At 40.4% G+C, this 72,089-nt stretch overlaps 3 protein-coding genes across 3 annotated transcripts; 2 read left to right on the top strand and 1 right to left on the bottom strand.

The window, feature by feature from the left end:
- Positions 1-2,651: 2,651 nt before the first annotated feature.
- nkx1.2la (NK1 transcription factor related 2-like,a) lies at positions 2,652-5,045 on the top strand. The gene is made up of 2 exons (XM_073481232.1): positions 2,652-2,865; positions 4,453-5,045. The coding sequence occupies exons 1-2, from the start codon at positions 2,652-2,654 to the stop codon at positions 5,043-5,045; spliced, it is 807 nt and encodes a 268-aa protein (XP_073337333.1).
- A 17,236-nt stretch (positions 5,046-22,281) lies between these two features.
- Positions 22,282-41,530, top strand: LOC141009907 (carbohydrate sulfotransferase 15-like). The gene is made up of 8 exons (XM_073482650.1): positions 22,282-22,492; positions 33,725-34,358; positions 35,677-36,016; positions 37,629-37,772; positions 39,105-39,261; positions 39,482-39,638; positions 40,509-40,656; positions 41,134-41,530. The coding sequence occupies exons 2-8, from the start codon at positions 33,882-33,884 to the stop codon at positions 41,322-41,324; spliced, it is 1,614 nt and encodes a 537-aa protein (XP_073338751.1). The 5' UTR covers positions 22,282-22,492; positions 33,725-33,881; the 3' UTR covers positions 41,325-41,530.
- A 20,885-nt stretch (positions 41,531-62,415) lies between these two features.
- Positions 62,416-65,974, bottom strand: LOC141009046 (G-protein coupled receptor 26-like). The gene is made up of 4 exons (XM_073481454.1): positions 65,304-65,974; positions 63,767-63,880; positions 62,636-62,836; positions 62,416-62,488 (listed from the first exon to the last, which is right to left on the bottom strand). Exons 1-4 carry the CDS (start codon positions 65,972-65,974, stop codon positions 62,416-62,418), a joined length of 1,059 nt encoding a protein of 352 aa, XP_073337555.1.
- Positions 65,975-72,089: the final 6,115 nt, after the last annotated feature.

Here is a 72,089-nt window from a genome sequence, read left to right as displayed (position 1 = left end):
CCTGTAGGGGCGGCTTTAACAAATGTTTGACTATGTAACTACTGCAGACCATGCCGGCGCACCAGACTATGACTGGGTAGCAATGAAACCTCCATGTTGCAGAGTAATCAGACTGAACTGTATAAGAAACACAGGAAATTGTGAAGGGAGGCATTTAACAGTGTGTAAACATGATCAGACGGAACTACAAACAGAGAAATGGCCCTCATGCCTTCTGTCTGTCTGTCTGTCTGTCTCATCCACATACATTGTGTGTGCAGACCTCACAGGCTTGGATGGTAAAATATGTTAATGCTTAAACATGTGGAACAAAAAAAAAAAAAAAAAACACCGAACTGCAGCTATGTTTTGAAAAAAAGTATATTTTAACCCACTTAAATTCTACAAAAATTACTACTAATTCAAACAAATCATATGAGATGCAAGAACTTAAAATGCAAATAGGTCATTCAAAGTCTGAGGAGTTAAAGGAAGCTCCACACAAGCTCTCCTCTGCTGTTGCAGTTACTGGTTTGGCCTTCCAGTATCCAAAATGACTGTCTGTAGCCATCAGCTTTTATCTGTATTGGACACCTGCTGAGAATATTGATCCGGTGCTGGTTTTACCATTTTAGCCATCACCAGGCATCAAGCTTTAAACAACCCGATGTCACTTTATATTGAATACTAATAGCAATGACTTGGGAGCCGACTGATTGAGAATATAAATCTATCACCCGAGGTGAGAAAACAATCAGCCGTATTCACTATGCGCCTGCAATTTAGCTTTGAATGCTTTAATAGTGATGCATTATGGATTTCTTTAAGTCAGTCCGAATCACACATCCTTATTTAGTTTTCTCTTATGAGCAGGTACAAGTTGCTATCATTCGGTAAAGACTGTTATCAGACTAAAGCAAGCTAATAAGGAGTTAAGCATTTTCTCCTCATCGGCTGACTGGATAGTTCTTCAAGTGCCTCGTGCCAGAAATGATCCTGGAAGGACTGCTGTAGGTTTAATGCAGCAGTCTCAGGGAACCTCTTGTAAAAAAGACTTAAAACTAAAACCTCTTTCTCCTCTTGGACACTTTAGGAATGTTCTTAATAACCGTCCTTCACCTGCCTTTAACTGCTTTAACTAATTTGTATCCATCTGTGTGGTTTCACTGTTACTATTTTATCTGATTTGGTCTGCTGAGCCTCTATCCAGATATAACCAATGAAAAGACAGTAACAGGGTAACAAGCTATACGTTTGAATTATGCTGTACATGTAAAGAGTAACATAAGAGCTGAAAATTAGCAACAGCTATAAACTCTCTGCGCAGCACATCAGTTGCATTCTCCGTTTTGGAGGTACGTTAAACTGCATCGTCCCTACTGAATAAAATTAAAAAATAAAAATGTTTCCTTTTCCAAGGTGCAATCCTGGCATCATCGTAAATGAAGGTCGCATCGACGATCTCTCCCAGAATCTTAAATAAGGTTGAAATATAAAAAGAAAACATAAAAAACATTCCAAACAATATTTCAGTAATTTAACTGTATTAAAGTTGCTGCAGTGCAATATTATATAGTTATCGTGATATGAGGCTATATATTGTCGATGATTTTGGATATTGTTAGTGTGGTATTTTCCTGGTTTTAAAGGCTGCGTTACATAAAGTCATGAGATTTTCTTCTATTACCGATGATTAGTCATTAACAGTCTCACTTTGTTAGGATTTTGTGAACGTATCAAAGTCATCCCTGCAATATTTTTGCAAAAGGATATCGAGGTATTTGGTAAAAACGATATTGTTATATTTAGATTGCAAAACATTGAGTTACATATCGTGCTATATCCTTACAATACTGCAATATTATTTAAAGGCCATTTTACCCTGCAATAAAGGTATTATTATTAATGACAGCTGTAGTTATAAATAAGCTAAACTTCTACTAGAGCGGCTACAAACAAAATGTTATATCAACAACTAAATATAACCTGGATATGTTCTCAGTAGATATCAAGGTGTTTGATTCTCCTTTTCAGTTACTGAACATACTACTTCCCTCTTTGCTTAATGATTACTGATGCATCCACCTTTCAAATGGAAAAGGTCTTACATTAATGTAAGACTTTATGATGATGTTGCAACATTCCCATGAAAAGCCAGCAGTTTGCAGCCAGCAACCGTTAGATTTCGATTAAGAGAAAGTTTCTGTGTCGCTCAAGGGACCCGAAAATCCCCTCACGACAGTAACGCCTCTAAAAGAGACCAATTTGTGGAGACAGGGCAGATCTCTGATATGGATCAAGTGCCATCTGTGCCCAATTTACTCTTAGGTCGTCGTGGATTATTGAATTTAATGATATGGGTGATTATCGACGAATGCTTTGAGCCCATTAGGTGGTCGTGTGAAACACTAATAGTGTTTGTGTCACGTGTCTGGTTGAGAGACTGGGAGGACAGACGCTTTAAAGACCGCGCTCCGGTCATCTCACTCGCTGTGAGACTGACAGACAGAAGCAGAGGAAGTCCACACTCGGAGGGATCATCAGCACTAATCCGGTTTGATGAAGCTTGAAGACAAGAAGTAAACTATGAGAAGTTCCTCTCCACACGCGTAATTACGCACGGCAGCTCCTTTTTTTTCGTCCTTTCTTTAAAAGGTCTTTCTCTGTGAAGGATGCTGGAGCCCAGGGACTGTGGAGTGACAATGACGTCCACTCATAAGATTTCCTTTTCTATAATTGATATACTGGATCCGAATAAATTCAACAGCAAACGGGTGAACGAACTTTCCATCGTCGCGGAGAAGTTTTCTGTGCCAAATGCAGAGGGAACAAGTCTGGAGTCGGACAGCGACGCAGGAGATTTCAGAGTTGAGCGCACGGAAGCAGGTAAAGAAAACACACAATTTTAGAGTATTATTCAGCTTACTCATCAAACATGTTACAGTCTGCACTGTTTTGCATTTGTTTTCACTGCATATGTCAAGTATTTCAAAACGTCCAGGTTTAAACATAGATTGCATTATAAAAAAATAAAAAATTTGGAGCACATGAATAAAATAAATCTAAATTTTCAAATCTTACACTAAAAACTTTTTGCTCCACACCAAACACCCGCAAGTGAGTCGCTATTTTTCTATCAGATTTATTGTCATCTCTGTATGACCTTCCCTTAATTTCCAAGGCTGCGTTTCCTTTCAAGGAAGCCACAAAGGCTTGGTCCCAGAGCCCCGGCGTGTGATTGGCACCGGGACAGGCAGGCTAGATAATTGTTTAAATCGTCCCATTGAGGATGCCTCTGCGCGCTTTGATCGATATCCCATTACTGCATCCTGCATATCTCCCTCCAGCACCTTGCAGGTACAAACTTCACACCCCATCCATGTCTGATCCTAAATATCGTTCGATTAAAACTTCCCTTTAAATAGATGACATTTATCGACCCGGCCGCAAATATGAAACTCCATTAGCACGTCATGGCTGAGGTGCCGGAGCTGGATTTGGACGGGATTTCTTTCCGCAACATGACATTTGAGGCGCTGTGTGGTTTATAAATTATTTAAGGATTAGTGACCAAGTCTCTCTCTTCCCCCACCTTCTCTGAATCTATGCTTCGTTCCGCTCGAGCGACCTCCGGATCCTAATCAAACACTTTACAGATGTCAACTTCAGGCCTTCTGTGTTCGGTATTTAAACTGCAGCTCCGACGGGACAAAAAGGAGCAACGCTGCTCAATGGAGAAAAAAAAAAATCTCTCAGGCAGGTGTGAGTTTTCAGTTTTGACTTGTGTCTTGTCAGGAGCTGTCCTTTCAGCACCACGGCCCATTTAACCGATTGAACCTGCTGCTGGACTTCACATGGACACATCAAAATGTCGTCAAACATCCAAAATCAGCTTCAAATAATGTAGTTTTATCTTGAAAATCACCTTGAAAATCAGCTGATCAGTAACAATTTTCAAAACCACCAGGCTGTGATGTCAAATAGTTTTGCCATCTGGATAGTTTCACTCTTAAATACCTGCTTAATGACTTAAATTTTTGTCTGGAGAGTTAAATATCAATGACTCAAATTAAAGGTGCACTATGTAGTTTTTGGGAAGAAATGTTAATCAGAAGATAAAGAAATTTTTTATGCCTAAACAAACAAAATAAACAAACTCTTTGTTTTCATGACTGAATAAACAAACTGACCTTAAAGGACAACACATTTTGTTTATATGTGGCGGACCCTGCCACCTTTCTAGCTTCAAACAGTGTTCCGGCGACCTTATTTTCCAAGAACAGCTTGTTTATTCAGTTATTGAAAAAAAGGGGTAATTTCTGAGTATTACCTCATAAATATTGTAAATAGTATAGTATAGTATTCTGTGTTTGAATTTCTTTTCTCCAAAAACTACGTAGTGCCCCTTTAATGACTCAAATTATGCTAAAGAGGTTTGCATGATGTGAGCTAACTCTTCTTTTTTATTCACAGAGGAAGAACCAGGAGATAAACACTCCACAGCCTCCATGCATCATGCAGTTGATGCTGACCCCCTTCTGCTTTCCCCACTGGCTGAAACAGTGGACCAGGACGATGGAGAATCTGCGGTCCCCCTGCAGGACCCCTCACCACACAAAAGGCGACGCCCGGACCAGGCCTGCGCCAAACCCCGCCGCGCCAGAACAGCCTTCACCTACGAGCAGCTGGTGGCTCTGGAGAACAAGTTCCGAGCTACTCGGTATCTGTCCGTGTGCGAGAGACTAAACCTGGCCCTGTCCTTGAGTCTGACCGAAACCCAGGTGAAAATCTGGTTCCAGAACAGGAGGACCAAGTGGAAAAAGCAGAACCCTGGGGCGGACAGCACCTTGCAGCCCGGCTCCAGTTCACTTGTCAGCGTCAGTCCCAACCCGCCACCGTGTGGGTCGAACCCTGCCAGCTTCCACCAAACTTTCCCCAGCTTCAGCTCTGGAAACGTGATCTTCCACGCAGCCGGTGCTGTTCCGCTTCCGTCCACTGGAGGGCTCTTGCATCCCTTCATGCCCAGTGGTTTCGTCCAGCCGGCTTATTTCAATCCGCATCTATGAAAGAAGAGGCCGAGACTGACATGTTGCAGCTGGTGATACTGAAAACAAAAGAACTATTGAAAGCTGAAGGTTTCTCAGAATTATTGTAACTGATGCATTAATGCCATGTCACATCCAACAAACTGAGAAAACAAGAGAAAATCTTTTGTCATGGACCTTTTCCAAAACTTGAACATCACAACAAAAGGCCAAACAAGTGATCTGTGACTGAGCCCGGCGATTATTTAAACATTAATGTTCTTTTATAGCACCACTATGCACTGACTGACTGTCCGTCCTTGTGTTTGCTGAAACACCTGCTCATACAGTATCATTTTCTGCATCTGTGTATTGTCTTACATCTCACACTGTGGCATACTGCGACTGTCCGACACCCAGCTGTGTTTCTACCTCTCACAGGCTCGCACGGATTACGTCCGCTGCCATTTATACAACATTACCAGTGTAACTTCATTAAAAAAGAACATAAAGCATCTGTGTGTGGCTCGTGTATTACAGAGTAAAAAAACATTTCAAATGAGAATGAATTGCTGGGCGTTTTGCATCCCTCTTAACGTTAATTTGATGAAAGGTTGCATCATTAATAGGTTATTAGTAGTGGTGGATCATGTCCTTGTTAAAGGGCTCAGTGGAAATTACTCATATGCTGCCATCTCCTGGGCAACAAGGCTGAGCTGAAGTATTTAAGCCTGTACAGTTTTGAGGTACTTGTACTCAAGTTACTTTACACTCTACTCTACAACATTTCAGGGGTAAATATTGTACTATTATTATTAAATATTGTGACGTTGCAGATAAACATTTTACATCCACAACGTGATGAGTTTACATAATATGCAACACTATTATTAAACGATAGTTTATGAATCCAAGTTAATGTTTTAATTATGATGATTCTGTCATACATTAGATAGATCCCACTTGCTAATAAGGCTTTATTAAAACAACATTATGTAACTTTTTTACCTTAAAATAACAGCTTCAAATCATTTTGATGGGACAGTTTCTTGTAATATTTACAGATCAGCTTTAAGAGATTAATAAGTTAATATCCTCCTGCAGCAGAGCATTTAGCTGGATATTAAACTCACAATGACAATGACTGTTTTTGGCCATAACAGGACATATCACCTTTTAAGTTGATATGACAACACAGTGGTTCTCAAAGTGGGGCCCGGGGACCCTCAGGGGTCCTTCAGGAGGTTCCAGGGTGTTCCCAAAACAAAGGGGAATAATTTATGTTTACTATAAGACTTGACATAATCCATGACTATTTTTATTATTGGTTTCATACACAAAGTTCGAGAGTTCGCTGTATTAGCAAACAGTTTGTTATTCACACAGCCAGCAGCTACCGATCGACACTAGCGCTGATTTTGAGTTGTGTTTATGGCCACCTGATGAATGTAAGTCCAATATACAGTATATCTACTGTAAAATGTCTCTTGAGCTGTTAAGTACTCCATTATCTTCACCAGCTGGTTTCAAACTGTGTTTATCAGTGTACAGTGGTGTTTTCAGAGCTGTTTTTTTAAATACAGTTGCCAGCTAAATTTATGAGAGAGGTGAGAGTGAAGCAACGCAGTAAATTAACGGAGCAGAGAGATAAACAGTGAGATGAATTTGCTTTCATGGAAATTTGGGTTATAATTCTCTGTAGCTTCATCGCAGCGAACAGGCCCTTTCACACAGGCTCATTGCTTTAACATTGTCATTTGATACATTGTTATTGTTAAATATGGATTACAGCTGCTTTAAATGAATCAAGAATGCTTGTACATTGGATCATTTGGCCACTTATATCACGGAACAGGACTGCAGCATCTGGACCAAAATCTATAGATTTATTAACAACTTATTAATATTTAAAGCTGCAGATCTGATGGATTATTAAAGGAAATCTTTATCAGTGGTTCAACATCTATAATGACAGATGATTGACCCACTTTCACTGATGGATTACAAGAAATTGAGAAAACTCATGACTCTGTTTAAGACTTACTAACATTTATAAGTGATACCTGACTTATTAGAAAGTGAAAAAGATGATTAATTACAGAGCTATCCAAATGCAAGCCAAATGTTGTTCTTACTAATGTCTTACAATTGTGTTATAAAGCACAAGTAAATACTTTATTAACCATTACTGAAGCCATCAGTTAGATTTTACAAACCCTTAATGAAAAGTGCCAATACATGTATATGTAATTATATAAAGGGGTCCCAAAAGGGCAAGGAGCTCTTTTTTAATACTTAAGTACATTTTCTAACTAATACTTTATTATGGAGGGGATTAATAAAGTCATGGCCTCAAGTGGAAGGAGTCAATTTCAGGAAACTTGACACATTTATTTATCAACTTAGCCTCCTCCTGCATTTACACACTTAGTCCAGCAGTCATGGAGCATATGGATCCCTTCTTTGTAGAAGTCAGTGTGTTGGACCTCCAGAAAAAAGTGGTCTGCAACAGCAATCATGTCATCATCGCTTTCAAAATGGTGACCACTGTGCTCCTTTTTCATTTTGGGGAAAAGATAGACTGAGTGTGTCAAATCAGGTGATTGGGGGAGTTTCCTGGATGGCAGCCATCGCCACCGGTGACTTGTCCATTTTCTCAGACAGTGCTGACTTTTCAATTACCTGACACAGAAATCCAGCAAACGTTATTAACTTCAAACTTCCTGCATAATCACTCAGAGTTGAACTGTACCTGCGTGGAACGAGAGCTGTGTAACTCATCTCCTTCTGCCTGAGGCCGTGGACTCCTCAATCAGCCCTTGTACTTTTACTTTAGTAAACTTTTTAATCCAGGAGTTTTACCTGAATGCTTTACTGTGAATACTTCTCCCACCACTGATTATATACAACCTTCACTTACATAAAACGACCACACAGTGTCACCATTTCCTTTCTTTCTTTTTACATGATCTCAGTTTATATGCAGACGCCAGTGAAAAAGAAGATAAGAAGATAATTTCTAACTCATTCTGTTTATTGTGATTTACTGTTTACATTGTATTTACTTATTTTTTATCTACTGTGTATCTGTTTTTCTGAGACGCATACTGGTATGTTTGTGGCTAATATTTTAGCAATCTATCACATTGATCTTATGTGTTTTGTTGTTTTTTCTCTTCTTTGTGTCTTTCCTGCTCAAATAAAGAAATACATGATGCATTCACTCAGTCCTGCTTTGGTACGTGCATGAAACATAAACGGTATATGAAGGAGAAGTTGGCATGTATGCACCTATTTTATCCACAGAGGGAGAAATTTGAAAAATAAAGCCATGCAGCTGAAGTAATTGCAGACCTCCTGCTAATTCACTGCATTACTGGTGTAATTGGTGTCTGGTTCTTGGGAATATACTCTTCTCTTTCACTTAATTTACATCCATTTCTGCCTCCATGTGTAGCAGATGTGCATGACAGATGTAACGCATCACCCACTGAGCTGCTGGAAGCCAGCCAGAGGAAGAGGGCTACTAAAGAAAGAGCTATAGGAAGAGAGGATGATCAGTACAGAGCCACACAACAGAAGAGTGGTATAGGAGAGCTTCAAACCCAATGTCAAGCCAGTGTCATTAGTTGACATCTTTCAAGAGTGTGTTGTGATTTCACCACTTTGATCCGTGATGCACTGGTTGAATAAACTGCTTCTGTCTATATCTGTAGACAGTGAGTGTGCTGCTGCTGGGGGAAGAGACAGCAGGAGAGCTGACTGAGAAATGGCTGGTAGGCAATTTTCTCCTGACAGCAGTTTGACGGTTAGGGGGCTGACAAGCATCCTTCAATTAGATCGAATTTTTCTCACTGCTGTCAAAACCCGGCCGGCTTGTCGCTGAGGTTCTGCCGTTAGCGTAGCTGCGATTTTTGTTTTTTCTGCCTCATGCGCACAAACATCGACAACACACATTAATAAAAATTTGTTATGCTTCCATTTAGATTTATTAGTTCTGACTGATGCATATGAATGTCACTCCCCTTTTCATTCAAGGCCCGCCGTGCAGATGAAGAACTTGACAGTTTTGATCAATCCGCTGGAAAATCCGGCGTAAGGAACCCATTCCCTGTTTTGGCTTAAGGCAACTGTTATATGACAATATGATGAATAATTTTGCAAGGTGTCTGAGGGGAGTCATTTAAGTCCTGGCGAAGAGAGTACATGTTTAAAATTCATGTTGGAGAATGCCCTGGACAAGGTCAGATGTTAATAGTAACAGTGCTTTCATGTCTGCGTGTGGTGGTGGTACGGGGAGAAAATTCCATCTCCAGCCCCTGTTCGCTGTACTTATCTTGTGCAGAGAAACGAGTAGGAGGCTTGAATAAATAAATTGGAGCCAAGGATTTCCTGGTATGTGTGTGTGTGTGCTGTCTTCAGCCGTGGTGGTCCACAGGGACCCGCGTCATTTCCACTGAGGTTCACAGGTCAGATGGGAAGAGCGGGTGGTGGTGTTGGAGGTGAAAAGAGATATAGGGAGAGAGGTTTCCAAGCAGAACATTGTAGGAGTGTTTTATAAGGATACAACCACGTATACATGCTGAAAACAGACAGTTTCTTTTTCCTCTAATAAGTTATGAAACAGTTTTATCTATCCTGATCTTTCTTTCATGATTACTGGCTCATATTATCTGTTAATGAGCACTTAGTACTTGACTCTGTGACATGAAAATGGGCTTTCATGCTGATTTAATCCGAGAAAGGTCAAGTGCCTGATTGGTTGCTTATTTGAATTTTATATTTTAAACATCTTAAACCTGCATTAAAATTGACACCATGTGTTAATACGGTGTGAACTTGTGAGCAAACAGTTGCCAATGTATACTTATTGCTAATGCAGAGCAACATTGGTGTTTATTTGAATCATATTTGTGTCCAACTGATGAATCTAAGTCTAATATTCCCTCTCCTTCATATGTTCGCCAGCTAGTGGATCTATCTAACCCAATGGTAAGGAAATATGTGGGTATTGTATGTTTCTTCAATAAATATGCTACATTTGTACATTTTATATGTTACATTTGTCAGTTTCACACCTTTCATAGCTACATTTCTACGATACAGATATGTAAAAATCAAACATTTCAGTTTTCAATTTTTATGACAATGCTGTTATTTAAGCCTGGTTAGATTTACGGACAAAGACAACTTGGTTAGGGTTAGGAAAATATCATATTTTGGCTTAAAGTACCTTATTTGTTGCCACGAACATGGTTGGAAAAGTCCAGATGTCGCTCTAAAAATATCTGGTTTTCCCCCTGTGGCTCCAGATATGATATTCAAGTCATAAACATGTGATGTGAACACGATACAACATGTTCTGTAGAAATGTCAACATGGTAAGCAGTCTATCACATGTACTGTACAAATGTGCGTTTATCAGTGATTAACTGAAATTCTACCTGCCAACATTTTATCCTGGAAACCAGAGAAAGTTCATACCAAATCACAATTGTGCCAAACAAACCTCCATGCCCACTTATTACCTTCCCCCAGAGCTTTTAACTGCAACTCAAGGGGTTTCTTCTACAAATGGATTTGGACCAGCTGTCATGGAAACAGTTAATTTGTCATCACGACCTTAACGATGACAAGTCACGAATTACCAGACTCCATCCTGTGAAGACTGCGAGGTGCGGTACATGGATCTGAAGTCATTTAAAAATAAAACACTTCATTTTCAACATTCAAAGTGAGGTTACTATTGTCCAGTCAAAGCAAATCAAAACACATAAAACACTGCACAACAAGCGTTAAAATTGCAACTGCTCTGAATTAATTAACAAAACACAACAATTTAAGCATGTATCTGATATCCAGAGCAGCTTCTAGTGAGGATTCACCAAGTTGGTTTATTTATAAGCCAAGATGGCAGCAGTTCAGATATTTGCACCTACACACATCATGCTGCTACTCACGATTTAAAACTCTCAAACCATGTGGGCTGTGCAGTCGGGTTTTGTGAACCTTAACTTTGAGAAATCACTGATTTCACTCTTTTTATACGCTGCAGAATACAGTGGGAGAAGTCTGTTTAACAGATACATGATCTGGTATGGTTTAAAGATTATGATTAAAGATTCAAATATCACTCTGAGCCAGGGCTGGACTGGGCCATTTTTTTAGGCCGGGCATTTTTTACTTAGGCCAGGCCACCACCTGTTTTTTGTTTTTTTTGTTGTTTTATTTTTTTGGGGGGGGGGGGGTATTTATTTATTTATTTCATTCATTTATTCGGGGTGGGTAATTTCATTCAGCTTCGATACTTACATCTAAGAATAAATAGAAATTATATAATAACATTGGTTATATATAAATACTGTATACCATAAATGATATATAATTGCAATCCAATTCATCATAAAACAAGAAATGGCTCGATACAAAAGGTGGAAATTTGATACTGCAATACACAAAAACGGTATGTTCACTATAGACAGTAGTAATGATATGAGTACACTGGGGTATTTACAGTATAGTACTATGGTAGGTATGTACAGTATAGACAGTAGTAATGATATGAGTACACTGGGGTATTTACAGTATAGTACTATGGTAGGTATGTACAGTATAGACAGTAGTAATGATATGAGTACACTGGGGTATTTACAGTATAGTACTATGGTAGGTATGTTCACTATAGACAGTAGTAATGATATGAGTACACAGTACTTCACACCCATAAGTACAAATATTCCAACACCCCCACCTCTGCCATCTTAATGACAGATGTATGAGTGACCCCGGTAGACGACACTTCACCCCCTCTTAATGACAGATGTGCGAGAGAACTTAATTTCAGGTCAGAGGCGAAATAAATCCATCAAACTGCCAGTCCAACTAGCCATGATGAAACAACCTGCCTGCTAGCTAGCATGCACACCATTTGCCCAGGTTGCATTGCTTAATGGCTAGGTTACATGACTGGCAGAGTTAGCACCAATGAAATTAATATCCAATTATAATACATATCTGAGTGATGACAGAGACAGGTGTGACAGATGTCCATCTCTGTCTTACACAGATATCTGATTTATGAACCAGTTAGGTTGCAGTTTATCAATTATACTCACAGTGATCATGGCCGTAGTGCTCCCCGGGTCCACCTGTTGACCTTCTCCGCCACTTGAAGCTGCCGCAGATGTTGAATCTCCGCGTCCAGAAGATGCAAACATATCGAATATTTTTCTACATTTTGCAGCATCCACCTGGAGGGCCATTCTCTTTTGGTCCCTAGCTCTTTCAGCGCCACCCTTTCTCTTTTTGCCATCCATGGTCAGATAAGCTACTATAAACTACTTTTTATCACGCTCGGTCTTAGCTGTTTTTACAGGCACCTTGTAGCCCGAGAGGGAGGGGACCTGCCGGGCAGACCCTGCCCTCAGCTCATTGGTCCAGCAGCTACATCAGTCATGAACAATGGGCCGAGCTACCAGTTTATGCACCAATAGGAGGGCTTATATACCGTCATTCGCCTACAACGGTATGTTAAATTGTTATTATATTTCACGTCGTACAATAAATAAAATAAATAAAAATAACGCAGGCCAGTAGGCCAGAAAGCCTCGCAGGCCACCGGGACAATGCCCGGTTTGCCCGTATTGCCAATCCGGCACTGCTCTGAGCTCATTATTTGAACAGTGCGTTTGATTGGAGAGTGGACCTTCATTGTCAAGGTGCACTCCTGAAGACAGCCCAAGGTTTTTTATTATTAATGTAAAACTGCAGCCAATTCTCTATGAGCTCTGGCTGTTGGACATTTAATTTAATCATACCAACTTCACCAACTTTATGAATAAATGGGTGTAAAAGACTAGAATCAAGTACTTTTTGAATTTACTGCTAATCTGTTGGGAACAATACTAGTATGTTTTGGTATTGCAGACCATGAAATCAAAGCAAAAGCTGGTCCAGAGAGTTTGCAGACATCCCGCTTGTGCTCGAGTTGTTGCTCCAGTTTTGCTTGCCGTGACTCGTAGGTGTTTTGTATTTCAGCTGCATCCTCCGGCGCAGCAGGGACCCCGGCCAAGGCAAGAGTAGATAAAACTGATTTCTTCAGTACCAAGCGGCAGTCAGCCTGCAGAAGGAGCCAACTTGTAATGGTCTTTTAATCAGCTATAGAAAGTGAAAGTCAGGTTGAGGTGGCGATTCCTCGGAGGTTTGAGGCTTCCCTGTTTGGGAATTCAGACGTGAGCTGTACTGTACCCCCTCATCACTGGGTCAGTTCAATGACAAACCTCTGAAGTCATGAATACTTAAACAGCTCCATTACCAAAGCGGGACTTGTTGAACATCTTTGCACAGTTGTTTGGAATATTTACATTATGATTGTAACACCAGCTGTTTCCTCCGGTTAAATCCTTAAAGCTAAGACACAAAGGAAGAAAATGCCAAATGCTTCACAATCCAAATGCTCCCTCTGTTTGCCCGCAGTCTGTCATCATTTTAGCTGTCTACTCCAGCTGTTACCCGCCATTAGGAAACAATGTGCTGAAATGAGAGCTCCAAGTGTTAAAGTAAGTAAATATCCTCCCTTCCGTATTTTGTTGAGCTGTGTACTTAAATTATCCAAAATGTTTTCAAATGTTCGAACCCAGAGAAATCCACAAGTTTACTCAAAGTAATGGTGCATTTTGTGTGGACGCCTGCCGATACTAAGGAAGTCGGTGAACGATACGAAACTTAAGGGGAATGAAACTTTAAAACTTTACCTCATCTGTGAACATTTGTGCCTGAGTCACATCAGATAGATTTTTATCAGCAGTGGTGGTTGTTTAGTGGTGTATACATCAACAGTGAAGCGAGTTTGACATGTTGTTTATTCGTGTTACTCGTACAGTGTTTATCCGCCACAAACAGCCAGTTTACTTTACCGCACACTAGCCATAAACTAGCCCTTGTGTTTAAATTCAGGTCAACTCTCACTGCATTCAGCACTCACCCAAGACTCTGGTTCTTTCTCCTCTCTTCCCCTTTCCTCTTTGTTACGTTAAGTTCATGAAGTAAAGTATAATTTCCTCTGCAGCTTGAGTCAGCACTCAACGTTACAAAACACAATCAACCCAAAAATGGTGTTCAGCCCACGGATCACTGCTGCAGTCAGGTTGATAAACAGCGGTGAAGATAAAGATAAGACTTTTTAATCCCAAAAGGCCAAAAGTGATCTCTGAGTTCTCCTCCTGTTGGTAAATAGATACAGATCAGAGCAGAATCTGAGGTGACTCAGGGTGTTTATTCTCCAGACTGTCTGGCTGAATCATAAACATCTTTTGTTTTGTTTTGATAGAGAGCCCCGTAGCGGCAGATGTTACATATTGTACGTATAAATAAATTGTTCACCAAGGTTTCTTTGATTCTATTTTGCCTAGGACAGTAGTGTTTTTAGATTTGTTCAAAGAAAGTCAATATTTTGTCTCATTCAGTCTGGCTTTGCTGTCCCTCATCGATTTGCTCCTACTATGATGAACAATGTGACTTTGATGAAGCAATTTCTACACAGAAGTGCCTCGCAAGAGTGAAAACGTTGCCTGTGAGAGCTTAAGAAAAAAAAGTGGCAAAACAATTAAAGCAGCCACAGCGAGAGCAATTATGATTTCGAGTGAGACTTCAGGAGGCCTAATCTGAACTCAGGGGAAATATTTGGATTACTTCCCAGTTAGGGTTTTGCTCAAGAAAGTCCGGAAATGGCAGGCCAGTGTATGAGCGATGTCTTGGATAAACCTCTGGCAGGCACTGCCGATAAAGCTCGCCTGGTCTATCTTCCTCCCTCCTTCACAAATCATTTGACTACGTGTTGTAATCTTTGCATTCTGGCCAGCGTGGATACACTGATGTGATTACAAGACCATTGGCACAGGAGTCAAGCCCCTGGATGAAAAGAGATTTTCCAAGGAAAAGGCTTTACGGCTTGGGAAATGAATGTAATGTGATTTAATCATGAGTAAAACGAGGGGGGATTCCAGATCCTTGAATCAACTTTAACTGAACTGAAGCATGGTTGACAGGAGTGTGTTTCCCATCGTCACTTGCAGAGGAAGCTGTTCTTTCTATATAAAATCTCTCTAACATCTGATCAGCTTGGACCAGTGACAGAGACATCCTCTGTCAAATCCTCTTGTGAATCCGCTGCAAAAAACAAGTTCTGTAAGAAGTCTTATGCAATCTTCTTCAGTGAGAATACTGAAATCTCAAAATAAATGTATGCTCAAGCAGAGTCGAGGTATTGATGAGCCCTCTGGTCACAACCGTGCAACGACAGTCATGAGTGCTGCAATCATTTGCCAAACTTAGTCTCATTGATGATCACTGTTTAATATTCTCTTCGCCTCTGTGCTCCCCAAACACTGCAGCTTTACCAGATGTGTTGTTTCACTCATCTGATGCATTCAAAGGTCAGCTGTGCTAATAACACAGAAGAGGACAGAGCGCTGTTAATTACAGTCTGTCTCAAAGTCAAAGACCGCAGTGCTGCAAGAGAGCTCGTCCTCCCTCGCACACACATTTATATCCACGCACACACAGCTCCAACACCCTCATTAGAGGACATTATCTTGCAACGGCTGCCGTGTGAACTAATGGCCGTCTAATGAACTCTGTTGCCGCTGTCAGATTTGGAGAAGAGGTGCAACAGTCTGCAAAGCACAATTTCTCAATAAGTTGTTAAGAAATTCAGTTGAAATCCTGATGTCTCCATGCTGCCGAGCAAACACTCCAAGGTGAGCTGACATCTATATATTCGACTCCGAACGGTAGAGATGGAGGCAGAGAGCAGAGGGGAAAAATTTCAGATTTTTTAATGAGCCTGGATTCCCTTCAAGGATCTCTAATAACGATATGAAAAACTCTTTTTACCTCGAGGAATAGTTCTGAAGGCCTTTGAAGAAAGTGGCAACTTTCCGGAGACGTTAGAGGATTAGCCTGTGCGGCGTGTTTGTGGTTTCATTTGGTAGATTCCACATTATATTAAAATGCATTTATTAAATGCATTTCATACAGTTTAGGGGTATATTTCCGTAAAGAGGCAGAGGAAAGGTGAAGGACTCCAACTAAGTAAGTGGAAATAAAATGTCATAAAGCTCTTTACATGACAATAACATAGAACAGTTCCATATAGTGATAGATGTAGTGGAGTAATGGCTTCCTGAGCAGAGAATGGCGTCACACTCCCTTCATGTGTTGTAATCTGAGCGTCTCTGTTCTTTGTCTTGGTTGCTGTGGGTGCATGTTAGTCCCTCTCTGTCCTCACATCTGTTTACATCATGATGGCCTGGTAAGAAACTTCCCCATGTTATAGCTAAACAGTATGTTTCTGAAAACATCCTTGTGTATTCCACACAAGGAATATGCAATAACAGAAACTTGATTCATATTTGATCGGCATTGCCTAATTTGAGTTTCGTGAGCAGTGTGTGTTCAAAAGCTGATTTTTCCAACCCATCTTCATTGAGTTCTGGCCTGATATATTGGTGCTCCAGCGCCTCATTAGTGGGAGTGAATGCTGTATATTTAACCTTTAAATCCACAATACTAACCCAATTATTATTCAGTCAAAACAACACAACATAATAACAGTTTAGACAGCCAAAGATAAACCACTAAACGTTAAATAGGCCAAAGTCATGATTCACAGTTTAAAGGGTGCTTGCAGGAACCTGTAATAACCTATTTGTACGTCCCCCTGTGGGCAAAGGAAACAAGTTGTGAACACAACATGTCATCACTATTTGAGTTGTTATGGTGAACTAGTAAACAGTTGCTAATTTACACAGCCAGCAGTCATAGCTCATCTGGAACATCAGCATGCTACCATTCGCTAGAACTAACACAAAGTATAGACGAGGCTGATGGGAACGACATTAGTTATGCAGGTATTTATAATACCACAGTATCAGAGAATTAGGAAATCTGACCGGTAGATGGTGCTGGATGGAAAGTTAAAGGGGCACTTTGTCGTTTTTCGAGAAGAAATTGAAACCCAGAATTTTAATATTTACAGTATTAATGAGGTAATAATACAAACTCAGAAATATTTTTCTCTTTTGTAACTGAATAAACAAGCTGTTCTCAGAGGACAATGAGGTCCCCAGAGCACCGTTTAAAGCTAGAAAGGTGGCAGGGTCTGCCACATATAAACAAAGTAAAAGAGTATGAAATTGTGCAAACTGCACCCAATTTAATGCAACACAATCCACAAAAAAAACACAACTTTATATTTCTTTATGTTCAATCTTTTATAGATTTGTATTATTTGGCTCACCTGGTTCTGTCGCCACATACAAGGCTTGAATAAGTCCCCATGTCTCCTTAAAAATAGCCTGTTTTCAGCTGCAAATTGTCCAGCTATCTTGTTAAAAAATATCTAGTTTTGTTGCCTGTATGGGAGGAAAATGTCCCAGTGTCTCCTTCAAAATATCTGGTAGTTTCATGCTTACAAATGGCGAAACAATGTGTCAAACAGTCATGGCCATGTCACTTTGCTGTCACGCCACCTCCATCTCCTACACCTCCTGACATGTAAGTCAACCCAAATAGGCTATGACAGAATTGTTGGGTCCAGTTGGGACCGAGGTGGTGGGCCGACCGACAGACTGTCATTGATACCCCTGGAGTAATAACGTCATTTAACGGTGTGTTTGAATGAGTACTTCTATTAAACCACATCTGATACATTCAAACAGATCAGAAGTGATTCAGGTGACTCTGTGGGGAAATCTCTCAGTTAGACTCCATTCATACACGCAGCTTGTGCGTCTGTGTGCGATGTGAATAAATCACAATCAATTTAACAGGAATTAACAGCAATTAAACTCAGAGCCTCATGCATATGTATATGCTCTAAAGGGGAGGCAGTTCATTCAAATGAGACTTTATCTTCATAGAGCAGCGTCAGTTTCCCAGGGCAGGCTCTTTCACTTGTCAGAAATGAACCATCTCACCTCTTTACAGTTGCAACCGGTGGGAGCTCCAAAGATGAACATCGCGGCAGCCCTCGACATTTCATTCCATTCCTCTTATTTTTTTTTCTTTCTGTTTATTCCCCGCAAGAAACAGATGTCATGACGAATGGAGAGGGGGTTGGCTCTCGACAACAGAATTAATTTCCTTCCTGTAAAGAGGAGGAAACGTGTCAGTGGCGGGGCTTACAGAGAATACTCTATCTCGTGTGAGGGAGAGTGACGTGAAAGGATTTCATTTCATCGTGATAGGTCCTTTCACAGCGTTAAACTCATCCCAGCTGATAAATACTGTAACTGGCAACGCACTTTGCATTTGTGGAGACACTTTGTTGTTTGCTGGCGTCTTTTCTGGATTTAATGACAAACTTGACAAAGTGGTGCCAAGCTTGAAATTCACAGTCTAATAGTATAAATGCATTTTGAGGTATAGAAAACGTGATAAATGTAAGAGTAACGTCTTGTTAGCAGCCATCATGTAGCAGAGATATCAGTTGTAGACGAGGCATCGACTTGATGTCAGTGTGTATGTAATCAATCCATTCCTAACGCCAGCCTAAATAAATCTGAACACATAAGCCTGTTGTGTTTTTAGTAAAGGATACGGTGAGTTTATAGATACACACCAGTGTTTAAAATGTGGCTGGTCAGCTTAACACAGTAGCACCTTATGGACTGATAACACTTTTATACCTGTGCCCAAGCAGATACAACTCCATTCACTGAGGTAAATGTGAATAGGCTGTGAGATAAATACTGCACAAATCATTTATTTCTAATAGGTGGATATTTCAAAATAAATGTCCTTTAGAATATAGAAATGGCAACATGTCAACAGCAAAACAAGGTCACAAATCTTTAAAATGGATAAATTGGAATAAATAAATAAATAAATACAAATCCCAGGTTTCTGTAACAGTTTGTCAGACGTAATGTAATGTTACTTACTAACGCTAATTACAAACTAAACTCGGCATGTCTGTCATGTAATGAGTACACATGCATGCTCAGGCTGTTTTGCCGTGCAGCAGTTAAAGTTTGCACAACAAAACGCCAAGCTAACGTGACCTGAACTGGCCTGGCACCTGGCTGTAACATGCTGCCAGCCAAACCTCTGTCGAAATGAGCTGACTTGGTTTTAAGGTAAAAAACTAGCAAGTCAATCACAAGCCATATACCTTAGCGAGCCAGCTAATATCACTTCTGGACATGTTCTTGTTGGGGAGTTTACTCTGTTTTCCGTCAGGGTGTCGTAACATTTTACTTGCTTGTAAAACTTAACGCTGCTCCAAATCGTTTATTTCCGTCTGCGATTCGTCTCTTAAATTCTCTGTAGATGTTTTTATTGATTTAACTGTTTTTTTATTCTATTAATTTAATTCTATTCTATTTACTGTAGATTACTTTATTCCACTGAACACCTTGGCATATTTCATTCTATTGTATTCTTATTTTATTTATTAATCATCTATTTTTGTGTCTACATGTTACTGTATGTTTAATTATGTGTGCAAGGCAAGCTGTTTGGCAAAGTGTCCATGGTGGGATTAATAAAGTCGTCTGAAATCTGAAATCTGTTCAACGGCTCTCCATCTGTCGTGCCGCCTTTTATTTATCGTGGCTGTTCCCAACAAACTAAAAGCCAGCCTATGATTTACTTGTCTCGCTCTGTCACTGTCTCCTTGTCTCTTCTCAGCTTCTTCCATCAGCATCCTCTTTGGTCTCTTCACCCCTGTCACGATGTCCCTTGAGGCTGCTGAGCTCGGTTCTTTTTTTACCCGCACGTCTGGCTGAAATCCTCCTGGTCCCAGTGGTCTAAAGATGCCGTCACAGCGGTGTAAAGACATGTGCTCTTTGGCTGTGTTCTGAGCAAAGTCCTCTAGGCTAACAGAGCTAACTTGTAGCTACGGTATGCAGCACTTATAGGTTGCTTTTAGGAAAATCCATGAGACTTGAGGCAGAGTAGCTAAAGGACATCAGAGGGGGGAAAAAAGGGAAGTTTCTTCCTTAGAATATGATCTGTTTTTTATCAAAGTGATAGTTGGTGCTGTGTGATGATCCTACCCTCTCACTGAAGTTACATAGTGCGTAAAAAAGCGACAGTGGGCCTTCACGCTGTTATTTTAAGACGAAATAGTCACATAATGTTGCTTTAATATATTAACTGTATACCGCATTTGAGTGGACTGCAGTTCAGCGTCTTGTTGTTTTATCATTGTGAAACATTCTCACTGACTCCCACAGGATGAGTCATGACGACTAATGCAGAAAAGATTCTCCATTAGTGCAGAAAGAACATTACGGTCATCATTTAAAAACCAGTGCAACAACCTGTTTTCCTCAGGTGACATCTGTTCCGGTAATAATACAAAGTGCTGCGGCTATTACATCACCAATAAATGTCCCTGATTGCTCAATACAGCTTTCAAAAAACATACATCGAAAGCTGTTGACTGAACGCTACGCCCTTTCTCCAAGTCGCTCCAGGCCATACAGCGCTGTGCGTCAGTACCATTTCATCTTCATCACAAAGGTATGGGCATCCAAACAGAGATGAAATAATAATGTGGGGATTATATCAAGGCCGGAGTCTGGTTTGTGCATGAAAGTGAAACGACTGTGACGCAGCCAAATTAAATAAAATGGACCATTTACAGGGAATAATGTGCACGTTATGGTACTGAACACTGGGGAGTTTCTTGAGAACACTGGAGCATTGTGAATCAAAGTTTTCTCTTATACACTAGAGTTGATACAGTAGCTTTGTAAGCCTGTTTCACAACACTACACGCCTCGTTGCACATGTTACTCTGCTTCACCCACCTGCCGATATTGTAGTATTGGTACTATTACTATCACTTGCAACCGGAACTACGTAGGTGGCAGTTCTGCTTTGTTTGTTGTTGTGTGGTCGCTCGCTGGTTCTGGTTTGGACTGGATTTAGGACATCCTACAAGTCCATCTTCAGTAAAAGAAGATAGATGGATTACTTGTCCCGAGTCATCCTTCCCTCTGACATATGAATATCCCTTCTGGGTCGAAGCTAACAATGTTTACTCTGAGGCAAGGGGACATGAAGTGCAGCTTAAATGTTACAAATGTAAGTAGTGCTATAAAGTATAATGAAACAGTAACTCAATCCAAAACAATGCCATGCAATCATTCCTACTGAAATGTAAATAATCTTCCACAGTTCACTGCTCATCTTAATAAGCAACAAAATCTATAAAGTGAACTTAAAGTTCACCCAAAAATTGAGGTCATTATCTACTCTAACCCCACGCTGATGGAAAGCCAGGTGAAGTTTCGCCGTCCACAAAACAATTCTGGAGCTTCACAGTAAACAGCAGTCTCCTAAACAACTGAAGAAGATAGGGACTTGTTTTAAAATAAACAACCCAAACAAAATCAAAGTAAAATGCCATACAACTTTTCTGACATAATCCAAGTCTCCAGAAGCCCCAACATCGCAATTTGATTTGAAAAGACATTATTGATGACAGTGGCGGACGCAAGATGTTTGTCTGATCGTTATTAACAAATCATTTACAACATGAGACCGTTTTGCACTACAGCAGGCAGCAAACTGGATCGACAACATATTAAAGGTCGAAGCAGCCACATCAACCACCTGTGCTTATTTACAGCCTTAACGCATGGTCGACCTCGTACACCTGCTTTAGACGGGACGCACGTTGACGTTTTTAGCTTGGCGGCTAAAGTGAATGGCGTAAATTACATCATTTGACAATTAGTGGAGCCATTTTGTGTTTTTTCTTTTTCTTTCTTTCTTTTTTTACGTTTTAAAACAAGTTAGTAGCAATAAATTACCTTTAGAATACAGAAATGTAGTTACTTAGTAGAAACGCTACTTTGCTGTGAACCTCCAGAAATGTTTTGTGGACTATGAAACTTCGCCTGACTTTCCATCGTCATGGAGGGGGTTGAGTAGATACTGACTGAATTTTCATGTGTTCAGGAAACAGCTTTACTGTGAGCTTTTCTATATCTTCAGTCACAGATAACATCGTGCCTTTGTGGTTTCCTGGATTCAGTTTTCAGTTTCAGTCCCCTGTTTGGAGGACCCGACCAATAGGACACACATTGACACTTATCTAACCATTCATCATACAAAATAAAAAGCACACTGAGGTCGACATGTAGATGAAACTGACTGTGCTTCTGGTGTTTCCTGCGCTGCTCCACACCTCCTCCTCCTCCTCCTCCTCTCTCCTCTTCACTCTGTGTTGCGCTCGGGCAGCAGGCAGCTCACTCAGTCAGTCAGTCAGTCAGATGGAGACTCCGGAAAGTCGCGCATTTCCGCGACACAACGCTGACTGCGTTTTGTCAACATGAGCACCGTGCACGCCGAGGACACAGTCAGGCTCATCTCACCACACCTGTCAGCTCGTTTTAACCGCTTTGATTGGTGGTCAGCATGGCTCGTGAGCGGCACCAGAACAGGCGCGTGTGTTGAAGCGACCCAACTCCAGTGTGAGTATATCTGTTATTTATGTATTCATTTATTTATGCGATTATTACAAAAAGATATTATGACGATTATTCCTTAGCTAAATTATGTTTTTGTTCAATTATCCTGATATTAAACATTTTGGCATATTCAGTCATAAATGTACCTTTTATTTTTTAAATCATCTGTTCTCTATTTCACAGTAGATTAGCATCGCTTTATACAGAGACACAACTCTAATAATAGCCCAAACTTATTTGAAAGATTAAATCACAGCATACAAATTCTTTAATAAGCGTCAGAGATCAGCTATAAAGTCCCCCCAAAAGGGGAAACTATGTGTTTAAGTCTCTGTAATTCCTAAAACTAACATCCTCCTGGTTGAATCTTCTCCCTCGTCGAACAGCTGCAGAGTATCTCAGTGTCATGTCTGTCGGGGGCCAAAAGACTCTCGATCTACCAGAGATTCAACCACAAACAAGGCTGAGTTATGAGGCGTAATTGTAAACATTTGTACACAAGCTCCCGACGTCTTACTTATCATGTAATTATTGTTCTGTTTATTGTAACACAACACTGACAGATTCCTGATTCCTTCCATGATGCCTAAATGGTTTCTGTGGACTTGTGGATTCTTTGGTTTTGAAGTCTGGGGTCGGATATGTGTGAGAGGTTTGTGCACCCGCTGTTTCTGTTTGACATTTAGTTCAATTTCCTCCCCTGGTCGAGTCCATTAAAGGGGGCTGCCGCTCTGCTCACAGTGCAGAGCGGAGGTCCTGACAGGTAGGCGGATGACCTTTTGGACAAAATTGCCTTGGTGGACTCTCAGTGCAGCTTCTAAATCACTAAAGTTGTATTTTATTGTTAATTGGAGGGTGAAAAGAGCGAGAGGGAAGGTGAATTGTAGCACCTTTCCACGCCCCCATAACTCAAGCCGACACTCAGTCCCAGCCACGCAGTCTGCCTGGTCGCCCGGGCAGGAAGGTTTTAGGTTGCCCCCTGAGTTTGTGGAACAAATGTCGAGGGTGGCTGAGATGTCAAAGCCATGCTTCTTTTGGCAAGAGCTGTTGTATGGAAGGGTTAGGTAATGCTTAAAGTATGAGAAGGGAGAGAGTTGTGCCGTATCAGATTGTTTAGACTGGACTCTGGGGGTCCACCACAAATGGAAGAAGAGAACAGAGCACATTAGGAATGCAGGAGGATTGCATGATACTTAAGTGTTCTGGCAACAGCTCCGAGTTTCTATTCTAAGAGTTGGTAGTTTTTAACTTCAGATGACAGCGATCCTCAGAAATGCGAGATGGGCTCTGCATTATTTTCTGACACGAAAACTGTTTCAGAGAGGAAGAATCAGTGCGGTCAAGCTTTTATCTGCATCCTTCACTCCCTTGTTGTTCAGCTCGGGCTGTCCTGCCGTTGAGTAATTTTCCCTGATGGATGATGTTTTTCACTGGGATATTTTTCTGTGTTTGTTTTTCTTCTCCGCCTGATGATTTGTTGTTTTGACATCATTTCTCCGTCACTGGAGCTGATTTCAAAAAAGTATTCTGTCTCTTTGTCATCCTTCAAAATAGAGTTGTTCGGTTGAATTTGCATGTACACAAGAAAAAGAAACTGCATCTATAATGTGTGATAAAGTTACTGAACATTGAACATCCAGCACGTAACATGTTCATTTAGACCGCAGCGTAAGCCATTAGGAGTATTATTGCTTTAGAAACTGATGTTATTTTTAAGTGATAAGCATTTTATAACAATACACCCCACGTTTTCACTTTACTATTTAAACACTGACGGCAATCTCTGAAAAGATCAAGACACGCATTAAATCAAAATGTCCACAATTAGCTGCGTACGTGCTGCAGCCCCGAATGAGAGTCTGAGTCATCAGCCAAGACTAATATTTTCCCAAACGTATAAAAACAATTACATTGTGGGATCAGGCAGTGCTAAAAGGGAAATGTATTCATAGAAGTCACGAGTGATTCACAAGATATAATTATGTTCATGACACACAGTAATTACAGGCTTAATTATAAAGGTTTTAAAATTAGAATTATTCATTTCACAAGTATGAACTTTTGTGTTTTACCTCGAGATACATATTGAGCGTGTGAACAGCTTTTGGCTCACAAGGGGTAATAAAGAGATCCAACGAGCTGCGACACGTCATGTGGCAACGTTTTGTGTGTGCAAACAGGATTAACAGTAGTAGGTCGTCACACTCAATCAAAAGCAGCAGCAGTTGAGCGCCACTGACAGGTTCTGTCTTCGAGCGTTTGTTCATGAATGGCAACCAAATGCACTCCTGGTTGCGACTCAAGAAATACATGTGTCAGGTCGGTGGAGAACATCAAGCTGCGGGTTGCCAACCAAAGCCTCAGCGGAGCTTTTGCCTCTTCGTGAATAACATGATCAGGCAGAGGAGTTACTCTTTTAGACCGGAAAAAACCCCATTAATACCAACATGCTCAATCAGGTTTTCAATAATCTGTGTTCAAAACAGTTTTGTTCGATCTTGATGGTTAGAGCGTTTGGTCCTGGCAGGTAGAAAAACCCCCTGTGGTCGGATTGATAAGCCTCATCATCATTTTGTAATCAAATGAAAATAAAATTGAACAATGAACAACAATGAACATCTCTTGTTACATTGCCTAAAGGATGAATCTGATGTATGACAAGTTTGATTCGAGGTCTATCAGTAAACACAAAGTTAATTGCTGACACCTGGGAGCACAGATGAAACAACAAACACAGGATTTTTTTCAATAAAGCCAAGGTTGGCCTCAAAGCTGCAATAGGCAACAAGTGGCTACCTGTCAAATTCATACTCAAAACAAATAGGGGGCAGCGTATCACCAGGGTAACTGCTAACTGCTGCTAACTGTCACTGCCTTATCTAGTAAGCTCAGTTAGCTGTGTGGCTAGTGGTTCAGGCTGGGAGCTCGGGGACCAGCGGTGGGTCAGTGTTTAAGCTACTAGCGCAGGTGCTTTGAGCTAGGATGGGCCAGGGCTAGCTGGTTAGCATTCAAACTTTAGTAGATATCTCTGCAACAGGATACGGACACATAGTGTCAGAACTGCTATTTATTCACATTCTGTTGACAATTAAAAAAAAAAAAAAAACGTACATAATGCCCCTTTATTATTAATGCTCGATCGGCCAGAAAAATGAAGAAGCCAGAAGAAAATTTTTTGTGTGCCATCCTTGAACATGGTACCAACAGTCCGGGTCTCTTAATACACCTTTGCAGTTTACAGACTGAAGTCCTGGTTTGACTTGCACTTATCGTAGTTTGTGTCATGAGGGAATATTACCTGCACTTTGAGTAGGCTTACCTTTTCTTTCAACTCCAAAGAAAAAGTGCCTTCACCTGGCAAACCTGTCTGATTGTTGGACTTTGATGCCTTGTCACAGCTGTCAGCTGTCACTAGCAATGGCCAGAACTCTGAAAACCCAAGCTGTAATAAACTGGAATTACCCTTTAAGTGACAAAAGGCTGCACCGCCCACCCAGGAAGACCTCAAATCCACCTCTTTTCCTCAGAACTGCACATTCCTTCTCCCTCACACTTATTAAACAGTAGAACAAGCGATTCAGATGTAGGCTGCTTGTTATTAATGTCACATTGGTTTTAAAGCGCTGCCAAAGCAAACAACCTGTTGCTATTAGGAAAACACATGGACACAGATATATACACTTACACGCATGCACACATACACAGTTGAGCTGAGGACCGCAGCTGCGCTCCAGATGTCAAGGTGGACTGTGGTGACCTGGCTGATCAAGACAGACCCAAATATTAAACAAGAGGTTTAACATTTCTGGTGCTTTCTTCGCACATCTCTGTTTTGTTTAGACTGTAGCGTTGCTTCAACAGGCTGCTTATTCAAAATTAAGGAGTCAGAATGTCTCTCCAGCGACAGAAACTCAACCTGCTCGTCCATTTTCTTTAAGTGGGATGTGAAAAGGAAAGGGAGGACTTGTCCAGCATCAGAGACGGATGAAGTCCACTTCCTGAGATATTTGTGGTCTTAGGGAGCTGTTAGATTTCCTGCCAAGATATCATCCCAAATCTGATTGGGAAATAAAAAAAAGCCTGATCTCTGAAACCCCCCCAGCTGGGAGTAATTGTTGTTTTCTGTCCTTAAAATTACTTTGACTCTTGATTACTTTTTCATCCACATGGAGAAAGTTTTATTATTACTTCAGTTTGGTATCCAATCTATCTTTGTTTCGCTTCCCCATCAGCAGCGAGCCTGTTTTATTTCCTTTTGTGGCATTGGTGCCTCCCATTTCCCAGTGCTGGGATTCAGCCAAGTTCCAGTCCCAGAGTGTACTGTACAAGGTCATGGTGTGTTTACACAGTTATAAACACCAAGACATGATTGAAACATGTTTCACGAGAGGTGAGAATATGTGTGTATGCTGAGTGCAGGCTCCTGGGACTGATTATCTGCTCACTTTAACTGATTTTGTGGTCACAGTAGATCATCTTTTTTTCATATTGTTGATGTTTAAGAGAGATCTGCATACATCATGCAGCATTTTGCCTCTGCAGGGATGCTGATTTGTTGTTTAGTTGTTATCTCGGTATCTGCAGCACAGAATGGGTTGAGGCTGATTGGCGTCATTTTGTCGTGAAGGGTAAAGAGAGAGGGATAAATTAGACGGTGCAAGACGAGGAGGCAGTGCATAAGGAGCGTGCATTTAACACTCCAAAGAGAATTTCAGCGAGCAAATAAAGCAGATGCGTAAAAGCCCATCTGAAGTAAACGCAATCATATTTTCATACACTGTCACCTTGACTAGAAGGAGATGGAGGAAGACACAGGCCTGCAGTTTGACAGTGTAATTGTTGATATTTATCAACGGCACAAAAGGTTGAATACTAAATGTGACACAGCTGTGGAATCTGCACAGCTGGGGATAATTAAAAATAACGAGCTTCATGGTTTGTCCATATAACGGCCACACGACACTGATACAATGGACCATTATCACAGCTTAAAGTATCGTTATTACAAAATCAGTTGGAAATGTATTTCATTATAGGTGCAGTGGCCACCAGGCAGAGTGCAAAGACTCGGGTTGACGCAAATGCTTCAAAGCTTCTACCGTTGCCATGGTAATCGATGTCCCAATAACTATTCATAGGAAGGAGATGTTGTGAGAGTGAGACACCTGAAGTAGTCTCCAAAGCCCATGCACAAGGTCGATCCTCCATGCTTCTGTCTGCTTTGGAGGTGAGCACAGTGGCTGATATCTCCCCCGCTGTCTTCCTCTTACATTAGACTCATGATTACAATAATTAACATAATTGTTATTGATTAACACAAGTTTGATGGCTTAAAAACAAGTGTTGGATGGGTTATTATTACATTTACTGTAGATCCTAGAGGAACAGTTCTCATGACTTTGGTGATCGCTTTTCACTTTCTCAATGAAATATCTCATCTCCTCATCAGGAGATGTAGTGCAAGTGTGGTTGGAAAGCAGACTGGGGAGGAACACAGGGAAGAGGGCCAATCAGACAGATGCAAGACAGGTGTGGAGGACAAATCAGGCCGGTAGAAAACAGGAGGGGAACAGAGCAAAGGACACCACAAAAACACACAAATACAGTTTTTATGTAGTATTGTTGTATGCCATACAATCCCATTTTGGACGGACCAGTTTAATAACATGAAGTTTACTCAAGTAATTCATTCATTCATTCATTCATTAATTCATCCATCAATTCTTACAATAGTTTAAGTGAATGAGTGGCAGTTACTTATAGGCTTATATGCATCAATCATCCAAAAATACATGGGAGAGGTTTGATAAAGCCAAAATAAACCGATTGCACTTGATACACTCAGTAACCTGTGACCCAACTTGCACTTTATCAGGATTCAGAAAAAAAGGAAACAGGAAGATTGGATTTTCAAAACAACACAAGGTAGAATTTCCATTTGTTGACTGTGTTGGAAGAAAAAAACAAATCTCAGTCCTGGTTTGACAATATATGCAAACAGCAGAGGAGTGGAGTTCATAAGCCCATTTATTATCTAGAGAGGAGACCTGGTTAATATGAATTGTAATTAAATGTAAGAAAAAGCAGCTCTTCTAGCCTTGGCCTCATGGTCGGTGTTAGAAATAAAAAGCTTTGGGATAATTAAATCGAGATCTTTTACCCACTCAGCCTGAACAGATTCAACAGATTTCACGGCAGTCTCCACATTGTTTCATGGGATATCTTGTGCAAACTGATATTTTGACCTGAGGATGGGAAAAGAAGGAAAGTCACTGTCCAAATAGGCAAAGTTCATCCTTTGGGAGCATCGCTCTCTAAATTCCATGGCAATCTGCCCAGTTCATTTCAACAAGTTGGAAATTTTGGCCCGACTGTGACACAAACAAAATATGTCCTGATCTTTCTCACCAAACAGATGAGGATTGATATCCAAGCCATCAAGCCATCCAGTAGTTGTTGTGATATGTTGATGTTTGTGTTGGACAGACAGAACAACTGTCTGGCGATGTCACCATACCGAGGCCCCACTCTGAGTGGGGTTTGAAATCAACATAGAAGTGAAAAGAAATAGAAAGTGTGTGGCTGTGAAAATATTTAGAGCCAGACCGTGTTGGTCTGTCGGTCGGTCCACTACTTTGGTCCAAACTGAAATATCTCAACATTTTAATACAATGAAATTTTGCCAGACAATCATGTGTACAGAGGATGAAACCCCTGACTGTTTCCTGTAGTGCCACAATGATATATCTCAACAAATATTGCATGGATTACCTTGAAATCTGGCTCACAAGTTCATGTTCCCCTCAGGATGAATTGTAATAATGTCGGTGTCTGTTGTGTTGCCCACTTCTCATGTGCATACGTTTGAGGTCTAGGCTACGTTATACAAATTAGGGGCATCCAGCACGACCTGCTGCCTCTGTCAACTCCTTACAAACTAAACTATAAAAACTGTGGCCAGGGTAAAATGAAGACGGATTCAGCAACTGCCAAAACACGTTTCACTGAACTAGTTTTGTAATATAATAGAAAGCTTCCAAAGGAACCACCATGTTAGTCCAAATACCTGAAGAACTGATGACATTCCCATCAGCGTGAGCTATACTTTGTGTTTTGTGCCAACACACTAAGATGTAAACATGGTAATCATACTTGCCTAGTATCAGCATGTTAGCATCATCATTGTGAGCATGTTGGATGCTGATGTGAGCATTCAGGAACCGCTTTGGCTCAATCATCGCTGTAGACTCCTAGTCTTGTTTTTGTGTTTGCTATAGACATGACAAACTGGTATTCTTTCTGCACAAGACCCAAAGGATGTTGACGCACTGGTTTCATACAAGAACTGTTATTACTTTTACAGAAAAACATGGAACTGCATCTATTATCCATCGTTTCACAGAAAGTGCTGATAAACACTCACATTTCTACGTCAGACATCAGATCTGTGTTTCTGAACAGTTTCTTTCTCCATAAACATGTGGCCACTCTGAGCTATTGGTATTGTAATCTTGGAGAATAATACAGAATATGGACAATTCAAAAGATTTAGTTGGAGATATTGAGAGTACAAGTAGCTGCATAGGAAAAGAAAGAAAGACACTAAGACAGAATACTATCAACAGCATCTTCTGTAGCTGTGTAGCCTTTCAGGTAATCCGACAAACTCATAGTCTAAACAACACAACAAATCGCACCGACTACATGAGTAATATCTATTCTGGCTCTGGCACCAGATCAGTCCTGACATTTTGTGCTCGTGGGACAACAAAGACTTCTAATGCAATGATGAATGCAGGTTTTTTTTTTGGAGTCAGCAGGATTTTGATGACGGGGTTTCATCTCAGTCAATCCCACCTGCTGTTTGCTTCCCGCCACAGATCGATTTTTTAGACCGAAGAGGTCCAAAGGCTGTCTTTCCTGCTCTTTCTCACACTGTTTTTCTCCTCTGCACTGCTTCACTTCTCCACTCCACGCTTTACCCTTTTGCTCTCACTGTCCTCTTTATGCTCTATCACATTTCCAAATCGCTCTCTTCTCTCGCACTTTGAATTTTTCCTCGAACTAGACATTAATCTTTAATGAGGAGAGTAGATTAATAGTTGCAGGGAACGGAGAGGATAGCAATTACCTGGATTTTTAGAAATATAGAAATTAAACCAGAGAACAGTATCATTTATTGATGTGATACTTCAGAACACAACTACAAAGGGATTTACACATTAAAAAGAATATAAACAACATCAGAATATGAAAATACAGTCATGCAAAGGTTCTGTATAGCTTAAACTATTAAGTCCTGGATGTAGACATTTAGTGAGAGGTATCATTGACATTTTAAAGAGCCCGACTCTGTCTACTGATATTTCATTATATGAGGCCCATAAACCATCTAGAGGGATCGAAAAAAAGTTCTTTGCCCAACCCCAGCGTCTACCCACCTAGGTCTGCAGATATTGCCATGCATTCCTGATAAGTCTGCAAGGGCTCAGAGTCGTCCCATTTTGAAATCTGCAGGTGTGAACCGGCTTTCTCGTCTACTTTTCAGCCCTCTGTGCAAACATACAGCAAGTCCGCACTGATGCAGACTTTGTTTGGAATGAGCCGCTGAGGAGAAACACGTACACGGGTCACAGGCAGGTTTGTTAGTTGAGTTGGTTGTGATAATTCTTTAAAATGTCTTGAAGGGGTTGTTTTTAAAGATTTTGGACGGCTCCCCTCAGAGCCGCAAAGATGCAATTAAAGTGTTTTTACAGGCTGAGAAGCAATCCCCTTTAACTGGAGAACCTCTTTAATCTGTTTGGTCTGACAACATTACGACTAGTTTGCATATAAACAGTGCTGTCCCATCCTCATATTAACATGTCCTCGCGATTACACATTGGTGATGTCTAAAAAGCCTGTGAGGTTTCACTACTTAACGGGTGAACATTTGAGTTTTGGCTGTCTATCACAGAGCACCTCTCTCTTTCTCTCAACACAGCCAATAACCTCTGAAATCCTCCCCCAGGCTTGTATCTTTTTCACAACATTGTCCAATAATTTAAGATTTTGCTATCTGTAACAGCTACAGTAGGTGAAAGGAAAGACCTGCCCTGCAGATATGATGGCAACCTGCCAATCACTTCTGCAGGCGGCTGCACTGTCAGTGCAGAAAGTAAATGGTTTCTAGCTGGTTGCAGTTGCTTATTTACTGTAGATACAGTGATCAATTATTCTTTCTGGAATTGATTGAATTTGTCAGCCAGTATTGGCCTATCACAGATATATATTGGTATTGACGTGAATGTTGTCAGATATGCACCGATATGAAAACATTTTTAAGAGATTGTATCACAGAAAAAGATGCTAGGGGTAATTTATAATGATTAAATTCATAGTGAAGTTTAGTTTAGTTTATTGTTAAACCGTAAAATATCCTCCAATGATTTCATTTCTTTGTTGCATAACTACATTTAAGGGATCATTGCAAAAAAGCGTATATTGCCTGAAATATCAATATTAGCACCCAAAAATCAAATATTATATATAAAATATATATAAATATATATCTAGTTGGATTACTTTCACTGAAACAAATTAAAGCAGCTACGAGGAACTCAATTTTTGTTGATTCTGGCGGCCCCTGTGGACAAAAGTGGTAACAGCCACCCCTAGTAAAGACCTTGATCTGGCTAGGGAAAGAGTCAACGTGTTTTTAATCAGCTGTTTGCAGGAGGCATGGCTATGAGATCATCTACCTATTTGTGGCTACGTTAGATTAATAACTGTAATAAGACCATGGTGAAATGAGGTAAACTTTGTTATTGCGCTGTACTATTCCAGACTACAAAGCAGCTTGTGCAGACTGTGACTTCTCAATTCATCCTCAGCACAATAGTTTTAAGTTTATGACGTATCTGACATGGAAACAAAAACCTACCCTTTGAGAGGATTTAAAGCAACATTATGTAATGTTTTTACCTTTAAAATAACAGCTTCAAAATCATGTTGATGGTACAGTGTCTTGTAATACAGTGAATGGTGTCTCAGCCACTCCGCCCCCCATCACTTGTTTCTGCACTATGTAACCTCAGTGAGAGGGTAGGATCACAGCATTACATACATGTTTACTTCAAGATTCATAACATTGTTATGACGTAATGAGTTTTGTTTGTAGTTAGCACCTACACTGCGTCTGACAAATTGTTACAGACCTGGGATTTGTATTTATGACTGTGGTGTTATGACTGTGGGGGACGCCAAATCGCACAACATGCCAAAGACTATAATAACTACGTATATGGCCAATCCTCTTGCTGATGGTCGTGTTTGTTTATACGCTAGAAGCATCAGAATATATGAAACTGTTTAATAACCAGCTGAAAGTTCTTTGTATGTTTAAGAAATGTCGCCTCAGATGACTGAGACGGAGACGCCATTTAATAATGTGAGCGTGAACATGTTGAGTCACATCATGTTTTTGTGGCAACACTTTAACAGGCCGCTGTTGTTCAGCACTGTAAAATTAGACTGTACTCGGTGCTGGGTTTCATTCCCCGGTCCAGTGGGATTGTTAAATCTAACAAACTGCAACAAAAGTAAAAAGAAATACATTACTGGCTGAGGAAGTGTCAGAGAAGTGTATTAAAAACATTTTACACCTCGGTGTCTGGAATTTATTCGCACTGAACCCTAGAAATAATAATGAACACTTTTTTATTATTCATGTGGAGGGAAAAGATAACAAAATTCATGCACTTGCCACACTGCCTGCCCTGTCCACCTGTATCAATACCTAGCTCGGTTCCCTCTGTAGAAAACCTTGATCTTGAAATGATATTTCCAGGTTAACAAAACAGAGCTGTGAGTGGGCTTTTAGCTCACAGAGAATAATCGTGTGTTTTTAGTTTTGAATTACAGAGTAACTATTATTCTGACCTTGAACGTCTCTTAGGAGAACTTGTCTTTGCATGTGCTATACAGCCCTCATCATAAAGCAAAGGCAGACCACACACACTCTGCAGCTGACCTCAAACGTTTTAGAGGTGGCTCGTGCTATAGAAGGCAGCGTAGTTATAGAAATTCACACACCGATTCCCCAGGAGGCTCCCTCAAATACCCTGATATTAAAAATGTTCTTACCACCTTTTTTGGAGATGCCTGAAATACTTCAAAGGAAACGAAAAGAGCCAAAGTCATTTTTAAATAAAAAAAGCCATGAGCTGTGTTTTAACAACTGTTTGTGATTAACAGGAGGCCCTGCTGAAGAAATGAAGACAAATGACGACCTGCAGATTAAAAACTATGATGAATGGACACATCAGGACACACAACCTCCTTTAGGTGAGGCTTTGAGAGAATAATTTCCCGTCTCCTTTTTTCTACATGCCGACTCTTCTTCAATGTCAGTATGCCGCTATCGGACTGCAAATATGGGAGCAACCCCCAAAAGGACCACAATTACTGCCTCCACAGCTTGCCCATGGCTGAGGACTATCATGGGAAAAGGCCTGTCAGGACATTTTTTGACTTTAGGCACCCGAACGTGTCTGAAAACATGGATGTTAAGTGGGCTCCCCTGTTGTCACTGACTAACCTTCGGAGCATCTCGAAAGTCAAAGTGGTCAGCTTCCTGATGGGCTTGACGCTGACGTTCCTCATCATGGCCTCCTACATCCTGACGTGGGACAAGAAGGGACTTTTGTTCACCCCCTCGCCCGATCAGTTCAGACCTGTGGTCGTCCTCACCAGTGCGACGGCAGCTGAAGCTTCCTCTGAAAAGAATTTAATAGACATGAAACTGCTGGTGAAGCTCGTCGGCTCCAAACTGGAATACAAACCCAGGAAGGTGCCTGATGAAAAGGATGTCATCGAAATGGACTCACATGTAAGTTTGTGCTGTACATCGGATGATAATTCAGTTGGAGTGACAAATAACAAACACCTTACAATCAGCCCTGCTGTAAATGGCTGTTCGGTGAAGCTCATAATGACCAGCCTGTGAGACTGACAGAGGTGTTGAGTCATTGTAATGGTTTTAGAGCTAAAGTTTGTAGTTAATATCAGGTTACATATCTCGCTAAGTGTTTCTAAGGGCCCACTGACCGCTGTGAGCTAATGTAGTGTTATTCACCTCTGTTTAGTGAATGTTCTCATAAGGCTTTTCCACCTTACCCTACATCAGTTATTTATGTGTGTTAAATGGCTAAAGCATCAGCAACACTGACAGTTACGCTGGAAATCACAAGTATTGAGTCAGTGAGCTGAATACCTGGTAGTAGTGTGGGTCAGTGGTGCAACATAATGCAACAAACAGTCGCACAAAATGATGAAGGTGATGATGCATCAGTTGAAAAGCTGCAGAAAAATGCCATGTGGCCCATAAAATATAGATGTTTTGATACTTTAAGTCATCAGAACTTGTAATTAGAGATGCACTGATTGCAATTTCAGAAATTTTTGACAGCATACACAAACATTTGTGTGTTTATAATAAAGCATAAACTGCACCAGGTTACAGGACTGTCTCTCACTCTCATTAAAACAAGTCTCAAGATAAAGTGCTGGACAGAGATTTTTTGTACAAATAACATCCAACTGAAACTAGATTGCGGTATATCCCACTTTATCTAACATGCTGTAAGCTGATTCTGTGCCGGTCCCATGAGACACAGACACAGAATTGGATATATCTGACTGTGGTCTCTGACTGACTGTAATCTTTTCTGTGAAGTGTGAGTTTTATGATTTTAAGGTTAAAATAGCTGCTGTTCTTCAGGAAATACCCTTTAGATAGTACATCGACAGTACATTGTAGCCTACCAGTTTTATTTTTCCTTTCTTTTCAACAGACAGTAGTACAAGAAGTGGTTCACTGGGAACCTGAGACTTTCCCTCACAGCTGATTTGAAAAAAGTGGGCAGCTCCTCTAGCTCTTGTGTCCCATTTGACCTGCCATCATGTACAGTCAGTCACAATGTCTTCTTCTACTGCTACTTCTTCTTCTAACGTTCTTTGTTGGAGTGTGATCAGAATGGTTATACTCTCACTATAGTGTGACTGATGGAGTCAGACATAGTCTTCGTATGAATGCTTCTGGACAAATACATATACCGTTACACCCCCAAGTCTATGCTGTATTATACGGTATATGTTATTTTGTCGACTGTCTGTATTGTCTAATGTCACTTTGTTCCTCTCTGCAGTTATTCTCCGTAATTCCTCGCCATTTCCTACCCGGCATCAAGAGCCCTTGCTGGTACGAGGAGTTCTCCGGTGAACTCAGTCCTGATCTGTACAAGAGGAACCACTTTACTCAGCGCTCAAAAAGCTTCAAGACGGTCTGTGACCGCCTGAGGACTACTTTCCAGCAGCACTTACACCACAGAGACGGAAAACAGTTTCGTCTTCGCTGTTTGCCGTTCTTCTACATCATCGGTCAACCAAAATGTGGCACGACTGACTTGTTCCACAGGCTGCTGCTGCATCCGGAGGTCAAGTTCAACACGATGAAGGAGCCGCACTGGTGGACCAGGAAACGCTTTGGTAAGTCATTAGGAGATGGACGGTTTTTTAGAAATGTTTCCATGATTTTGGCAAAGGTTTATGGAAGCTAGCTGACGTATTGAAAGATAGTTATGACTGAATTCATCCAAAAGAAAGAAACAGATGGCTGGTGTGGAAAAAGAGCTGCCACGATTAGTTGATCGAAAGAGAATTAAGCAGCAGCTATTTTGATAACTGATTTACTGTTTAAGTGCTGTTCATGAAAAAAAGGCACATTTTTGACAGGTTTAAGCTCTTAAATGTGAGAACTGTCTGCTTTCCCTGGTCCTACTTTAAACATCTTTAAGTAGATCAAGTATTTGGGGTTTTGGTCAGACAAAACAAGATATTCTTTTGATTTCAACTTGATGAATTATTAATTGAGAAAACAAGGCAGATTAAAGGCAGAATATATAGAGCAACTTTGATGTAAAGTCTTTTTTAATGAGGAAAACTTTTAACTTCATCTTCACTAGCATGTGGCGATAGTGGCAGGAAAATGCCTAAAAGCCAGCCCCAAACCACATAATCTATGAGGAATGCCAACAGTCACTAATACTTGGATAACGATGAAAAAATGCCTCTTCAGGGGATAGGGAAATAATGCCTTTTTAGGAAATAATGAAACTGAAATATATTTAGTTTACTGCCTCATAAGCCCCAATGAAATGAAATGATAAAACAGTGAAGGTGTGTAGAGGGGTTTGGATATCAGGGGGTTCAGTTAAGACAAAAACAAAGAAACCTGCAGAAGGCAGGTTATTGAAAGGCAAGCAACACTCTGGCACAATAAGCACAGCCCTGATGCAGGTAGCCTGGTGGAATGGTGACTTATGATGCTCACAATTTCCCTCAACTAGAAAGACCAACAAATAAACAGACCACAGTGTCAGGACAGAATCAGAATGAGAATCAGACCGACCTGGGTGCCTTTCCCCACCTCTCACGAAAGGGCATCGTCACACCCTGAATGGCTAGAAAGGGGAATGCCCCAAGCTACTTTCACTCATTAATTAGGAGCTGGTCTCGACACCCTGCGCTCAGGTGAGCAGAAACCACTACAATCGATCCAGAGGGATTTTGTAATTCAGCCAAATTAAAATAATTAAACAGCATTAATAGGAGTCTTCAGTTTCCTAAACACACTTCTAAGCTCACTGAAGTCCTAACGAATAACATTATCATAAACGGTCATCATATTGTTTGGGAAGTGATGACTTCAAGTCAGAGCTGCAAGGCTGTCTCCTGTCTTCAAACTTTTCTTCTAGGCTTTGTAAATGTGAAATCAGCAAACACAGTTGATCATCTGTTAGTTATTAGTCTAGCTGATAAGCCAGTCTGCAAGCTAAAACACTAATCTACCACCTCTGACTATAACCTCTGACCATCTGCATCTGCTCCGTTTTTTCTCTTCACTGGAGAACTTTTTTCTTTTTGTTGTCAAACTCTTTTTATGTGAGGGTCTGCTCGACCAAAACACTAAGGCTTTTAATATTTTTCAATTTGTTCGCCCTGATTCAAAGCTTATACAACCCATTAAATGCATTTCATGGTGAAGAAGTCCATAACAGAGTATATAATGAGTGTTATTTTCTGTTACCTCGGGCGACAGGTTATATCCGTTTCAAAGATGGCTTCCAGGAAAGTTTTCCTGTGGAAGACTACCTGGATCTGTTTGACTTGGCAGCCCACAACATTCAAGATGAAATCAGTGGAAATTCATCTGGTGACCACCGCTCACTGCAGTTCATAACAGGTGAACACATGTGAAAGTGTTTGTGTGTGCGTGGGTGGCTGTGATTTGGTATTGTTAGTGTCCATTGTGCATCAGATGGAAGAATCTCTAACCTTTATAGTTTTCATTTGGTGTTTTCTAAAGACCTTCAAATGGCAAAATATCCTGACTTACAGCTCTCGTTTGTCTCCCTCTCTTTTATTGTCGGGCTTTGCTCATTTTCAGTGGACTTTCCACAAGTGGCTCTGACCTCAGGAGCCCTACAGCGGTGCTCACATCATTCTTGATATTCTGTGAACAGCTTGGCCTCTTTAGAAGTGTACACAGAAGCTCAAACGCCTCTGGCTGCTGTCACAACCGCCTTTATTCTTTCTCTGTGCTTTCTGCTTCTGACCCTGAGGGAAAATAGAGAACATCCTTCAATAAACAAGGAATTAAAGAAATTACGTTTGTGAAGAGAAGTGGCATTCAACTTTTGAGGGCAATTCTTAATGTATATTTAGTTTTGTAGGTTTCCTTCTTTTAAAATGTGTTTTTTGGCTTTGGTTTGCTGAAGTGAAAGACTCTGCTCAAACTTAAAATTTAAAAAGTTGCAACTGCACTGTCAAAAATCAAGTTGAAAGGAGACATATGCTAATTTTCAGGTTCATAATTTTATTTTGGGTTACTACTAGAATAGGTTTACATGTTTTAATGCTAAGAAAACACATCAGTTTTCTCATACTGTCCAGCGATGCAGCACTGTACTCCCCCTCTGCTTGAAAAGCTCTGTTTTAGCTCCTGTCTCTTTAAGGACCCCCCTCCTGAATACCCAGTCTCCTCTGATTGGTCGGCGCACAAACGCCTGAGCCAGCACTGCTAACAACAACAGAGCAGCTGTGCTAAATCAATTCTTAAAACTAAATTATACAATTGTGTTACATGGTGAAGTAGTATGATGTCACAAAGTCACAGAATTAAAGGCAGGACTACTGACGAGGCGTTTCAGGAGCAGTGTTTTCTGTGGGAAAGAGGAGCTTCTGTTGGTGCTGACTGACCATTTTAAGTTTCAAGATCTTTTACATGCACAAGAACCTATAAAACACTGAAGGAAAGGAAAAAAAAGAAAAAGCACAACGCATCTGCTTTAAAATCTAAAAAATTGCAACTTCACTCTCAAAAATCTGTTAAAGTGTAGTTTAGGAGGGCATAATGCTCCCACACAAGCACATAATTTGCAGCATCTCTCGAACATTTCAGCCTAAAAATTCAGCTTCACTACATTATTAGGCCCGAGTGTGTGCACCACTCGCTGCATTTTAAATGAAATGTTGTTCACCCAAGGTGACACTAAGACTGTCAATGTGTTGACAGGTGAAGCCAGTGCATCCACAATGTGGGATAACCAAGCCTGGAGCTATCTTCCCCGAGACGGGGAGGAGACAGAGCCCCCGTTCCTGGCTCAGGACTTCATCCACACAGTCCAGCCTGATGCCAAAATCATCATAATGCTCAGAGATCCAGTTGAGAGGTACTGTAGAGAAATCCATCCGCAGATGTGTCTGTATAGATACAGATGTGATTTTTCTGTGGCAGAACAGTTTGGTTTGGATCGCCGTGAATAGGTTTTCCTGTAATTCGTCATTGTTGCAGAACGTTTTCGTTTGAAATCAGAGCTCCTGTTGTACATCCAGCTAAATGTCCTTTCACAGTTCCAACTGGCTTACACCTCTTTTTACTTCTGTTCCCAGGCTTTATTCTGACTACCTGTACTTTAAGATGGCCAACAAGTCAGCCGAGGACTTCCATCAGAAGGTCGTAGAGTCTGTTCAGTTGTTTCAGTCCTGCCTGTCTGAGAAGTCCCTCCACTCCTGCGTCTACAACACCAGCCTCTACAACGCCATGCCGGTTAGCTCAAATGATGTTCTCAAAACTATATTTAATTACACCTATCAACAACCTGTCTTTGAAGTGGTTGTACATGGGTCTTACAGGACTGAAGTGCGTCTCATTCTATGAACAATATGACTAACTAGCTGCCCAGACTCACTTCAGACCCTTCAGCATGTATCCCATCAGACAGCGCTCCCACAGGACCGAGCTGAGTTATGAGCTCTGTCGGCTGTCACCCATAATCACAGCATGTATGTGACAGCACTGTTATGCTGGGAGATTTACAACAGTAAAAAGCAGCAATCAGCTCAACCTGAAGCCACCGGAACAGAAACAGAATCTCAGATCTAACAAAAACATTCAGAAAACAACATTAGGTTCTGTGTTTACTCTCCTGTTATGGATGAGATGGAGATGAGGGATTTCTGCTTGCGCCACTCGTCACGGGAGACACGACACAGAAGCTCAGCCTCAGCGGCTGGTGTTGTGCTGTGGTGCCCTCCTGAGGACTTAGCGTGTCAGTGCATCAGGATCAAGTAAATCTCACTTTTGATTATGACTTCATGATGGACACAGACATCTTTCTGCTCTTTCAAAAGCTGCCCCCTTCGCTGTAACAGTGTTTATTGTTGTGATTAAATTACTTTAAACTATAAAAAAATAAATAAAAGTATAGTTAGAGAACAAGGCCTGGTATTCAACAACAACAAAAAAGAATTTCACCAGCTTTATTCTTTATTATAGTCGATAAACATCCTCATCACAGGTCACTTTAAGGACTTCTCCTTCATGTTTAATTAACAGATTGAAAGTTCCCCGTCTGACATTGGAAACAGCAGCTGACTAAACAATCTGATGTTGACCTGATGTGATTTTTCCCTGCAGGTGAGGCTCAGTCTGGGGATGTACATCGTCTTCTTGCTGGACTGGCTGACAGTTTTCCACAGGGAGCAGATTCTAGTTCTTCGACTAGAGGATTACGCAGCTAACCTGAAAGCCACCATCAGGAAGGTTTTTGATTTTCTGAGTGTTGGTAAGTGACCAAAAAACTAAAGGTACATACTCTTTGTATATTACAATCTCAGATAAATTAGAGCCCACATCTTTCTGTGTATTTATCTGGTTGTTTCTGCTGTTGTTAGCACAGTTGTTATCATATTTCTACAATATGTGTCATATCACATTCACATGACATATATATGAGCTGAGTTTCATGTTGGGAGGTAGAGGGGAAGTCGGGACATTTTCCATCCTTGTGTGTGGTGACAAACCAAAAAAAAGCTAAAACACGATCTTTTCCTAATTGTTTTTTTCCAGACCTTGAGCACAGCATTGTCACAACATACGATCAGAATCTGAACCCAAAGAAACATAAAGTTGCAACATAAAGAAATGTGAATTTTCAACAGATACGTGTTTTGCAGAAACACACATTGCCAAACATTTCTTTCTGGCTGCTGGGTTGCTCTTGTACTGTATATCTGACACCAGCCTCCCATCCTCCCTGCAGGTCCGATATCAGAGAAGGTAGATGCAGCACTGTCCAAACGTCCCATGTCCAACACTCGGCGGGTTGCAGACAGGAACCTGGGTCCTATGCTTCCGGCCACCAGAGACCTCCTGAGGGAATTTCACCAGCCCCTCAACCATAAACTGGCCAGTGTGTTGGATAACGAGGCCTTCCTCTGGAGCAAAACCTGAAGAAGAAGAACGAGCATGGACTGAATGTGGACAGATGTGAATGAACAACCAGAGCATAAAGCTAGAGCAGGAAGAAAATAATTTCACGTGGATAGCTGTAAATGGGATAATATGAAGCTTTGAATAAGTGTTTGGGTTGTGTTTGTGATATTTATTTGCTTTTTGAAGAATGTGAGTGACTCATTAAATCAAGTTGATAATGATAAAGTAAACTGCATTTGTGTTTTGATTTGATGTTTTTACAGAGTAGAAAAGTCGTTTTAGTGCTGCTGAATCAAAGCCCACAAGATACACTGATACGGTTATCATAAAATCATTAATGTATAACCCTGCAGGAAATGTTTTCCTTCATTTAAAGCTGTGTCGAATATCCTGTGGTGATGGTACTGCGACTTAAATATAGAGAAATGCACCATGTCCGGTTTTATTGCCTATAATTGCCCATTTCCTGCAAATATCAGCTAGATAGTTACACAAAAACTAAATTCTCTAATTTATTAGACTTTACATAATCTAAGTGGAAGTTACAGTCCTCACATAAAAGGGACACATTTTTATAATTACAGCACTGGCTCTAGTGCACAAAGCCAATCTAGGGAAATCATTGAGGAACATATTGAAAGCTGAGATATTTCAGTACCAACAGTGTTCATACTCAACATGCAATTTGAAGATGTGGCCTTTGGTTCTGGGAGATTTTCTCACATTTAATCGGTTGGACAATTAAAGGTGCTATTTGTAAGAAAAGTAGGTTTTTGAGTCTCATTCCCAACTCGTTACATACTGACTGAAAATCAACTTTTTTTTTCAAATAGCACATTCAATCAACTGGGAAATCAACAACATATAAATTAACAACTCAAATAATTGTTTATTGAAATACTGCCATGCTGAAGTTTTTAAAGATATGACCGGCATGTTGAGACATGTTGTGCTGAATTCCTGGTCAATGTGCCTTAATTGGTGTACATACATTCATAATATTGTTACACGTTGGCTCACACAAACGGCATATTGAAGGGTGTAATTTAGTTAACCTATAATGAAACTGAAATATGGATAGTAAGAATTTGAGAGAGCTGAGATGTCGATGGGGTCTGGCATGGCAGAAGAGAGAGAACCAGAGCTTGGTCTGCAGCCAGACTGAATACAGGAGAGGCAGTGCAGGTGTGTCCCATCTCCTCTGACGAGCCTGGCCGTCACTCTGCCTACAGGCCCTCTGCAACACAACCTGACGTGAGTGAAAACACACACACCAAACAAAAGACTTGACATAATTGAACATTGAATGGTGCAGCCATGAATAACACTGAGTCATGGATTTGAATATATCACTCAGTGTAAACATCACATAAAGGTTTATTTTATATAGTTGGAGCAAATTAATACAGAATATACAGTCTATGATAATGTCAGATGTCAGATGGTGTTGAATTTTAAGCATTTTAAGCTACTTAAGGAGACATAAAAGCAAAAAAATGGATGTTAAGGACTTAAAAGATGCAAAGATTGTGTAGTACTGTAGATTTTGTAGAAATTGTGTCATTTGAGTGACATCATGTTCATGTTCATGTTCATGGTTAATCACAAGAGGGCGCTAAAACACAGATTAAAACTCTAGTATCCAACATCCAAACCACAATCTACACAGCAGATAATATTGAGATATTTCACAGTTTTTATCATTGCTTGTCATCGTTTAAGCCTTCGCATACAGACTTATATATTGTGTTTCTTTCATAATTTCATAATACTTTGAGAAGATCTGATGTGGACACATCATGATGATTGCAATTGCAATAATAAAGTGTAAAGATTCTGTATGCTACATTAAACAAACCAAATACAGTATAATCATCCTAAAGACTGGGCTGAGGGGCAGAGGGAGTTTAATGGTATATCACATAGTTAGACCAGATATGACAAAGTTCCTTAATGATCTGACGACACCTTCTAGGCATCAGACTGAACTCGGCAATCAAGTTCCTGTCAGGGAATCCAGGTAATTACATTACATTTTCAACCTTAATCCATAAACTAATTTACATTTCATCATATTTTATGCATTATAAAATAAATATCTAATATATAAAAATGTAAATTGCTTAAAAATTGTTCAGTAAAAACAATTATTTAATTTTTCATCTCAATAACATTTACGTTTCCCATCTAATTCCAGGTGAAGGTTAATGGTCACATTTACTGCAAAGTTTTACTATCACGTTGAATCAATGTGTAAAAATTCAATATCTAGATGTGTGATTTATTACAGGAGACAGGACAAGCCATTTGAAATGCATTATGTTTATGTAGAAGCTCCCCTTAACTTTATATTTAATAAGTGAGTAAACACACAAAGTGTATGTGTAAGTTTGCATTCATTTGATTTAATCTAAGTTATTTAATTTGACTCAACTTGATAGAAAATTAAAAATAATTAAAGACACTGTTTTAGGCAAGTTATTTTTGAGTGCATTTTTCAGAACCACCTCCTGTAGGCCATGACAAAAACAGGAAACTGACACCCACATGCCATCAAATTAATTTTTTCTGATTGCAATAAATAAACCAAGAAGAAGTGAATTTGGATGTGATGTGTGTTTGTCAGCAGAATCAGTAGTGTAAGTGTGGATGTGTGTGTGTGAGGTGTGAAGACGAAACCAAAAGCCAATCAAAAGAAAAAGCAGGTTGCAGGTGCAGCGGAGTAGAGATGGCGTTTTTCTGAACACTGAGGCTCTTCCGCCCTACAGGAGAACCGGGCTCAGGTGCATCAGGCAACATAAGTAAATTCACATCAGCAGACTGGGCAGGGGGCACCGCAGGGACTGGTTTTATTTCAGAAGAGTCAAGAGAGCTGCAAAGGCAGACACAATAAAATGATTTAAGCTTCATCCCCTTATATTTGACTCTTTCTGTGTCTTACATGATGAACTGCTTTCACATTTCTTGTTTTAACAACTAATTTGCCCTCAGATGAAAGAGAAATAGTCTCATTTTTGTTTCACAAATCGATGAGGTACAATTAAAGCTTTGTTTATTTGAACTGATGCTTGACACGGATGAGTCACTCACGTAAACACTTTCCTACTTTCCATTATTTACTGTCACTCCAGAAGATTACACCTCTTAACTGTGGCTGATGTGATAGGTTGACAGCTATTACATTTAACACCATACAGATTACATGAGATACCTGCTTTCTGTCATCATCACCCTGCACTTATTGAGGAAAGAAAATCAAAGATCGGAGATTGAGGACGGCCTGTGCCAGAAAATCACCTTGTTAAGCTCTTTGATTATGTGCATTTACAATGTGATTGGTCTCACGGATGACGACAGAGCTCCAGGAGCTGCGGGGCTGAGGAGGGAGGTAGCCAGGCTTGGCTGATTGCCTTATTCATGTGATATCGATAGTAATCCTCTCCAGGATTTTCAAAGGCGGAAGGACCCGATAAGGTGTCTTTTGACAATCCTTCATTTTGCCAAGGACGTAAGACATTGTACCGTGGGCACTAAAGACATCAGATTGTCCCCATAGGTTTGTGTGTGAGAGAGAGTGTGTGGATGTATTTTAGCAGCTAGACTGATTTAAGAGTCAACTGAGCACCCATCCCTTTTCTTGCATCATCCCTCTTCACACCTTGTTTCACAGTCTCAGCTCACTCACACCTGGGAACTGAAAAAAAAAAAAAAACACCACCACCACCATGATCATCATCCTCATTATCATCTACTGTCCATTGAGCAGCTTCACTGCAGCAGTCAGGCGTCCAGTGCCTTGCTTCAGAGCACATGGTCAACTCAAAAATGGAAGCAAACAATGTTTCCGTCAGCACAATCTAGTTAAAATAACAACAACCTTAAAATGTTACATCGTGGGATCTCAAAAAAAGCTTCAAGATACAGTAAAAACAGATGAATGATGGCTGATTTTCATCCCAGCTGACGACTGAGAAAACCAGAGTTATTGTTGTTAGTAACACATGCCTTTTCTTCCTCGTCAAATGTATAAGTTGTAAAATGTACATATTTGTTCTACCTGTTTTAATATTTTTATCTTCTTAAAGGGGCAATTTGTGAGACATGATTTTAAAACATTCAAAAAATGAACTCACATTATTAAGAGAGTGTGTGTGAAGAAACAACAGTGTTGATGTCATGTCAAAGACGTCTGTGTACCGTGATACAGAGATGTCAACTGAAGTTAGCATGCCTACCAGCTAGCCCCGTCCTGTCCCGTAATACCACATTGTACCACAAGAGGCAGTAGTCTGAACGCCATAGTTTCAGCGGGGGGGTAATATGGGAGTGTCTCAAAATGTTTAGAAAGGAAATACTCTTACATCTGTTTTTCTTCTGAGCAGAAAAATACAGTTCTGAATCGAAGTTTCTCTCTTTAAATGAACTACGATGAGCTTGATTGCCTCTTTAACTCATCGTTAAAAACAAACAAACATAAAAGACTACATAAAACTCACCAAAACCGTCTTGATTTGCCTTGCCACGCCTCTGGTTTGGTCCAAAAAATATTAAATTCTGTAAGTAAAATGGGTAAATATCATGGCTGTACGCACCATTTTCACCCGCTGCTGATGCCTGACACTCTCTTGCTTCTCTTCCCTGCACGCCTGTCATGTCCTCTCATCCCCAGGATCATAGTCCTGTTCAGAGCTGCTGTAAACCAACTCCGTACTGTATCCCCTAGCTTTAAACCTACCTCCATTGCTGTCGGAGGTTGTGTTCAGTCCTGGTTTGGTGTCTAGCCATGTTCACTCTCAAGCTGCTAATCCCAGTTGAGGTGGGCCCTGTCACACGTGGTGACTCCCCCAGTCATCCCATGTGTCGGTCCGAGTGCAACTGGCTCGACGGCTAACTGAGCCATGAGGTAATTAGCCAACAGTACCAAACACAGCCAAGGAAAGCTCGCAAAGAGCAGTAGTAGGCCTACGTTTTTTTGTGCTACCTTTGAAGACTGATAGATGAGAATGTTTTGGTGTGATTGAACCGATAATGAAGTTAAAAGCAAAAAAGTTGCCTAGTTTAATTTTGAAGAGAGGCTGCTATTGCTTTGAGTATCACATTTTGTTCCCTCACTGATTATATCATCTACAGTGGTATTCCTTCACATGGTTTGTTTTTCACTTCTTTTATACTCATTAATTTACTGACATCTCTAACTAACAGCTGCTCTAACCCATGAGACCTGTTTTGCCTTCGCAAACAGTTTTTAATTCCCAGCAGTGATTATGATCTGAGCAAATAAAGTTCATGTCATGAATGATTTTTATTTTTTACAGTCACACATCTAAAAAAAGAAAAAAAAAATCTTCTACTCTACTCGTCTGCTTTTGTTCGGCACTTGTGTGCGGCTCATCTGTGATGACCTGAGGTAAATTACCCACGTTGGAGAGGAAAAAGGCAATTGAAGCTTTGGAGCATCCTCAACTCATTGATTACTGAATCAATAGAGAACACAATGAATAAAAATCATTAGCATAGACCTAGAGCACCAGAAGCTCAAAGCAACTGACAGAAACAGAGGTGTAATGGAAGAAAGGGGGAAAGAGAAGGAACCTGCTAAAGGACATTAATAGAATATTATTATTAGTAATGCTGTCATTCAGTTAAAACTGAATAACGTTTTTTGTTGAGGTCTGTAGGCTTAAATCACATTTAATTTTTTACAACTTACTTGAATTAATTGTTACATATGTTTAAATGTCGCTGTGGGATTGTAGGTCGGGTCGGCAACCATCCCAAAGCGTCTGCTCATCTAGTTTCTTACACATTTGTACAATAAATGTAATATAATGTACACTGGTTGTATATAAACACAATTTCTGGGATTTCTAATGGAGTGTGATGAGTCGACTTACAGAGAACCGCAGCTGTTTTGTTCTCTGGCTGACCTTTTTGTTTCAACAGAGCAAACTGTAAAAAAAAAAAGAAAATAAAAAAGAAAGAAAGAAAACTCTTTGTGAAAAACTTTATAATTGGGTTGCTGTAGACAGTTTGTAGACTCACAATAATGATAAGACTGGAGCTTCATCAGTGTAGAGTGAAAACCAGTTCATTTATCAACAGGCATGTCCACTCCAACCACAGCAGTCCTTTACTGGAGAATAAGCTTTGTGCAGCACATGTAGCAGGAACAAATCTCGCTGTCGTCCATTTAACTTTTGAGCCTTCATTTCCTGTTTTTTTTCTCTCTGCCAAACTGTTTCTTATTCACTGAAAGGTGTAAATAGCAAAGTTTGTAGTGTACTAAAACCTCTTTTAAAAAAGTCTTTGGTCAGCAGGAGGGCAATGACGTTGTTGCTGACGATACAAAAACAAAAACAGGACATGAGTAAATTCGCGTAGCACAAAAAAAGGGTATTTTAAGGCTGTACTGAGAACAGGATACTGCCTACATCTGGCACTCTGATTCAGCCCAATTAATCCAGTTATATGACGCTTCATCTCCACTCTGATCAGACCTGACTCTGATTCACTCTCATAATTGAAACACTACAGACACTTTGAGATTCATATTGTAATTCTTTCAATAGGCCTATAATTACCACTTCTTATCACATGTTCCTCTGTAATTATATTTATTCTTAAAAGATACTTTTGAGACTTTTTTATGTAATTGAAATGCGTCAGGAAAAAAAAACACTGTCAGAATGAAACACTTTTCATCCAATTGTCATGTTAATATTAGTCACAGATTCGTCATGGATGAATGTGGCACGTTGAACATGGATCATAGAGTAGGTCTGCTGATGTAAAGATACATCAGTGTATGACGAAAGTAAAGGTCAAGGAACTCTGTGGGAGTTGAACGACGTAGTTTAATTAATGACTGTTTTGCTGGTTGTGTTTTGAGCACAGCGTGTGCCTGTGTGTGTGTGTGTGTGTGTGTGTGTGTGTGTGTGTGTGTGTGTGTGTGTGTATTATTTACAACAGGCTGCTTGAAAGTGCAAGAGACAACCTGTGCCAGCTAAAATGCCACCAGTATAAGAGTCACACACATGATCTAATCTTTATCATTTTATTTACAAAACATCACTTTTCTTTTACTCAACAAAACAAAGACAAGACTCCAGCTAACACTGAAAACAGGCCGCCCTCATCAGAAAAACAACCATATAAAAGAAGCTTATTATGACCTGTATTTATGTTTCTTGTTCGGCGGTGACCCCTAGTGGCTGTAGTAATTATTACATCTGCAAAGGAGGCAGTGAGGAGAAGAAGTATAAAGAGCAGGATCTTACCAAGCAGTTTTCTTGCTTAAACCCAACCAAACTGCGACCATACGACAACGGCCCAGTGCGCCTGTCACTGCAACGGCTGTGTTGTTTTGGGTGTCGCTGGTAATCAACCTATTCAGTCGTTTTGGCTGCAGGATGTGTTGGAATGAAAAATATCCACCATAAAATGGAATTTATATTTCACTTTTCTATAGATTTTTAGATGATGAAGTCAGTATCTACAAAAGAATAAAAAAAAAGATCACTAGACTACAGTACTCTCAGGCAGCGTTTTTTCCTCTATGTATCTGTCTATTGATACTTTATTTAAGACTGACTCCAGAGGTTCGGTTCAGTCGATACAAGTTTTGTCGGACTCTCAGCAGTGGCCTGTCAGTGGTCAGTCATTACAGATTCATGCTGTCCTGCGGAGCATCGTTTGAACTCGCACAGCACTGTTTGAAATTTTTGTGGAGAAGTTTCCAAACATACTGAAGTTTAGTATGTCAGCCTGAATTTTGGTGATATATCTATCAGGAAAAAGGCTCCCGCACACTGTCCACTTCATGACAACAACATTTCGGTACTTAGGCCTTCATCAGGTTATCTAGGAAGGTCTAAGTACAGAAACGTTGTTGTCGTTAAACTTGATTGCAAGTGAAGTGGACAATGTGCAGGAGTCGTTTTCCTGATTTTGTCGGCCATCTGTCTTCTTCTCCTGTTGATCTTCAGGTGTGCAAAAGCTGTGCAGCCATGAGAAACATTTAATGAAACAAAGGAAACAAATAATAAAAACTTGTATGTTAAACGGTTAAATATTACACCTTATAGGATACTACATCCAAAGGAAGTTCAATTGAATGCAGAGCTTACAGTCCTGAGTAATAACATGGAAATCAGTGAATGTGAATTGTATTTTTCAGGGTCATTTTCGTCTTTGATTTACACAGAATACATACAATACAATACTAACCCTGTGTCGAACCAGCCGTGTGTTGCAGTGGTATATGTCCTGACTTTGTGTGTATTGGATCTGTTTCCTCATGGCCGCCCACTGGCAGCAACAACAGTCAAGCGACATCAAAAAGCGGCATGTCTCGCTTTACGCTTGCAGAGACACACAGAGTAGAAGACTGATAGAGATACATCTCTGTGTACTACTGGGCCCGAGCAGAGGCAATCAGTCATGGTTGAACTCTGCTATGACTTCAATTTCAGTGAGAGGAAACTCATCCTGCTATCTCATTTGATTGCACAATAGAGAGGCCCGCTGCCCAGACTCTGTTTATTTCAGTCTGGTTGGATGGAGAAACCTAACAATTTTGTGATTTTTTTTATTTCCGTGTCAGTTTCACAAAGAAATACACACATGCAGCACTACGTATTTGAACAATGTGCATACAGCCAGACATGTATCTACACATGCAGGTATTTTTACTTTATTCTTTATCTTTTCATTTTAAAAGCAGAAAAACAATACCACATTAACACAAATAAATACAATTAACATGTGCAAATTGCAAACAAAAATGCAAAAATGAGTGCAAATAAAATAATAATTAAAATAATAAATTCTAGATCTAGATTTCTTTATTTACATGACATACATGGATATGAAATTCAGTGTTGATGTTTGACTATCACAATTGTTAGTTTTCTCTCAAAAAGAAATAAATCACTGTCGATAGAGGCAGGTACACTGAGAAATTCATCAATATCTTGTGAATTATCATTTTCCCATGGCTGTGGAACAAAGAACTACACAGGAGCTATGCATGCCAGTGATTAATGGTGATATTATGATGATCACAAGAACACAGAAGTAACCTTGGAAGATTTAATCAAAGTAAGTTCAGTCTGCATTATTATCTCACTCAAAGACAGATAGAAGACATATGCCGCCTTCAGAGGGATGAACAGTTATTCATTCCAAGGCCACTGAAAATAGTCTCTTATTAGGACATAATCATTCTTATTAAGGCACTTAAATAGGAGTCAACAGTTTATCCCCTACGTAAATGTACCAGATATAAAGAAATGAAGGTAACCAGGGAACCAAGCGAGGAAAGCAACATCAGAACATGACGAAGGTTTCTGCATAACGAACACGAGTCAAGTTCGTGTTCTGAATCCTTGCGATCAAACTACATGAATCATACCTGAAAATCATAAAGTTTCCCTTCTTTTTTTCGAGAACATGTTTTCTTTGTTTCTTTTCGGCGTAGTCTTCTGCTTAGATTTCCAACAATGGGCCACTGAATGTACAACCTTCCACACACTCAGTCATACAGCATGTTTCCAAAAGTCACATGGACCTGAAACCATGGCAACCCTGTCAGTTGATTTCAGTCAATATAAATCTACATCTATTGTCTGAGCTGCTCTGTTGATTGACCTCTGACTCATTCATCTGATTCGTCCCAAATAGTAAATTAAGGTAATGTGATAATGTGACGAATCGTGACTCAGATTTGTATGAAATATTAATCTATTTTGTTGTTGTCGTTTTTATTATGTCACTTTTGCATTTACATTTTGAGATTTGGTCATGACCCAGTTATTAAATCTGAATCTATCAGACCTATGTTCAGGATCCTTGTTGAAAAAATGTCAAAATCTCCCTGGAAAAGATTTATATAAGAGTCCTGTGCTGTGTAAACAACTTCAAAGATTCTGTGCCTTATTAAAAAATGAAACACACACATACATGCAGAATGTTGTCCATTCCCTGCCTGGTGGTTAACAAGTACATCAGATCAGGTTTGATCTTCCCCATACACATTCTAGCATGTATATCTTCATTCCTCTCTCCCCTTATTAGTGAGATATGTGGCCAGTGGACCAGCGGAAATCGAAGAGGAGCCTCCGTAGTTCACAGCAGGTGATGATGTTTCTCCTCTGTCGGGTTTAATGACACACCACTTCTGTTGTTCTCCTTCTGTTCCTTTTTTGAATCTCTCTCTACACAGCTACACAAACATTCACACATGCCAGAGGTTGATGGTGTTGTTTATATTGATTGAGTGAAGGCCTAATGGTGTCTTACACGTTCACTGATGCTGCTGCGTGCACAGTCCAGAGAGTTTGAAGGGAGAGCCGAAGTAGTTAGCATAACACATGCACACCGTTGATACGTGTTGTCTGCTTCTAAACACAGCTCATTCCTAAACGACTCAATAGGTTGATTGCCAGTGACTTTCAGAACGACATGTATCATCGTTCCTGAAACAACATGACCGTTGCAGCATACCAGCGACCGGGGTACCAGACCGTTGTCATTAAGTCTTGGAAGGAAAACTATTTGAGTAGGTTGAGGGACATTGTGTTTTGGCTTAATATAACTGTTACTTATATAACCCCAGTTACGGACCTACATTATGTACCTAACTTCAGTTACCATCCATCTCGTCCTCCTCCCTGTGCAGACTTAATTGCCGCTCTTTATACTACTTTGCCTGACATCCTCCTTTGTTGCCATGGTAATTACTACAGCAACTAGAGACCACTGCCAAACACAAAACGTAAACATGGGTGGTAATAAGCTGCCTTCACAATCGATCTATATGATTGTTTTTCACATTCACCATCCTCCTTTAGCGTGCTAGCATGCTAACGTTTGCTAATTTGCAATTCACACAAAATAGAGCGACTAGGTTGACAGGAATGTCATTAGTGGAGCAGATTTTGTCATCAAATAACTTATTGGACGAATGTAAATATTGGCCACATGGTGGCGCTAGACAGTGATACGAATTTATCAAGGAATCTGTGGCAATCCATCCAACTATTGTGGAAATAGTTCAAGTTGTAGTTGTGGAGCCCCTAAAATCCCTTATTTTATGTTGTGCACAACCTGTGTGCACAACATGGTACATAATAGAGGGCATGCAATTATGTTATTTATTATCAAAGCACTTTGCAACACATGCCACATTTGCCCATTCACACACACATTCATAAACTGATGGCAGAGGCATCAGGAGCGATACAGCCCTTGCTAACTGAAGCCGCCAATATTATTTTCTTTTGCGCGCAAGAAATGCAAGAAATAAGATAATAACTTCTGCACACGTTATTATTTCATGTGAACAAGTTAATATAATGTATGCACAAGATAAAAATATATCACCTTATGGGGCTTTGGGGGCTTCATACAATCACCTGGTGAATGTTGAGATACTTTGCAGGAAAAGTTAAATATTTCATCTGTTGGAATAATTCTGTAGACCGCCACTGTCATAACAATTCACCATCAATATCTGTACCAAATTTCATGGTTTTCCAATAAATAGTTGTCTACATATTTCACTAAAGGCAAAACGTGTCAACCTCGTGCCAACATTTTCATTGTATGGACATTAGAGGAAAGGCATCGACAGCTCCAGTCCCTTGGTTATTGTTATCAAGTGTTTTCCCTTGACAGTGATTCTCCTTTTCACAGGACATGAGCTTGCTTGTTCATTTGACCTCTGCGAGAGCGGCTTATTCATGCGTAACCACCGTAGTTCAGAAAGTGGCTCCATTGTCTCCAGATCTTTTCACTGCTGAGGTCTCTCCTAATGAAATGACTTGATGGATTTTCCCTAAGCCGTGGTCTTTTAGCTGGCTGAAACAATGATTGTGTGGATCAGTTTTGTTCTCTGTCCTTTTAATAGATTCCCAATCCCTCCAATTGGGTTTTCTCAGTCCCTTTAAATGGGAATCTCCTTAAATTTCTCTTTTAGATTTCCTCTGTGGTTGAGGACATTGACTGAGTGGAAACAAAACTGAACTAAAGTCACGTACTGCTGCATTTGAACGTCACACCCTCGTCACTCACTCAGCATTAGCGGATATTCTGGCTTTTCTCTGAGGGCATGAAAACTGTGAATGCTATCTGTTCAAATATAACACAACCCTGAGTGGTGCCTTCACTCCGGCTTCACCTTTAACCTTCTCTGAGTTCTTACGCACCTTAAAAAAGTATATGTCCTCCTGTTGTCAGTTTAGATGTGCCCCTCTTTGGTCTCAATTATTGTCTGATGGGTTTTCTAATGGTACCTCATGTCAGAGTGGCTCTTTTTGGCACGTTTTTATCGCAAACAGCCTTCACTCCTGCTGACAGCAGGGTAATGAAAAAGGTAGAATCACCTGTCAGATGCATTTCATAGCATCCGCTCATAGCCTGGGGTTTATCTGAGGGTTTTATGGCAGAATGACACAAGGCAAAGGTACAACAGTGTGTTTGTTTGATAAGCAAAGTGGCTGTGAATGGGCATGTGATGGGAAACAGCAATTTTCACAGAATAATCACATTATAATTACTCCAATTATTGCCTCTGACAAATAAAGCCGTGCATTTAAAAATGTCTCATAGATGCCAAGCAAAAGAAATTGATTTCATCTCACCGTCATTTCATTTCACCGTCGAGTCATGTTAATGGATTTTAGCAAGTTGGGAGTCTGCGTGCAGCGCTCCATCAATGAAGTCTGAGGCGGCTGTCTGAATATGTGCCTTGTGTACTGGGCAGCGCTTGTAAACATGGGCAGCATGCTAACTGGAGACATGAAGGTCAGCAAAGACCCAGAAAAGACCAGACAGCATTCTCAGCTCGGTTTTTGAAACAGATTTGTGGCTGTGTTATCGCTGACATACCATCAACCAAATCAAGTACATGGTGTGTGCTTGGATCACTTTTTAGAGAAAGATTTTATTTTAGAACTTATCTCAGGACAAATATGTTTTGTTTTACAGATGAGAGTCATCTAAATTCCACTCTATGGAACATTTATTCATCCCTCACAGCAGAATATTTATCTCCCTGCCACCCACACAAGCCCTGCAAACACTGACTTAGATAAATTAAACATTTTTTTTTTCCTACATGAGATATTTCACCATATGGAAAGTCAAGCCATATGATTAATACAAAGAAAGCCACATTTACTTTATCTACTGTAGTTATACCCTCTGGTGTGTTGTTGTCACTTTCTACTTCTTGCTCACCTGTGTTCCCAGTGTTCTGTCTCCCTCCTGTGTCCCTGGTGCTCCTCCACAGCCTGATTTTCACCCATACCTGTCTCACATCGGCCTCGTAAGCACTGCCCTGCCCTGCACCTCACCCGCTCGTTAGTTTAGCTTGTATTTAAGCCTGTGTTGTTCCCTCACTCTTGGTTGGTTCGTCTATTTACGTCCACGCGTCTCATGTGCTCGTTGCCCGGTCCTCGTGTGATCCCTGTGTTCCTGATTTGTTCCTCGTGGTTTTCTGCTTTGTCCTCAGTTCTTGTATTACTTTGGTATTTCACATTTGCCTGCACCTTTGGATTTTTTTGTTTTGGACTTCAGCTCATTAAAGCTTGCTTTTTGTTTTCAACTTGCCTTTTTTTCGATGTCCTCACCATTTGGCTGTTGTGACATCTGTATTCAATTTCCTACTATTCTTCCTTTTGTCAAGAGAGCTCACTTAAATAGATAAATCAAAACATTAAAAATGGATCATGGCGCTTTAATTATTTGATACCAATCAGAAGTTTCACTGAGAACCATCTGTTGTACATCCAAATATCACTTTCAGCCAAACTTTCTCCAGTTATTGTATCTTCAGATCATGAAACAGATGGTTGGAGATGATTCACCGTGAAGACTGAAGCCACATACATCATACTCTCATTAGCTGTCGGCAGCACATCTTTCACAGCAGCAGGCACAGTTAAAGTGACAAGAAACTAAATCCACACTGGGCTTGCAGTGGTAAACGTGCCCATGCAGGATATCTTTGAGTACTCTTGAGTACTCTTTAAAAAGCACTCATGATACCTGTAGTGAGCACTTGAATGCAAATCAGTTCACTTGGTATTCACATGCAAATAAAACGCCTTGTGGTTACACATTAATGTGTCTGCTGTCTTTTCTTGAATTTTGATTAGGAATGAAAAAAAAAAAGAAAAGAAAATATGGAGCATTTTTACCCTCTGATCTATTTTTAAGCACAAAGTGTAGCAGAATTCCCTCCCCTGGAGTTGAGCTGTTGTTTGATTTCAGGGCAGCATTACTCAGCTGTGGATGTGACTCAGACATGAAGCTACACTTCTAGGAGCCGCCATTGTCTCTGGCTTTAACAGAAAGATGATGCAGACGACTCTGTGGTTGTGTATGTTTTGTCAGAAAGGTATATCTGTGTGTGAGTCGCTCTATCTTCTTCTCTCCCTTGCATCAAAATTCAGAAATAATTTTTATACAGAATCCTTCTGCTCATTCTGACACATTTGCTGGAAAGGTGGATCCAACAGATCTTACAGCGGCTCACCAGTCTAATCTATTCTGGTAAAGGCCAGACTGGATTAAGTTCTTAATTGCCTTTATTGCTTTGAATGTGGAACAATGAGCTGCGTCGGTCGTGCAGAGTGCTGCCAGGCGATTATCTTTTATTGCAGAAGAGAAACCCAGCACATCTTGATTGGTACTTGTATGGAGCACGAGGAAACTCAGATCAGATCATGAGTATCCGTGCTTATTTTTTACATGTCTGTCACCAAATGACTAATGTGTACAATCAAGAAATGGTCACGACCAGGGTTCACTGGCATAAGGTTGTAGCTATAAGAGTAGTGGTATATAAAGTGCATCACATTCATTTGGCAAATGATTTGGTTCAAAGCAACTTACAATAATACAGTTTTCTGTGTTCATCTGTGTGTCATTAGTTGATCGCCCCCTGTGTATTTAAGGCAGTGTTTTCCCTTCACTCTTCGTTGGTTCATCTGTTTTACATTTGTGTTTCCTGTGTTGCCCGGTCTGTCTGCTCATCATGTTTGCATGCATTCCTTTCCCGAATCCTCGTGTTAATTCTGGTTTGTACTTTGATTTGCTCTTGGATTAGTCTTGTTCTGTTGCCTGTCTTTTGTTGCTACTATTTTGGATTTGGATTTGAAGCTCTTTTTGCTGTGAAATGCAGAATGCAAATAATACATATCTATTTATAATACAATAAATAGATAAAAATAGAAACATAAATAGGAATGTAAATAAAAAAGGAGAATTAATGTAAATGTAAGAAAAATGGAACAAAAAATATCAATTTATGCCACATTTTATAAATTAAAATGTTTTAATGTTTTAAAATATTTTGGTACATTCAGTGGGATATTACTTTATAATTTGTATGTTTCTTTCGTTTTCGATTTTGGCAGTTTCATCTACTACAAGACGGACTGCCACAAAAATACCATCACTGTGATGATCCACTGACCCCTCCTCTAGTGTCATCAGCAAGTTAACATTTGTGTTTCAGATTGAAAGGTCTCAAACATATACAAACATACACAGGTACACTCAATGCGCAGAGTAAACATTTACCATATGTTTGGTCTAACCATAGTATCAGCTTGACATTTGTTCTGTAGATATGTGGAGCAGACTGTGGCCTTATGTGGGATTACACATGATATCAAAACAACTTCCTCTGTCGATGTTTATTGATGTGGAAATATTCAGAATTAGGTTTTTCTCCTGATCTTCATGACTCATTCATGAGATGCATCATCTCCTCTTTGACTTGACACAATTATGCTTATGAAACCTTTTCCAAACGGGTTGTATAAAATCAAAGCTGCTTGAAGTCCTTGAGGATCCTCAAAACTGTATAATGGAGCTATGAGATTTTCACTTCAAGCCAATGATACTCCGTAAACACTGCTGCAAATGCATGAGACCAAAGAAAGAAAAAAAAAACAGCCCACAGCAAAAACAAATACAGCATTCCTGGACAGAAATAGTCGGTCTTTTTTTATTTCTTCTGTGAGCAGTGCAGGCTGTTTGCTCGAGGGCATGGGGGAATACCATGACATCTGGAGCCAACATTCCCATGACTCCCATTATATGCCAGTAGTCAGTCCTATAGTTCCACTGGCAGTGTTAGGGACGAGCCTCTCAGCCTGCTGTTCAAGTAAAACTCAGAGACAATCAGACATGATGGAAAAGCATATCTACACCATTCCTTCGTTCATGTTTCGGTTGCTTTGATTGAGTGCTTTGTGACGTTTGAACACCTTCTGTTGTAGTCGTACGATTAATGAGCAAACCTGAGGGAGCGTACAGTGAAACGCATTGTTTGCTCTTTTGGTTTGCGTGAAGAAATTACAAAGATCAATCAGTTGAGTTTTCTCAGTGTGTGGCGGATGACTCATTACTTAGGCAGCTCAGTGCTGTAGCCGCTGATTAAAAGAAGTTGCTGTGCATGGGTGACTCCAGTTAATCTGGATGTTTCGCACAGTTTTGACGGATGTTTGTTTCCTCTCTTCTTAAAGTAAAGAAAGCTAAAGTTAAGTACACTTATTTTATGGTATAGTTAGGATATTTTGATGTCTATCCAGGAGGCTCTAATGATTAAGATGGCACTGTACAGTACATGTACATGTCGAATAAAATAATTGCCAGCTATTTTGGTAATCACTCAGTTGGTTTTCAACCCAATCGCCAGAATAAATGTTGGTCAAGTCTGTTTCTACAAAACCACAGATATGTTAAAACTTTACGTTTCTCTATGTAATTTTACGTTTGGTTAGGTTCAACTTTCAATTTTCTCTTGACACAATGCTGTGCTTATGCTCCGGTTAGGTTAAGGCACAAACACCCCTTGGCTGGGGTTAGGAAAACATTATGTTTGGCTTAAAATACCTGTTTTGGTTTCCACCAACCTACCCGGTCAACAGGATATAATGTCAGCAGTTCACGTTTCTGCAAACCACGGTTACGTCTGAGGTTGACATTTGTAGCAGACGTTGCATATGACATTCACATTTTATGCCTGTTAGTGTACTTTCATATCAGGAGGCGGAGGAGAAGGAAGTGGTGTTCTTACAACCTACAAGTCACCAAAAAGGTGATTAATATCTGGAATGATAACAGGTGAGTTACAGCTGTTTTAATGGTGACCAAACTGGCTATTTTTCACAGGAAGTCAGATGATCTCCTATGACAAGAGAGAAATAGAAAACTGAACCTAAACAAAAGTTGCAACATGAGGAAACGTTCATTTTGAACTCATCTGTGGTTTTGCAGAAACATATTTGGCTAACATTTATTTTGGCGATTGGGTTGCACAAACACTGCTGGAGATGTCTCAGAGTATTGTTAAAAACACTCAGCTTTGACACCAAAAACACAGCTGCAGATGGCCCGCTTTCTCGTCAAAATGATCTGGTGAAAATTGCCAAATTTCTTCTTAAAAACCTCCTGTAGTGTCATGCTGACAAAAATGGCACGGTCCCTTGTCAAAAATAACCAGTGAATATTATCTATGTCTTTGGGAAGCACTGATCGGCATTTTTCATAATTTCTGACCAAAACAAATTAATTAATTGAGGAAATAATACTTGACTGATTAATCCACAATGAAATTGAATCCCAGCAATAAATGGCAACGTCTACATGATGCAGTTGCACACATTTATGCATTTTAAGCTCAAGGATCACAAATCTCTGATGATGTTTTATGGGGCAAACTTCTCCTTTCTGAGACTGGGAGAACCCTTCCTGCCTTGACACAGCGGTTGTGTGAAGTCAGCCAGTGCACTCGGATTCATTGCCTTCCCCCGCTGCTTTCTTGTACTTCCTACGCGCCGCTGTAGCTTAATCACAAGGTCTGCACATAGCCTTTCGTGTATGGCAGGTTTGTGTCTGCCTCTCACCCACTCACTGAGTCTCTCAGGGAGATTAGGTATACACACACCTCCAGACTGGGGATCCTTCCAAACTTTCGAAATACTTTCCTCTAATTGTCTTTGGTTGGCTCGCTCTGTGAAGACAGTGATGGTAAATGCAGCTTTTGGCCCCCCTTTGTGAATTATAATAAAACAATGGAGGCAGCTTTGATGGGTGTCAAGTCACGATTGTTTCATGTATTTGACAGCAACAGAATAGATATTGATTCAAGAACTAATTATCAAAGTGGGTTAAGGAAAAGAACCAGACAGTTGATGATAGATGACAGATATTTGGTATCTGATGAGGCTGAGGAGGATGGATGATGCAGATTTCCAGAATATTTTCATACTGTCACAGCTGCCAGAGTTTGGCGAGGTAGTGCCGACTTTCCCCTCTTTTTCTTGCCTCCTTTTCTTCTTTTCCCACTCCTTCTAGAAGCTCTGCAATTACGAAAGCCTTTAACTCTCAGCCCGATGCTTTTGTTAAAAGTCTTTGTTCTGCTGCCACATCAACAGCAGCAGTGGTGGGTGGAACACATCTTAAATGATTTTTCAAATTAATTATTCCTTCTCGTTGACTTGATCAGCGTGGGAGAATAAAGGTGCTAAGACTTGGCAGGCCTGTCTTGTGGTAAAGCATTGTTCAAGTATGAAATTGCTGAACATACAGTTCAGCAATTTCTTACTCGAACAATGTATATGCATCATTTCCAATTATATAGCAATGAATACAGACATTAATAAATGTGTAAGAACAAACTTAAAAGGTCAAAATGCACAGCATTTATTGCAATATAATCACAAACGTATTTAGCAAAAAATCCGACACAGTTTTGACAAAAATAAATAGATTTTATGCTTTTTAAAGGCTTCATACTGTCACAGTAAAGTAAAAACACAACATCCTGATTTGCCAGTGTTGTCAAAAATGAATCATTTTAGCAACCCAGACGTCACACAGCCGCTCATACAACATGAGCTGGAATGTTAATTACACATCACTGAATAGTTGCTACCACATTCAAATAATATTTTACCCTGTTTTGCCTGATGTAACAATACAATGTGGTGGTATACAAAATAAACATTACTTGAAAACGTTCTTACAATTTGACCCTACCGCGTAACAGGCTCTATTACCACGCTTCACCACAGCACAGAATACCAAGCAGATGACAGAATGTGAAAGGTTTCCTCTGTTTTGATTCGATTAGAGAGCTCATGGTCTAAAAGGCACTTTAGAACTCAGGCCTCACAGCTACAACATATAGTAGAGTCAATTAAAACCATCGGCGTGGCGCGCTGCAACATGACTGCAGTGTCAACATCATCATGTACTTTATACTATTCCTTTAACGCAGTAGCCTAAACTACTCGATCCAGCCAGAGAGTCACCACTGAGGTCAGATTTTATGCTTTAATTCGAATCAAGAAATTCAGTTCGGATGGGACGTAAAACTATTTAGATTTAAAGGCCCAAACAGTGATTTTTTTTTTTTTTTTAGACCATTTAATTTACAACTATACTGACTTGAGGTAATGAAAGAACTCTCGGATTTACTCTTGTGTTGTATTTCACTGATTTATACCAAACCCAGCATCAATGTCAATACCCAAAGCTGTTGTCTAGTGTTATGGGGGCATTCAGACCAGACGCGAGGCAAATTTTAAACCATCTAGATTACATACAAAGATAATGCGAATAGACGTGAATTCACATACATGAGGAGTGCGTATTCGTGTGAGTTGAACACATTGAACTTTCTGCAAAAAAATCACCCCTGTTGATCAACCTGACTGCAGCAGCGATTCGCTGAGGCGACCTCCGTTGTTGAGTGTTGTACTGTGTTGACTGCAGCTAAATGGGGCTAGAGAGGAAATGTACAACATTTTTCATGAGAAGTCGAGGGGAGAAGAAGAAAGAATGCCGGAGTCGATGGTGAGTACTGAATTTCAGCTGAGAGACTCAACTGAATTTAAACACACAGGTACACACCCTCCATGCATGCTGTTGGTCGCTAGCTTATGGCTGACAGTGTTCTGGCTTTTTGGGGCACAAAAACACTTGCAGGTGTAAGGCCAATAAAAATAATATATAAATGATCCCACGATGTAACTAACGCGAGTAACGCAAGGCGAAATTTGCTTTGTGTTCGGTCTGAACGCACCATTAGTCTCCATATAAGATCTTCTAATCGATCTGGGAGTGACGGCAGGCTCCTGCGCTCTGATGTTTGGAGATGGGGCCATACTCACATTTGTATCACAGGTTGTGCGTTTAATGACACAAATTCTTACAGAGACACAAAATTACTAGTATGCTACAAAATCATCTCGTTAGAAACTGTCACTCTTTGCAGAAAATGACTGTATTACACTTGTATTGAAATCTCATTACAATCAACACACACAACCTACAAAAGTGGTCGGTCTGTTCCTCTTTAAAGGACAAGGCTGGCCAGATTCTGTATTTTTCAATGAATTGATTGAAAATTAATTGATTGAATTGTCAATGATTTGAATAATACCTGTCTGTTCAGCGTTCTAGATTAATGCGCTTAGCCTGTATCTAAAATAAGTAACCATAGCGTCAAGCCTCCGTTTACAATTTAACAAGCTAAAATCGTATTCCTACAATCCTCTGAACAAACACAAGCTGCAAAAAGTAGCCTACACTGTCCTTCTGAAATGGTATCAGGTGATTATCTCACATTCCATTCGCTAGTCAATGTGCTACTTCAGGCCCGGCATTACCACTTCATTAATCTCGTGTACAGGGTCCAGCTGATTAGTCACTAGCGGACCAAATCTCCTCATGAACGATGTCTCCTGCATATGTTTTTTTGAGCATTTGCAAAAGAGCTGCAGTGCCAAGCTGCTTGGGGAAATTATTTAAACTTTTTCAAAAATGAATGGATTTATTTGTGACCTATTTTTAAGACTTATGTCGTCAGTAGGAAAGAATGAGTGCCAGAGGCAGGCTGGGAAAGACGAAGAGGGTCTTTTCATGGGATTTGTTGATGATAAGAAAAGTATAGAATATTGCCATCCTTGTACTTCAACATGTAATTAAGAGACAAGCTTGTTCACTCTGATGTTGCACTGTCACACAGAGATCAATCATGCCTTCTTGCATGATAAAGTACCTGAATTGTCTCTGAAAGTGATGACCTTCACTGGCCAACTGGCTTGTTAGTTGGCGGTTGGATGTTGTTGGTTGCATTGGAGTTGGCGTTGGTTCTCCCTGCGTTGGTTGGGTTGGAGTTGGCGTTGGTCCTCCCTGCGTTGGTTGGGTTGGAGTTGGCGTTGGTCCTCCCTGCGTTGGTTGGGTTGGAGTTGGCGTTGGTCCTCCCTGCGTTGGTTGCGTTGGAGTTGGCGTTGGTCCTCCCTGCGTTGTTCTCCATCCAAAGGGAGGAGGAGTTCAGCGGACTCCTCTTGAGGACTTTGTTGGCCAGCAGGCTGCAGGTCTTCCTGTACTGGTGACGCAGCAGTGAGTAGACAAACGGGTCGCTTGCTGCCTTGCTGTAGGCCAAACATTTGGACAGCACGCCCCAGTGAGGGCTTATGGGCCCTGGGAGGAAGAGCTCCAGAATTCTACCTCAAATCAAGCAAAAAGAGGAAAAAAGTCACACACCATCCATTAAGCCAATTCTCAGATCAGTGTAACTGGAGTGGAAGACATCTAATGCGACCCTCCCCCAGTGCTGTAATATTGTGAAAATGTCATCATTTCACTTGACTGAAATGTCAGCACTGTGTTGGGGAATGTGAACGGATGGGTGTCATTTTTTCTCGCTGCTTTAAATCATCTTACAACCAATTATTTTGTCCTCATAAATCAAATCAAATTAAAGCCGAGACAAAGTCAAAACCAACATGAGCATTGTTTTGTTGTTAATCTGTCTTCTTAATTAGTGTGATCTCCTTAAATCTAACGCGTCTCTCCTAATGCGCTTCCTTCCTATTTCCATTCCACAATTCTAACAGCTTCTGACAGGTTGCCACCATTAATACCGGGGCTAATACTAATGAGAGCCAGCGATACGATCACAGACTCATTTGCTATCTCTCTCTTCCTCTCCCTCTCATCTCCCCAGTAATGGAGGCTCAGGGACAAGGATTAGACATGTGTGTATCTGACATCATGAAAATCGAGCAGTTAAAGATGTTTAAAATGTTAGCAGATAACAAGAAAATAATCAACAGCATCTGTATCGAGGCAATAAGCCAAGTATAAACACATGAGCAGCCACAGAGAGGTAAGTGAAAACCCAGAATCCCTCTAAGAAGTCTTAGGAGAGTTGTTCTGCTTATTAAACTGAATGAAGAAGATAATTTGAAACCTTTTTTTAATTGCTGAGCAAAAACACAATGTACTGAATTCCACTGCAGGTCAATGGTCAAGCTGTTTGATGATTTGTCTTTTCAATATTGTGATAAAAAAAGTCAAGGTAAAGCAAGAAACACGTTTTGATGACACTCACGCACAAAATCTCACAGGCATTATTGTAAATGTGTGCTCACCTTGTGATGACATAAGGGCTGAAGCACACCACGAATGTGCCGATGAACGTACTGATCTTCTTGGTGGCCCTCAGCCTCCTCCGCTTCTGCTCATCCAAGCATTTCTGGCGCACGCTGCCAAAAGCACAGAGGTACCATTATCGACCCAGGAGGCATCATCAGAGACATGCAGACATAATGTAGCAGTCCACAGAGGAAACATGTGGGATGAACGTGGGGATGGAAGCAGTGAACTGTGCTGCTGTTATCTCGGAGGATTACCGTGGAGAAATTTCACACTGCACAGATATCAATTATGTAAATGGAGAGTGATTCAAAGTTTAATTATTTGACTGAATCGGGATGGAGAGCAAATGATGGAAACGCAGAACACAAGAAAGTCCTCGCCGACCTTCATGAGACATGATAATGTCACTGCCAGCAGGCTTCAATCATCATCAGAGAAACACTTTAAATTCACATCAAGTCACTACAAGATATACTTCAGAGGGTTTTGTGTCCACTGTATGTTATGTCTGCTTGTGACAGTGTAGGGATGCAACTTACTACTTTCATCACCATGTAACTACACCTGCTTCCTGCAAGTCAGGATTATGAGATTAAAATCATAATTATGAGGAAAAAAGTCAGAATTCTGGGCTTAAACTCTGAATTTTGACATTTGTTCACAATTGTGACTTTTCTGACTTTAGTGTCATAATAATTATTTTCAATTCTAAGACAAAAGTCAGAATTCTGACTTTAAACTTAAAATTTTGAGTTTAATCTTAAAATTTTTACTTTTTTTCCTCAGAATTCTGATTTTTTTCACAATTCTGACATTTTTTTCTCAGAATTCTGACTTATGTCATAAAAATTATCGTCAATTCTACGAAGAAAGTCAGAATTCTGACATTTTTTTGTCAGAATTGTGAAAAAAAAAAATTCTAACTTGAATTTCATGATAATTATTCTCAATCCAAAGAAACACAAGACAGAATTGCAAAAAAAAGAAAGGTCAGAATTAAATTTTTCATACAGTGGCCCTCATCTCATCTCATCATCCTCAGGACCACGACTGACTTTTAAAAGGATACAAGAACAGGAATCATTTTATTTGGAACATGTTGTGGTTGGTAAAGGGTTAATCCCACAGTTTTGCTGATAACTGATTAACTGGTTAATCGCTGTACATCACAGATGGTTTTCAAGGTTTTCAAATTGCTTATTTTATCCAGCCAACTGTCCAAAATCCCAGAATAGAGCCACATTTTTTCTTACGATTTCAATGAATAACTGGAGCAGCAGAATTCATCATTTTTCCTGTCCATCAACTATTTGATTCAGCCAGGCAAAGAAGAGAAAATCCCCCACCACCATCTCTTCCTGATGCTCTGTATCAGACAGACTTAACCTTCACTGGAGCATGTTCTGATGTTGGATCAACCTGCTCCTTCTGACATGCTTCACACACTGGACACAATAAAGAGGGACAGATACAAACATCTGAGTGAAACACAAATGGATGACACTGAATGCACCTCTGGTGAAGGTTTACCTGGGGTGAATATCCACAAGCAGCACCAGCGTCTGCATAGTGATCACGTCGATGCGTTTACAGTGAAACCTCGCAACTTTCAGCACTTTCAGATACGTTACACACATCACGATGAGCGTGAGGAGGAAAGTGAGAGAGTGCAAAGCCACGTTGAAAATGATAAACTGGGTCCCGGCTCCCTTCGCCCTCACATTGCAGAGAGTGCACGATGCGTAAAGGTGGTGGTACCCGACCCATGAGCGGCAGGTGGCCACGGTGGAGAAGCAGAGCGAGTGTATCCACGTGTATCCGAGCGCGATCACTGCGTCCCGGTGCCGGATTCTGGAGTGGTAGCTCAGCGGGAACACCACCGCCACCCATCTGTCGATGCTGAGGGCTGCCATGCTGAGCATGGAGTTTGTGGTGAGAAAAGTGTCGAGGAAACCCACAACCTGACAAAAGCCGCTGCCTCCGGGGTGGCCCGTGGTGATGAGCCCGACCAGAGTTAGTGGCATGTTGGACACGCTTAGCAACAGGTTGCAAAACGTCAAGTTGAGAATAAAGAGACCGGGTACCTGTTTGCGGATCTCCGGGTTGTACAGAAAGCAGATCAGCACCACAACGTTGGACAGCAGCGACACGATAATAATCCCCAAAACCAACACGGAAGCAACTATATCCGCTGCGTCCATGGTGCTTCCTCTCAAATATCCACACTTCTGCTGAGTGCATCCACAGTCCTGATGCGAACTGTCATCGTGAGTTTTAGTCACAACATATCCAGCACACTGTCATTCTTTCCCTCCCCGAGCACCAAATGTCTTCAGTGAACGAAGCGGTCTCTCCAGCAGCGTCCGCGGCGAAGGATTCACACAGCTCACCTGATTATCATGAAGAAATCTCAAAGTCTGTGTCATGGGAACGGGGTCACAGCGGGAGGCTTGTGCTGGTCAGGCGCTGCGGTAGATTTCAAGCACCCTTGTCATGCCACTGGTCTCACAGCTGAGGGCTTCCTCGCTGCGCAATTGCGCATTCACATGATGGCAGCTCCGAAATTGACATAAAAGTACTTGGAGCTGTCGTCGCCTCCAGCTTCTTATATTGTCTTCTCTGCAACCGAGAGTGTAAAGCACGCTGGTGCGGCCCTGCTCAAAAATAGCTTTTTAGTGTAAAAATAGAAGCACGACGCAAGACTGCGTGGCTGGCTGATGTCACGAGCATCACGTTGAACACAGCAGTTCTGGTGATGAGATGTTTTGTGCAAAATGCATACGTAGATATGTCAGGTGAGTGTATATTAGAGGCGTAGTCTGATTTAGTGCAATGAATTATGTTTGCAGTCAGTGTCTGACTGGACTGAATCACATCGTCACTGTATTTAGATTCCTCAGCAGCAAACACTTATAGTGTAATCCAGCTCACTGCGACAGAGGGAGACCCACAGCTTCATCAGTGCAGCCTTCAAAGCCTCGGGGCTCTGTGGAGCACTGGGCTTCTCCATCCACATTATTAGTCCACAGTCCAGCAGCACCACCGCTTCTGGCATGTGCAGCAATACTGTGTGTGTGTGTGTACAGCCTCCAGCCCTGTGAGGGAGGGCACACTGTGTTTTCTCACTTTTAGCCAAGAATGTGTTTCTGCATCAATAATTTCACAGACTACATAAAAAAATATTGATGCATTACTTCACATCCAACACGTTCTGAGTCACATCACACACTCACTTCTACTCAGCCAGTCAGTGAATAAGTTGTCTGGAGTTACCAGCAGTCCAAAGCACTTATTTGATGTTTAACATTGTTTTTTGAACATCATCAGGACTAGACTGGGCAGCCCAAGAATACATGTATAAAACAACCATCCTGCCAAAATGTGAAGTTATTCTTCTTAAAAACATTATAAATTATGTAATTAATGTCAATAGTAACATAATTATTTGATGAGGACGCCTTGAAGACACCTCCAGTAGGATGAGGCCCTAAACTTGGCTTTGTGGAACCACTTGGAGGTCACTGTCCAACACACTTCAGATGTATTCAACAGGTGATGCTGAACCTGGTTAGAGGTGAGCTAACACCTAAAAAAATAATAAAAAAAACCCCTAAAAAATCAGCTCATGTGTTGGGCTGCCTTCTGCTAACAAAATGTATGAAGCTATTTATTTTATGTAAACAAAACATCCATTGTTTATGTCAGCAACAAACATTGTGTGTTTAACTGTGATGACATATTTGATCAAATTTGAATTAATATTGTGCGTGGTGTGTTTGTTAGTCGAATTTTTCTCAACTTGGCCAAATAATGTGTAAGGACTACTAATTAATTCAACTGTAACACTGATTTTGCTGGGAGCATAAATAACAATTTACATTTGAGGTAATATAATTGTCCTCAAACAAATTAGTTTCTCCCTTATTGATTATTTTTTAAGGTAATCATTTATCTTAAGTTTTTAAATAAGTCAACGTGTCGGTTGTGAGTGAAAGTGGAATTGGCCATAAAGACCAACCTTTGTGTCGTTGCTGCTGAAGTGTACACAAAGGTAGAGGCCAGAGGGGGTCAAGAGGTCACAAATGAAGAAGCAGTGGTAGAAAAAAAACGGTATTCAGTAAAAGTCCTTAAAAAAGTCAATCTCAGAAAAATGGCCTTGTGAGTGTTATATATTTTGACTTAATGCTATGGCTGCATTCATATTCAGGCAGGACTTTCAGTGTAGCTGATGGACGTAGAGCTATTTTTATCTACTTTATATACTGTTGGGTAGTTCAATCTATTGCAATGTTTTATATTATAAACTCTTAATCTGCAAAGTAACTTGTAATTAAGTTCGCCTAACAGGTGGAATGGAGTAAAAAGAAGAATATATCCCTCTATAAAGTAGCATAATTGGAAATACTCAAAGTCAAAGTGCTTCAAAATCATATTTACGTGCAGTTGTTGGATAAATTTAATTGGTTACATTCCAACACCGTCATACAGGCCTGTTGCTGTAGTTCACTATACCCATACACCCTTCACAGCGACCTTGCTGATAACTAAATAACTTGTACTGGTTACAAAGCATGAAGCTTCAGGCATACATCCGATCGCTCTGTTTTGTAAAGATAACACAAATCCCACTTTTCTTACATGCCCTGCGAGCTTGACGTCAGGATGTCGATGATTTTCTCATCCTGTAGTCCCTGTGGTGTGCTCTGGTAGTGGGCAATGTGATCTACGGTGTAAACAAAACAAAACTTGCACGTAGAAGATCAGAAGACCTTGTTATATTAGTCATATAGCAGTTTTTACTCTCACCTATTCTTTGAATCCAGAACAGACTCATTTAACACTGTCGCAGACCACCAAAATTTAAATTAACATGCTCAATGAGCCCCCCCACTAAAGATGAAAGTTAAAATTACTCATTTTTCAAAAAGAAACAAGAAAAGATTAATTCCAGGAGCAGAATTAAAAAGCATGGATGTGATCTATAGTGTTTAATTGAAAGAGATTTCTCCTCCGTCCGTCTACAAGCGTAAGAGAAACCATCGTACTTTCCAGAACGGTGGTCACGTGCAGCTGTCTAGCCATCCTATAAATTATCAGTAATGACAAATTGACAATAGTGGCTGCTGGATTTTTTAATTAATTCCACAGAGAGAGAAGTTTTCTCACTTCTGCCCTTTCCACATAGTGATGGAACAGATGGTGAAACTACATTGGATTTTTTTTTTCTTTACACAGCGTCAAGTCTCTACGGTGCTCCCTTTAATAGGATTTCAACTTCATTTGCTTACAGACTTTGAGTTAATGAGGTGAAAGGTTACAGCCACACACGACCATTTATATATTCCTCCGAAAGTCTCTGCAGACACCTGAGAGGTTTTTCATCATTCGGCAGACCCAGATCCAAAACCATACTTCTTTTTAACACTTTGTTGAACAGTTTTTCATTACTGTGCTACATGGCAGATCAAAAACTGTAACTAGAGACCATTTACTGCTTAATAGCAAGACGTTCTCCTTTTGTTTTCTTTTTAAACCCACAGCGTGGTCTGAAAATGTATTTCTTCGGTACAATCCAGTGGTGGGATCAAAACAGACAGCAACACATCGATTGAACTGTTCACTTGGAATCTGGTGTCATAATATATTAAATATTGTGATGAAATACGCTCAAATAACTTCCTCATTTCCAATCATGCATCACTGTTTTTGTTTTGTCTATTGATCAAACGAGCACATCTTTTCAGTCAACGTTGAACAAAGGTAAACTCTTCTATGTTTTGCAACAATTTGCTAATTCACAGCTGTGTGGCTAGTATCATCCAATCATATTCATGAAGCTGCATAGTGCAGACATTACAACCCGACACTACCACCGTTTATCACTAGTGCTCAACACCGTAGCCCCCCAGGCCCATGTGCTCACTGCTTACCCTCCTGTTCATGCTGTTCACCCATGATGCCAATCTTCTGATATGGAGAGAACTCTGTTGTGTATAGATGACAACAGCATCGTCAACCAGATCAGTCGACCAGTCTGTTGTGATGTCTGCTAAGCTGAAAGCATTAGCGCGCAACCCGTTTGAAACCAGAGTGAAGATTTCAGCTTCAAATCAATTTGGGATCTCGGGGCTTCTGGAGATTTTCACTTTTTCATCATTTTTTAAATAATGTTTTTGTTTTTGTTCCTGTCTCGCTGTGAAGCTCTGGAAAACTTTTATTGACTACAAAACTTTACCATACTTTTCAGTGGCATGGGGGTGCAACCCAGTCACCAGAGTAAATGTCAGCCAAGAACACTTCTGTTAAATAAGTTAAAACATATAAGTTTTTTAAATTTATTTTTATGTCTGTTTAGGTTTAATTAGCTATTTCTCTCTTGTCACAACACTGTGACACACACACTTATGGTCTGCTTGGGTTTAGGCAAAATAAACACTTGGTAAGGGTTCAGAAAACATCACAGTTTGGTTTAAAATACCTGTTTTAGTCGCGACGATCACTGATAGAGATGGTCCGGCTCACTGTGACAAACAGATGATTTTGGTCGCCACAAAAAATGTTGGAAATGTCTGCAGGTCTCCTTTAAAAAACATCCGCTTTCGTCGCTTTTTTGATGTTGGCTGTTATAACGCCATCCCCATCGCGTACACCTCCTTATGTGTAAGGCCGTTTATATGTATTTAATGTCAATGTGATATGTCTCGTGTCAACCTCAGATGTATCTGTGGTTTGCAGAAACGTTACTGGCTAACATTATATCCTGGCAGCTGGGCTGGGGGGTGAATAGATAATGACTGATTTTTTTTTATTTTTAGGTGAACTGTTCCTTTAAGATTTCCATAGGCCAGCAAGATCAAGCATAATGCCAACCAGCAGAGAGTTTTGTAGGCTTTTAGAGCCCCCACGATACGAGTCTGTTCTCAGGACCAAGTTGTAGTCACTCACACGTGTTCTGCTAACAAAGCAATATCAGCAATTAGCATATGTCTGTTTTGTTTTGTGTAGCTGAACGAATCAGGTTATTAAAAATGACTGTGATATTGATTTATCTGCTCTACATGTGCAGTCACTGTCTCATCAGTCTTCATTTTCCCTACCATGCAAGAAGTTGATGGCCTGCATTAACAGGACTGAAACGAAGGTTATTTCCCAGCTAGAGAGTCATCATGGTTTTAGGTTCGCTTCTTCAGTCATGAGATGATTATGACTCCACTTTGGCCATGCCAACTGAATTTCAAAGTCTTACAGTTTGTATCTTTATCTGCATTTTCCTTCCAATGACAGTCTCACTTTTCCACACCTAAAGCAGAGCTTACTGTACACAGTCGGTTTGTTCCCCTCGTTAGACGCAGGCCGCCACCACTTTCATCTTGAATTTACTGTAGATACAAAGGCGCCGTATATTTTTTCTGTTGGCTGAACCTCAAATGCCTGGTTGTATCTTGGCTGTACATAAATTCTCGCAGCCATTCCAGGCTCAGTTAATCGTGCTCGCCCATCTGCTTTGATGTCCTTTCTCTGGTAATGAGTGTGACATCGCTGTACACGAGCATGACAGGAAGCAGCTCCCAGTAGTTTTTTTTTTTTAAAATGAAGCGAGGAGTCTTAATGAGAGACCCTGATGGCACGTGTCAGGACCTTCATACACTGGGTATATGTGGTTTGTTGTTAAACGTGTGTGTATGCTGTTATCTGGCTTCTGCTGGTAGCTATTAGTCTATGTAACCTTCAATTCTCGTGGGAATTAGAAGTTTCCACAAGGCCAGAAATGTTAGGAATTTGCTCCAAACGAAATCAAGCTGGTTATTTCAACGCCCTCATGAGAATATAAAGCCAATGCTATACAGTATGCATGATGCAGAGCAGTGCAGTAGCAATAGATGACTCGTGCCCGTGGCGGAATCAACACACGCCTGGCTGCAGCCCCAACTGGCTCATGCACAATTTCAGAGGCTGTCTTTTCGTATTATTCTTTGTTTGTTTGTGCTTGGACAGCCGTCTCACTTCTGTAGAGTAAGACTCACATCCACACATACGGCCAGTCTGCTTGTCCGTGCCATGATTCATACTTTCATACGTCGCTTCGGTGACTCAGAGGAGCAATGGCTACATCATAAGCTTGCAAGTATGTTTCTGCATTTGAATCTCTTGAGGGTATTTTTGTTGTAAATGCACAGTCCATGAAGGTCAAATATCACTAGAAGCACACATGAGTACATACAAGTAGAAATTCATTTTATTTGACTCAGTACTTCAGGAAACCCCTTTTTGGTAGTATATTGCATAAATGTATCATAAAGATTGGTAAAATAAACA

The sequence above is a fragment of the Pagrus major genome, chromosome 15 (genome assembly GCF_040436345.1).
Source record: "Pagrus major chromosome 15, Pma_NU_1.0".
In the NCBI taxonomy this organism is placed as follows: domain Eukaryota; kingdom Metazoa; phylum Chordata; class Actinopteri; order Spariformes; family Sparidae; genus Pagrus; species Pagrus major.
Note: the sequence above shows the minus strand (reverse complement) of the source record. Positions and strands in the feature narration are given on the sequence as shown.

Bases quoted from the DNA above. Each gene is read 5' to 3' on its own strand.
- nkx1.2la (XM_073481232.1), top strand. From the start codon at position 2,652: ATGCTGGAGCCCAGGGACTGTGGAGTGACAATGACGTCCACTCATAAG. The intron at 2,866-4,452 runs GTAAAGAAAACA...TTTTATTCACAG, and splicing joins AGTTGAGCGCACGGAAGCAG to AGGAAGAACCAGGAGATAAA.
- LOC141009907 (XM_073482650.1), top strand. From the start codon at position 33,882: ATGCCGCTATCGGACTGCAAATATGGGAGCAACCCCCAAAAGGACCAC. The intron at 34,359-35,676 runs GTAAGTTTGTGC...TCCTCTCTGCAG, and splicing joins TCATCGAAATGGACTCACAT to TTATTCTCCGTAATTCCTCG. The intron at 39,639-40,508 runs GTTAGCTCAAAT...TTTTCCCTGCAG, and splicing joins GCCTCTACAACGCCATGCCG to GTGAGGCTCAGTCTGGGGAT.
- LOC141009046 (XM_073481454.1), bottom strand. From the start codon at position 65,974: ATGGACGCAGCGGATATAGTTGCTTCCGTGTTGGTTTTGGGGATTATT. The intron at 62,837-63,766 runs GTGAGCACACAT...GATTTGAGGTAG, and splicing joins AGCCCTTATGTCATCACAAG to AATTCTGGAGCTCTTCCTCC. The intron at 62,489-62,635 runs CGCAGGGAGGAC...CCCAACCAACGC, and splicing joins TCCCTTTGGATGGAGAACAA to AGGGAGAACCAACGCCAACT.